The sequence below is a fragment of the Prunus persica genome, chromosome G4, assembly GCF_000346465.2.
Source record: "Prunus persica cultivar Lovell chromosome G4, Prunus_persica_NCBIv2, whole genome shotgun sequence".
Taxonomy (NCBI): Eukaryota; Viridiplantae; Streptophyta; class Magnoliopsida; order Rosales; family Rosaceae; genus Prunus; species Prunus persica.
In genome coordinates, this window is record NC_034012.1 from 11,550,453 (window position 1) to 11,620,467 (window position 70,015).

At 37.1% G+C, this 70,015-nt stretch overlaps 7 protein-coding genes across 11 annotated transcripts; 4 read left to right on the top strand and 3 right to left on the bottom strand.

The window, feature by feature from the left end:
• LOC18779615 (ABC1 family protein C21C3.03, mitochondrial) lies at positions 5,285-11,993 on the top strand. Of its 3 annotated transcripts, XR_002271240.1 has the most exons (6): positions 5,285-5,880; positions 6,688-8,026; positions 8,614-8,883; positions 10,132-10,287; positions 11,299-11,449; positions 11,560-11,649. XR_002271240.1 is itself a non-coding variant. In XM_020562213.1 (5 exons), the coding sequence occupies exons 1-5, from the start codon at positions 5,873-5,875 to the stop codon at positions 11,296-11,298; spliced, it is 1,776 nt and encodes a 591-aa protein (XP_020417802.1). In that variant the 5' UTR covers positions 5,286-5,872; the 3' UTR covers positions 11,299-11,383. The 3 variants fall into 3 exon arrangements, 2 of the variants coding, with proteins under 2 accessions (XP_020417802.1, XP_020417801.1); XM_020562213.1 differs by lacking the exon at positions 11,560-11,649 and having other exon boundaries at positions 5,286-5,880; positions 11,296-11,383; XM_020562212.1 differs by lacking the exon at positions 11,299-11,449 and having other exon boundaries at positions 5,290-5,880; positions 11,560-11,993.
• On the bottom strand, positions 13,244-21,494 carry LOC18778170 (ubiquitin carboxyl-terminal hydrolase 14). The gene is made up of 20 exons (XM_007214572.2): positions 21,092-21,494; positions 20,087-20,258; positions 19,214-19,326; positions 18,785-19,121; positions 18,430-18,524; positions 17,389-17,522; positions 17,249-17,305; positions 17,087-17,164; positions 16,681-16,735; positions 16,551-16,592; positions 16,380-16,460; positions 15,875-16,073; positions 15,735-15,792; positions 15,529-15,651; positions 15,268-15,356; positions 15,088-15,177; positions 14,460-14,630; positions 14,244-14,359; positions 13,941-14,073; positions 13,244-13,786 (listed from the first exon to the last, which is right to left on the bottom strand). Exons 1-20 carry the CDS (start codon positions 21,197-21,199, stop codon positions 13,608-13,610), a joined length of 2,430 nt encoding a protein of 809 aa, XP_007214634.1. The 5' UTR covers positions 21,200-21,494; the 3' UTR covers positions 13,244-13,607.
• On the top strand, positions 26,374-31,791 carry LOC18781361 (tRNA (guanine(37)-N1)-methyltransferase 1). The gene is made up of 9 exons (XM_007214563.2): positions 26,374-27,420; positions 28,115-28,213; positions 28,562-28,681; positions 28,777-28,943; positions 29,487-29,557; positions 29,830-29,972; positions 30,636-30,747; positions 31,204-31,316; positions 31,414-31,791. Exons 1-9 carry the CDS (start codon positions 26,377-26,379, stop codon positions 31,555-31,557), a joined length of 2,013 nt encoding a protein of 670 aa, XP_007214625.2. The 5' UTR covers positions 26,374-26,376; the 3' UTR covers positions 31,558-31,791.
• LOC18781353 lies at positions 35,911-37,977 on the top strand. The gene is made up of 3 exons (XM_007212404.2): positions 35,911-36,881; positions 37,162-37,335; positions 37,544-37,977. Exons 1-3 carry the CDS (start codon positions 36,258-36,260, stop codon positions 37,817-37,819), a joined length of 1,074 nt encoding a protein of 357 aa, XP_007212466.1. The 5' UTR covers positions 35,911-36,257; the 3' UTR covers positions 37,820-37,977.
• Positions 42,455-46,220, top strand: LOC18779216 (universal stress protein PHOS32). 2 transcript variants are annotated; one of them, XM_020562080.1, is made up of 3 exons: positions 42,459-43,416; positions 45,423-45,469; positions 45,777-46,220. In XM_020562080.1, exons 1-2 carry the CDS (start codon positions 42,618-42,620, stop codon positions 45,428-45,430), a joined length of 807 nt encoding a protein of 268 aa, XP_020417669.1. In that variant the 5' UTR covers positions 42,459-42,617; the 3' UTR covers positions 45,431-45,469; positions 45,777-46,220. The 2 variants fall into 2 exon arrangements, with proteins under 2 accessions (XP_020417668.1, XP_020417669.1); XM_020562079.1 differs by lacking the exons at positions 45,423-45,469; positions 45,777-46,220 and adding an exon at positions 43,636-45,390 and having other exon boundaries at positions 42,455-43,416.
• LOC18778597 (transcriptional regulator IFH1) lies at positions 47,367-49,832 on the bottom strand. 2 transcript variants are annotated; one of them, XR_002271448.1, is made up of 3 exons: positions 48,269-49,832; positions 47,619-47,774; positions 47,367-47,464 (listed from the first exon to the last, which is right to left on the bottom strand). XR_002271448.1 is itself a non-coding variant. In XM_020563028.1 (2 exons), exons 1-2 carry the CDS (start codon positions 49,023-49,025, stop codon positions 47,722-47,724), a joined length of 810 nt encoding a protein of 269 aa, XP_020418617.1. In that variant the 5' UTR covers positions 49,026-49,832; the 3' UTR covers positions 47,398-47,721. The 2 variants fall into 2 exon arrangements, 1 of the variants encoding a protein (XP_020418617.1); XM_020563028.1 differs by having other exon boundaries at positions 47,398-47,774.
• LOC18778712 (calcium-binding protein PBP1) lies at positions 55,893-57,161 on the bottom strand. Its single transcript, XM_020561307.1, has one exon. The coding sequence runs from the start codon at positions 56,888-56,890 to the stop codon at positions 56,501-56,503; it is 390 nt and encodes a 129-aa protein (XP_020416896.1). The 5' UTR covers positions 56,891-57,161; the 3' UTR covers positions 55,893-56,500.

Consider the following 70,015-nt stretch of genomic DNA (forward strand, 5'->3'; position numbering starts at 1 on the left):
GTGTGTGTGTGTGCGTGTTTTCTAAATAAACACATTTTTTGTATGTGGGTGTGGTTGACGGCTTCTCGTCTCCTTATATTTTTTTATTATTTTTTTAATGTTTCTTGTTTTTGGACTTAAATGCCCCTCAATAAGTTAACCTAATCTGACAGAAATTAGAGATTGGACTTGAATTGCTTAAATTAAAAACCATAAGGGCAAAAATGATCAAATTGAAACCACAGGGACCAAAAGTGACGTTTTGCCTTTTTAATTTGCCAATTTGATCTTTATGTTTTGGACAGTTAACCATTGTTGTCCATTCCGTTGATTTTATGTTAGAATAACTTAAAAACTATTTAAATATTAATAAAAAAACGTAACTATTTCAATACAATTTAAAAATAGAAACAAGAACTAAAACCAAAAAAAAGGGGAAGACACCACCATACAGCCGCCACCACCCTTCTCTCTTTCTTCCTAACAACCACCCACCACCCCTTTGCAAACACCGTGTCTAATCCACCCCACCCTCTCTCTCTCTCTCTCTCTCTCAAGAACAGCCCTTACCCTCACCATTCCTTAGCTATTTGCCCCATCCCCAGCCACTCCCTAGATATTCCGCCCAATCTCCAACCCATCTTTGCCTAACCAGTCGTCACCCCGCTCCCCCCTCTCCATATCTTCCCCTTCCGCTGTGCCCTTACGCTCATCACTCCCCCCCCCCCCCTTCCCATTTCTCCACTCGTTGGGCAGACTCTCCTGACAACCCAAAACCTTTTGTTTTTTTTTTTTTTCAAGTTTTTTCTTCTAATGTTATGTGTTACTTTTAATGAAATTTAATAGATTTTTTCTATTTAAACTCCTCACTTCTCTTTGTTCACCCCAATTTCTAAGAAAACCCTACTATCCTCCAAAATTACCCCTAAATACACACCCAACAGGAAAAAATAAAATAAAATTATCAACCTCATACCCTACACCCTACACCCTGCTATCTTGCCCCTCACCACTTTAAGTTCACATTAACCTCACATTACTTAAAGAGATAAAAATATTGTTATCAAATGTAGTAGCATCATTATTTTATTTATTTATGTTCTAAATTTTTTTTATTTATTATTATTTTATAATAATAATAAATTTGAGAATGAACTAGGAGGTTTTGATAGAGAAGATGATAGTATAGTTGGTTTCTTAGATTGAAAGAGAATAACAATCTGGCAATGAGGTGTAGAGGAGTTTGTATTTTTCTAAAACTTAATATGAAGAGTGGCAACAAACCGCGAGAGGAAGCTAAGGGGGGGAGGTGGCCACTGCCGCTCCTCCCCTCCGCCCATCTTCCTCTTCCTCTCCCCATCTTCCTTTCTTTTTCTCCCATATTTTCCTTTCTTCTTATCCCTTTGTTTGGGCCAAAAGCAAATACACGCCGATCCACTTCTCAAAAGCCCACGAAACAAAAGGAATAAAAAAAATGGGCTTCAAATATCAGAATAGGAGCAAGCCCAACCCATGTCTTTTTCAGAAAATGGCAGAAAAGTAAAAAAGGCCAAGTCAAATGGCGATTATAAATCAGATTGGGCCCAGTCTACAAAAATCTACCATATCTCTCAAAAGGCCCAGGGACAAATCAATAGCTCTTTTCTAAACAAGCCCATGTGACTAATCTGAAATAAACTTTGAAAAGTCAACAATTTCAATTAAATTGATAAAGAATTGATAAAAGCAGGCAACTAGGAAGATACTTCTTTGAAACTCTGCCACCAGGAGATCAAAAAATCCCTTTATATATATATTCAGAGATATTTTCTGCTCATAAGAAAGGCACTATTTTCAAGAGATAAGCAGACTGTATCCAAGAGATGAGCAGGAAAACAAGGAGTTGTTTAATTGGAAGATTAAACTAACCATCACAGCTTTAGCTCTCACGAGGGGCAGTTAAAATTGGAAAAAGGAATTAGGTTTTCTTTCAAGAAAAACAGGGAAGTGATAGCCATGAGAATTGACTACTGAGAGCTTATCTCCCAGAATTCTTTTCTTGCATTTAAAAAATGAAAGATCTTTTTAGAAAATCTGCCGCCCATTTTAAATCAGAAAACTCTACTCCAAAACATTTCTCATAAATATAGGAGATGGTGAAAACAAAAGGAGAACAACCAAAAATCAGCCAAAGGCAAAAAACTCAAAATGATCACTTGATCACTGAGAACCTTCAAACAAACTGGAGCAATCAAAAGCGCTCTCTCTCTCTCTCTCTCTCTCTCTCTCTCTCTCTCTCTCTCTCTCTCTCTCTCTCTCCTAGAATTTCCAAGCTCAAACTTAGAGAAAATTCATTCAAAACAAGACATCTCTCGTTACAAATTTGGTTCAGCAAAAGCCAAAACAAGCAGAGTTTGAGTTTTCACAAATATGAAAACCTCAACAAATTTATGGAGAGCCCTGACCAAGTAGAACATGTACAACAGTGCAGTTCCAGCTCAGTAAACCTCAAATCCAGCCAGTTATGCCTCTTTCAGCCAGAAGAGATCGCAATTTTGCCTACTCAAAAAGCCTTCCAGGGCTCGAAATAGATTAAAGCTCTGCCAAACTCACACTTTGGTATTGATTTACAGTTGAAGCTTAGCAGTTGAAGTTGTTGACAGTTCAATTCAGCACAGACTCACCCAGTCCAGCCCGGATCAGAAGCTTCCATCCAGGCAAAAATAGAATTCCAGCCTTCCTTTTATCTTTCTAGAGTTGATTTTTTCCTTCCAAATCTTGTAAATAGTAGTTCTGCCTAAAAACAGTCCTCTTTATTATCATTTATTCTGGCAAGAACTACCAATCTTGTACTGTGATAAATTACAAAGTTCTCATCAGTCTGAGGCAAGAAAAGAACTTACTTGGGAGATATTCCTTACCCAAATTCACAATCACTTGTTTAGAAATTAGTAACTTGGGACGCAAGTTATCCATTTTTAAGAAGTCTGTTACGATTTTCATTGCTAATAGTGGCACGCTCTCACACCAAAGAAAGCTGACTTGTTGGCCAGTCAATGGTTTTCAAGGCAGTGGGGAACTTTACCCTTCCATCACAGGAGTAAAAACTAAACGGGTGAACACCCATATTCTCCTCCCATTCCCCTCCCCAGATAGTCTAGATCTATTTGGATCTAGGTCTGTTTGTCTGTTTTTTTTGTTTAGTTTTTTTGTAGTGTTCCAGGTGACTGGTGTTGTCTTTGTCTCGGCGGCGGCGATAGTAGTGACACTGAATTGTCTCTCATTGGGAGAGTTGTGATACTTAGTGGCTGATGTTTTGTCTCTGTTTTAACAACAGCGGCAGCAGCGACGCTGGTGGTAGTTGTTGAGATGTGGTGCTCTTCTTTACTCTGCGCCGACCGAATAACTATGGTTGGTCATAGGAGGTTTTCTTTGTCAAGTTCTGAGTTGAAGTGGAGTGCTTCTCATGGGTCTTTTTACTATTGTTTTTGTGTCCGTCCTTCGTGTTCTCTCTTGATTTCTGCTATGGTATGACTAACAGTTTGTATGGGTGTCAAAGGACCATGATTTTGCTCATAGAAGACTTCTTTTGACTATTGGGATGTTCTGCAATCCTCTCCTGTGGGTTTACTATTTGGGGTTTCTACGGTCCTCTCATGTTGGTCTACTGTGTTGGTCTCTAGTTGCGGTTCTCATCGGAGGTCTTTGTGTTAGGTTTTGTTTTTGACTTGTTTTTTTATTGTAATGGTCCAAAGTGACTTGAATTGGACTCTCTTATTAGTCCATGACATATGTCGTACTCTTTCCTCCCCTGAGATTTGTCCCATGAGGTTGTCTTAGGAATGTTTTAATGAGTCTACTGTATCATGTCGCTATTTGTATGTCTGTGATTTTATGAATGAATTTCTCCTTCTCAAAAAAGATGTATTAGGGTTAAGTATTAAATTGGATGACCTTTTTTGTCTTTTTACATAATAATAAAACTTAAGAGCTTAATTATTTAAGTATTGGGATAAATAAAGAAAAATGTGGGGTTTAAATAGAAAAACTCATTAGATTAATTCAATTCTTTTTTATTAATTTTAAAAAGGTTTATAGGTTTTTGAAAGACAAAAAACAGGTTTATCATGTTTATTTAACAATAAATTTAACAGAATGGGTAATATTGGCTAGCGATCATAAACAAATGGATGAAATTAGCAAAATTAAAAATACAGGAATTAAATCAACGTGTAAAAACATAGGGACCATTTTGACATTTAGCCCATTTTGAAAATACAAAGGAATTTACAAAGAAGATCTTGACATATTTTAAAATTAAAACAATTAAACTGCAATATATGTCAAACATGGTAAGGCCATCTCCAATGGAAATGGGTTAAACCCAAAATTTGAGTTTTTAGCCTGAAAACCTTCTCCAGTCATTGTATACAAACGAGCCATAAAACCAATCCAGTCAAAAAGCCAGGCGGAATAGCGCCCCTTCTTTTGCTTGCGCCTAAATTTAGTGCGGCCCAGAAGCAAGTCTCAGAACAGCCCACGTCCTGGTGAAAATCGAGTGGGGCCCGTTTGAAGGAGAAGTCTGCATCTTCCTTTAAATGTTGGCCACATGTTGTTTTTAATTCATATAGTCATTGAGATACAACGGCTACATTTAATATGCTTTTGTAATTTTTTTATTATAAAATGTAAGCTTAATCTAACGGCCCAGATCGTCCAAGCCTGAGTTTTAATCCCAAAAAAAATTATATCCAACGACCCAAATTAAATCCAATAGTTAAAATAATATTATTTATTAATCTACATGAGATTCAACCTTAAAACTCATTCTAAATTCTATAAACACCTACCCATTTATTAAATAATCCACTAAAATCAAATTTTAAGTGAAATTAGATTTTTTTTAAAGTTAAAATGTTCAGAAAAATAAATTACGAAGTTATAAATAAAAATGAACTTAAGAAAAATTAATCACAACAGAAAAGTAGAGTTAAACTATTATTAAACAATTTAATTAAGCTACAGACTCAAATTTTGAGTTTGCAAAGTTGGAGGAAAAAATTGTTTGAGGTCTGTTATAAAAAAAAAAACTGTTTAAGTTCGGACAATACACGAATAGTTGTATTTTGAAAGATGAAAATTTGAGTTTAGTCTATTTATAGTTGGAGATGATCTAATGCAAGTGACTAAATCAAATACATATACGTTTATAATTCGATATTAATGGGTGAGGTTTTTCTCTTTTTTGTTTTCTATAGTTTGATTCTTGAAATGTTAAGGGGAATGATGAGATATCCCCTAGCTCATGTGGGCATTCCGTTTATTAAATTGACCAAAAACTAAAGTTTGTCCTAAACTTTTAACATATTAAAATATATGTACTCAAGTGAAATTGGATTCAACCACATCCAAAATTTTTGTAAAATCGTATGATGAAAAAAAAACACGTGTAAAATTATAGATTTTCTGTACGAGGTTAAAATTGTAGAACAAAAAGTTAAATTAATGAACGGATGGATCAAAGCCGAAATAAAAAGCCCAAAAAAAGAAAGGGAAAAAACCATGAAATAGACGGCGTTCATTCGAAGCTGAGAATCGCAGAGAACTCCAAACGCCCAAAATCCTAGCAGCAGCTTCCGCTCACCACCACTCAAATCCCACCAGAGCGACCTTCCATTCAAATTCTTACCCATATTAGACAACAAAAAAACCACAACCTTCCGAGCAGCCGGAAACTGACACGTGGCACAAGCACCACCATGCGCCGCCCGATCATTGCCGTTCACGATGACAGATGGCCGAGGCATTCCAGATGCCGATGATGGTTTATACGCCGTCGTTTTGATAGAAATGCCTCCGAGTCTACTGCGCCACCTGCGTCTCCAAGAGTACGGCGATCACGAATCCAGTCAGTATGTCCAGGTTGCTTTCCTGTAGAACCTTCTCGTCTGTTTTCCAAGTCTCCATCTTTGGTCTGTTTGAATATTAAATTCTTGCACTTTGTTTGGTAGCTGACAAAACTGATGGAAAAGAAAACAAATGGGAGTCACACCTTAACTGAATGATAACAATATGCTCTCCTATTAGCCTTTCGTTTATGCTGATTTTTGCTTTCTGGGAACAATTAATATAATCTGCCAATTTTAATTTCTCGTCAACTAAACAGAGAGGTTCACTGAGCTGAACTGAATTTTTTATCCAATTTTTCAATTGGTTGAACTTATGGTTCTGTTATGGCTGAATTAATAATCTTTTCGCATTCAGAAATACACTGATTCACATTTCCTAGAATATAAATAGAGCCCAAATAAGCATCCTAGCATGGATCACAGGGCTATTTAAAACTTTTGGTTTCAAGGAAAATGATGGGTGAATAACACCTTATGCTTGCGGAAAGAGAAATAGCCCAATAAAATTTATCATTCTATGAATCCAGGTGATCCTCATTTGGAATTCTGTATCTGCAACCTTTTGATTTTTGTTGATTTCCATGTCTTGGGTCTCCAGTGATGGGTGATCCTTACGCATGAGAGAGTGTTTTAAGAGTATAAATTTGTTTCATATGCTAATTGTTTGAAATTTTGGAATAGTAATGAACCAACCAATGTATGCAAAATTTGCATGCTGGAGTAGTATCTTTGTTTTGTTTCCATCTTTTTGTTCTCTTTTCAGTTTACTAGCTTAGGTGGACTGTGTTATGGTATGGTGAAGAGATTTGGTGATATGCAGATTTTTGGCCTGCGGAAATGTAAGGAGGGGTGCAAGATCCCTTCTTCCAGTTCAGAAAACTGGTTACTTAGAAGTTGCAAGTAGCAGGGCATATTACACAGTTGAAGCTCCTTACACCCTATGCAGATTATTTCCATGGTATAAGAATTGTTTAAGAGGGCAGTCCCCATATATGTTACAGAAAGCAAAAGATAAGTTATTACAGAGTAGTGGTTCTAGAAACTTATATTCCTTATCGCCAAAAAGGAGAGTTTCTCACCATGCCCAATTTGCTTGGAAAAAGCTTTCTCAGTTATGTTCCTATAGGGGCCCCGTTTTACCACCAATTGGTCAAATTGCGCGTGCAGTGAGCTTGGCTTTGACACGCTCAAATCTAGTAGCTCCTGGTGTTATTGCCTTCATAGTTGGAGAGTTTGCTCGGACACAGAGAACATTAGCAGAAGCAGAAGGCCTCCCAACAAAGGACACTCTATTTCTTCATGCCCAAGATGGACATGTTTATTTAACCTTAGTTTTGTTTTCACTTCTGGAGTGTATTATCTTGTTTATCAGAGCAATATATCTAGTAGTTTTGTTCTCACCATGCATAGCTATGGCACCTTTTGCAAAGTCCCTTGGCATTCAGTTTAGGAAAATATGGCTTCGTGTTCTCCATATTACACTGGAAAAAGCAGGCCCGGCATTTATAAAGTGGGGTCAATGGGCTGCTGCAAGACCAGATCTCTTCCCAAGAGATTTGTGTAGTGAACTTGCAAAACTTCACACTCAAGCTCCAGCACATAGTTTTAACTTCACCCAGAAAAGTATTGAGAAGGCATTTGGTCGCAAGCTGCCTGAGATATTTGAGAAATTTGATATGGAACCTGTGGCTTCAGGAAGTGTTGCTCAAGTTCATCAAGCTATACTCAAATACAAATACCCAGGTCAGCAGATCAAGCCCATGGTCGTTGCTGTCAAGGTTAGACATCCAGGTGTTGGTGAAGCAATTAGAAGGGATTTTGTGATTATTAATTGCATAGCCAAAATTTCGAGGTTCATCCCTTATTTAAAGTCTTTGAGATTGGATGAAAGCATACAGCAATTTGCCGTTTACATGATGTCACAAGTTGATCTGTCAAGGGAAGCTGCACATTTGAATCGTTTTATCTACAATTTTCGAAGATGGAAGGATGTCTCATTTCCAAGGCCTCTATATCCCCTGGTGCACCCGTCTGTTTTAGTGGAAACTTATGAACGGGGCGAAAGTGTTATGCACTATGTTGATGAGGTTGAAGGAAATGAACCAATAAAGAATGCCCTTGCTCACATTGGGACGCATGCACTATTAAAGATGCTTCTGGTACAACTTAATATGTTGCAATTGTTATTAGTTTCTTTTTGTTGTAATCTTTTCAACTTGTGTTAGTTAATCCTTCATCTTGATATACTTGGTTTCTTTATGTTGTATCCTTAACCAGTCTTGAAAATGCAACTGTCCAATAACAATATCTGCATTAATTTCCTAGAACCCACGATCATAGGACATGGACTAGTTGAATGTTTGTGCAATCATACTCTAAAGAACAGGTATCAGAGGCTAGTGGAAATTTATATATGTAAACCTGTGAAGCAGGAATAAGATTTGTAATGTTTTCACTACATGCATGTATCAATCTGTTTGCAGCATGTATGCCTGTTTAAGAGCTGGCGAGGTAATGAATTTTCTATTTATAATAAAAGAGTGAAGCTAAAAGATTCTGTGAAAAAGCCATGTAAGTGATGTACAGTAGTAGTACCAAGTATAATTCTTGTAAAAGAGTTAGGTAATTGTCATTGTTTAACAGTAGAAGCTAGTAGTGCCTTGTGATGTGATGTTGAAGTAGCTTGAATTTGACAGTTCTCATCTTTTATTTTTATGCTAAGATATGAACTTTTTTCTTTTGTCAGGTTGATAATTTTATTCATGCTGACATGCATCCTGGGAATATTCTTGTCAGAGTATCCCGTTGCAAGTCACCAAGTAAACAACTCTTTAGATTGAGGCCTCATGTTGTTTTCCTTGATGTGGGCATGACTGCTGAACTTTCTAAGAGAGATCAATTGAATTTAGTGGAATTCTTTAAGGCTGTAGCCCTTCGAGACGGTCGAACTGTTGCAGAGTGCACCCTTAGATTATCTGGACAACAAGACTGTCCAAACCCAAGGGCTTTCATTGAGGTAATGCATTCCTGCATAGCTTTTATGGTAGGAGGCAAAATGTTAATTCTTGTTATTGAAAATTTAAGGCTTTTAAAATTTTCACTTTTGCCACTCCGGTAAATAATTTCATACGTATCTACCCAAAAAGAAAGATTCATAGCTTTTCTAATATATTAGTCATGAATTCTTTGGCACATTTTGATCCTCGTTTATCCAAAATATTTATTTAAACATTTCCAACAAATAATAGGATTACAACACATGTACCTGCCAAGGATTGAATTTCAAAAACTCACACTCCACTCTTAAGGGAGAGGAGATACTATTGGGCTTAAAGGCTGTTGGCCATGTTTTAACTCTTCCAAGTTACTTTATCTTCATAATTTTCATGAATATGAACTACTGGTTCAAGATATTTTCAAATATGTAAATTTTTCTTCACAATACCCTCGTTTAATCAAATATTGTTTGTGCATTTCAGCTTTTTTAACATGAATTTATTCCTGGTGCACCAATTATGACATAGTTCTGAGTTTCTCTTGAAAATTAAATAGTTTATTAGAAAGGAACTTGTTGGATGTTAGGACCATAATGCTAAACTGCGGCACCCGGTAATGAAAAATGTTGGTTCCTGTACATAATAAGGGTGGTGGAATGTAATAATGATCTATGGGGGTTGCTAGTTTTCTTACGATTTTGGACATGTAAAGAAAATCTTGCACCTTTTACAGTTTGTAGAAAACAATTGAATGTTATTTGGTCCAAGCTTATTGTGAAGTTGAGTGTTTCAGTCGGCATAGGTAATCTATTTCATATTTTATATCTTAAGAGCATGAAAAATGTGATGGATTTCTTGATCCTATGTGATGTTGATGCTGAATGAAAGTAATTCAAAAGTTATTGTTGGACAGTTTTTGTTTTGTTCTTTTGGGCTTGCCATTGCCATAAGTGGAATCATTGTTTATAATTCTTTGTGTTATAAATTATTACGTATATGTTTGTCAAGGTGTTGTCCAAGGTTCAAATCGGACTCTGAGGCCTCAAACAAGACTGTGGCCTTGAATCTTGTATAAAAAGACGCAGACTTAAACATGTTCTTAGTACCTTGATTCTTGAGGTCCTCCCATTTTCTTTTAACTCCCAAATTGGGTATTTGAGTTCAGCAAACTGCTTTATTTTTTTTATGTTTATATAGATTGAGATAGAACATAGTCACCCATTGTGGATATATATAGGAATAAGTTTATGAATACATTTCTTTAACAGGAAGTAGAAAGATCTTTCAAAATCTGGTACTCCCCAGACGGTGACATCATCCATGCTGCTGATTGCATGCATCAATTGCTTGAGAAAGTTCAGCGGCATAAAGTCCGAATTGATGGCAATGTTTGCACAGTGATGGTGACCACCTTGGTTCTTGAGGTATGGCCTTGCTTTCTTCCAACATCTGTATGAAAGTCACACACCTTTACACATACTAAATCCAATAGCTTTACCCAATGAAACTTAGATTCTAATGAAGTTATTGAAGTTCTATGGAGAAAGAAGAGGCATGTCTGACCATGTTTTGCATGTTTAGGCTGTAATTTTATTTTATTGGGTCTGAAATTTTAGGCTGTAATATGTCACCAATGTTACATGAATGTCAATGAGTGAGTGAAAATGTACTTATTCGTTGAATTCTTTGGTTCTCAGTGTTGTCTTCTACCTTTCAATGTTTTTTGTTGCAATCATGTTAGTGCTCCATATAAGTAGAGTTAAGGAACTGCTGGTTTAACACCCTATTTCGCACATAAGCAGGTTTTTGTAAAATTTGCCGTAGCAAGTTGAGATTTCTTTGTATCATGTTTGGAAAACCCTTCTTTGTTTTAAAATTAAGAAAACTGACAATGCCATGGAAATCTACATGGCAGCTTGTGATTTCTGTAAGTAATTTTTCATAAATTAAGTTTTGTAAGGAAACTCAAGGATGGTTCTGTCTCCAAATTTAGATAACATCCACCCATAAATCCCAATGTTTGCATCACCTTCACATTCTCAGGAATGCAATTTTCAAAATACTGAAAAGGAAAGTAAATAGGATCCATATACTTATTAATAGTAGATTTACTTGGAGAATCGTTGTGTAGATCTTAATGAAGATCATACCAAATTGCCTGAATTTTTTTAGAACATTTTCATTTTCTGACATTCTGTGAAACAAAAATTCTTGAAGTTGAAGATGGCTTTCACAGTCATGGTTCTACTTCAGCCTTTACTTCTGGTGAAAATTGTAACGATTATTTTTAGTATGAAAACCATGGACAAAATTTTGATCATCTGCCAACATATAAGATTGCTGATTATAATTCCTCTCCATTGCCTCATTGGATAATTCAATGACGTGTGGTACTTACTAATCCTCTCGTTTGCTTCACTCATTTGTCTCAGTAGATAATACCTTACAGGAAGTTTTTTCTTGCTGGGCTTAGGCAAGCAAAAAGCGTTGCATATAGATTTGAATGACGCATTTTTGTAGCTCGATTGGTTCTTTATGGTCAACTTGTTTGTTTCTCTGAATCTCATTTCCTGCATTTCTATAGGGGTTAGTAGTTTTTTTATTTTATCTTATATTTTTTAGGAAGTGGCTCAGAGTTTATGGGGCTAATTTAAGTCAGTTTTGGTTGTATTTAAATTTTCTTGTTCTTTCACTAGGGGTGGCAACGGAAGCTTGATCCAGGATATGATGTGATGCAAACTTTACAGACATTGCTTTTTAAGGCAGACTGGGCAGAATCCCTCTCTTACACCATTGAAGGACTCATGGCCCCATAAAAGGTGCCATCTTGATACTTTTATTTATATTCTTTTTACTAAGCCATAGAAAAAGGCGATACTGTTTCATTTCCTCAGAAAATTTTGACATCAGAAAAGAGAATATACATATTATACACGAGAGAAATAATGGATTTTCTTTTAGTCTCCTACATGCCTTTTTGGGTTCTGTTGCCCTGTCATTTTATGATTACTTCTTAGTGTATTCTTTTGGCCAAATTACACCCTTGGTCTTTGTAGTTTGACTAAATTTGTATTTAGGACCTGTGGTTCAATTTTTTTTTAATAAAATACCCTTGTACTTAATTAGCATATATAATCTGTTCAATTTTCAATTTTCATCAATTTTAGTATTAGGAGGAACCTAGTGCGCATTACGCGGAAGGTTAATTTGTCATTTTGCCATCATTTGATTCACTACCAATAGAGAGAGGGGGGGGTGGTGTTGTTAGGGGAGGGGAGCGGAAGGGAGAAGGGGGAAAGGCGGAAGGGGAAGTATAGATTTGAAGCCCAACTTTTGCCTTCCCTTTATTTGGTCTACATTGATCTTCTCTCTCTAGTAGCAGCAAGGCTTTCAACTTCATCAATCAAAACAAATACCAGATTATTTGTCCTATGCCATCTCTCGAATAGAGTGTGCATTAGTTTCAATCAATTGGCACCGGATGTCTAGAGCTAAATCCAATAGATAAAAGAAAAATGTTGTCCCATGTGACAAGGAAAGGTTTGACGCCTTTTTTTTTTTTTTGCCCTTTTTCTGGTTACTTTACCCTTAAAACCTTTCTCGGAAGAGCAACCAGATCAAATCTCAGCTTACCAGCATTTGCATGGCACTGGTTGCTGAGACGTTCACGACTGATTATGCATTACGTACTAATGCTAGTTAAAGAAATGAAAATAAGAAGATAATCTGAAGGAAACTGAGTCTTGATTCCGAATTACCGAAGCAAATTATTGCATGTAGATCTCTAAGCTTATTAAATTTTGGAAAGCACAACGTTGCTTCCTTTTTGGAGGATGCTATTTTCCGGGCATTCAGGAATCCTGTTAAGAAAATTTAGGTCATGTTGCAGACGAGATTCTCGCTTTTAAATTTGCATTTCATTTCTGATATTAGTTAAAGATGTTGCAATACAGAATATTCAAATATGATCGGGTTTGCGGCAAAGTTCAAAGAACTCACATCAAAGTTTGGTTTCAGGTTTTCAACATAAAATAACTTGTTTACATGGCCTCATTAAAAAATCTACTTTCGAAAAAATTGAATGATTTTGGATAGGCCAATCTCCATTATAATAGGATTAAATAAATAGAATCCAAAATCTAACATAGTAAGGAACCAAAATTCTAGCTAAACAAGGACTCGGCATCAGTTTTAATTAAATTTTATGGTGATTATATGAAGAAGCACATAGGAAGTGCTTCTCTCCATAAGTGATTCTAACCCTTCCAGAATCACTTCCCATCCTACACCTCAACTCAGAAGGGAAAAAGCCCATTTTTTTCCTGAGTCCATAAAATAAGTATACTTTAACAATGAACGGCACGAAGTCAAGAACAGTAATAATAGAAACATAAACTTTTCTTGTCATTAGAAACAGATGGTCCTTGTGCAAATTATAGTTCATAATTTATCTTCAGAAAGTACTAAGGTAACATGAGAACTTCAATATGTTAAGAAGAAGAGAAATGAGTAAAGGTCAGCTAGATCTGAATGCGGCGCCTCCGCAAATGGCATGAATCCATGCAGCAAACTGAAAAATCATCGCCCCAACATACAACAAAAGGCTGAGGTTCAAAGCCACACTACACAAAACCAAGTGCATGTTGGCAGATTGCTGAGGCTCCACAAAATTATGCGCTGCCTCTTTTCCGACTTCAAACATCTTCGATCTCATCTTCCGATGGTGAAAACCTCCTGGTGTCTTTCAACTGTTCAGTCTCTCAAAGAAATAAAGATATCCCATGTCCTTTGGGGTATTTACCGAAGCTCCAACCTTGTCATCATTGAAAATAACCCATCTACCATCTTTAAAGATATGTGCAACATAGTGACCACATTGAGTAGAGGTTCCAATGTGGCTCACAATTCCAATAAGTCTATATTCTGCATCGAGCAAGGACCAACAGTTCAAACATTTAAAAAAAACACACGCACACACCCACATTAGCTGACGTGTTTCAATAACGTAACATATATGTATTATACACAACACACACGTATGTATGTGTAAAGATAATTACAGGTGTGAGATACTTACTCCCTCCTCCATCAGGTAGTCCAGTATCAGCGGCAGTAGGTGCATTTTCTGATGTTGTCGCATCCATATCAGTTGAAACAGAAGCATCAGGATTGTTGAATATCCAATCCGTCGCTTTCTCAATGTCACCACCCTGCCAAAAAAAAATATATTAAAGGGTTTTTTAGTGATGATAATCATAACGATAACGATAACGATAATAATAATAACAATAATAATAATAAGAGGTTGCCAAAATCTTCCGTGGTTACAATAAATACTTAATAGCACCTACTAGAAAAAAAAGCTAAGCAAAAATTTTACCGATGCTTTCAGTGCTGTCCGAGCAACGTCTTCTTGAAAACCAAAGGAAAGCAACATATCAACTTTTGATTGGTCAACCACATTTTGTCCCCCTTCAGAAATGGGAGCATCTATATCTGGAAAAGGAAGAGCAGATCAGCACAAGAGCTCATTCTTGCTAGCAAGATACTACTTTCTAGGTACAAGTTTTACGCAAGACAGCACATGTCGAATTACCCGGATCATCCATGTGAGAAAGTAGCCAATTCATTGCTTCTTCTACCCCGGTATTTGATGTATTAATGGCAGCTTTCTGGCAGTGTAGATGGCTAAACCCCATTGAAACAAGCTGTGAAACAATACTCTCATCGGCCACAGGCTTATTTGGTTCCTCCTCTTCCCCAGGAACTGAGCATAGTCAACAAGTAATCCAAAGAGAACCATGTAATTATTCACCAAATAATAGATAATATTGTATTAAATTTTTCGCAAGCACTACTCATATACCATTTAAGACCAAAACTGCAAAAGGAACCCTCTAATGATACTGACCCATTTTTCTCCATTAGTTTAGTAAACATATGGTAAAGGAGCATAATGCAGTTAGATGGCACAAAAATATTTTCAACCTATAAGTTTGAATACTAGTTCATGACTATGAGACAACTTAGGTTGAAGTCAGCCTACTTCATCGATTATCACAAAAGTTAGGGTGCCACTGAAACGCACTATAAATTGACTGAAAATTCCACACAAATATTCACTTGATGGAAAATCTAAGAACATATATGCACAATCGATAAGTTTCTGCAAATATCTAAATAAAACCAATAAGGGTTTGGAGAGAGCAAATTGTAACACATACCACCCTCTGGTAACAACTCTTCACCAGGTTGGAGTCCCTTGCTGCGCATGTGACTAATATCTATGATATCAGGAACATCCACATAGACATCTGTACAGACAGATACAAAGAATAATGAGAAACCTACAAAACCTCAACATTATTAATGCAAAAGAAATTTAGGAAGCCAGGAGAACATACCAAGCTTTTTCGGCACCCAGCCAACCTCCATTACAAACTTCCGCATGTGCAACACCAGATAATCTGGGAATGAAGTTAAGCCTCCACTCCTGCAGTGTTTTTAAAAAAAGGAAAAGGAAGAATAGTGTTTAACAATAGGAATCAAACTTCCAAGACACATGGCCTAGGTAACAAAACCCTGACTAGTTTGTGAATAACATGCCTGCCTTTGCTTGTGAGCTATTTAGTAATTTAACGCCAGCAAATAATCAGAAAACTTACTTCACTGCTGTTGTCTTGGCCTTCAAAGCAGTGCTGTAAAAGTCCTGTATCTCTTCTGGAGACGAAAAGCTTGCAAGGCATGCTTCTAGAGGAACCCTTGGACGTACAATTTCATCACTGGATCTGGTAGAGCACAACATGCTCAGCACAAAGTGTACAGGGGTGATTACATGTGAAAACATGATATTGAAACCATATGAACTTACACTTCCTTGCCTTCCGAAATCTTTTCTGCCTTCAATTTCTGAAAGGCTTCAAGTTCCTCTGAATTTTCAAACAAAATGAATATAAGAATATCAACTTTTGGAAGACTGTTTTAGTATTAATAATGACCCAAGAAACTCACCTTTATTAGTAGCCGCGTGAAGGGGGATGTTCAAAGAAAGAATGTAGTCAAGCCTTCTATTGTACGCAACTTTCCCAGATGAACACAGAATACGATCTTCAATACCAAACTTGAAACTCCTTGCAGGATCTGCTTCAGGTTTTCCAGCATGGGCTCGTTCGACTTGGTCAAGAAAATGTAGGAAGAATTCCAAGGCATCCTAAACACAGTTTGCTTTTTAAGTATGCACATTAAAGAGAAAACAACAATAATAACAGTGAAAATTATATATGAGAGGATGACTAATGACTTTCCAGCAGCACAAATTGTTGCACATGTTATCCCTCAATCAAAGAAGAAAAACATAAAATTGAAAAGGATGCAGAAAAGAGAGAGGAACAGGAAAAAAAAAAAGAAAAAAAAAAGCACCATGGCACACCCACTCGATGGAAAAAAAATAAAATCAAAGAGCTCTGTCAAAAATTGTAAATCTTTTGTGATAGATCATAAAAAATCATGAATGTACCTGTTGTCTCATGGAAGAAAATTCAGGATGGCTGGCAGCAATAACTGCTTTAAACATACGAGGGGGTATCCCTTCCTGTTTCTAATAAATGTTGAAGGTGGACAATATAAAAGAATCAGAATAAGTCAAAGGGGGAAAACTCAGATGTGGATGTTTATCCTGAAAGCTTACAGATTTTGTTGTAGTAGCAGTAGCATTTGGATCATCTTTTCCCTGGATTAAAAATAAGAATACTCAGCCAACCACTAAACAGGAGCAGAAACCATCAAAACAAAGAAATTGTTTTCTATGACAAGCATACCTCTGCTACAGGAATGGAATATTTACCAGATAGCAAACCATGCGCCAGCTTTGTTCTGTCATACAACACGAAGTGTCAAATACATATGACACGTATGAAAAACCCTCCTAAACCTGCTTTTCTATGACTCAATCTTTCTCAGAAACGAGAAGGAAAGGCTGAGGAAGAGAAGAGTAGCAGAAGGAAAACAGAGGAGATACACATGCAGTCAGCTGCATTTAAACCAAAATGTACAAAATAAAGAGAACTTTTATTCATAAAAAGCAATTAATGTCGAACACAAGAATCACAACTAACAAGTAACACACCTTAGCTTTGTTATCGTGAATAGCAACACACAATTAACTACAACAGAGGACAGAAATGCATGTACTAAACCAACACTAAGAATCCGATAGATACTTACAACTGCATGTTAAGGTCTACAGTGGGATCAGCTGGAGCCTTCTCAAAAGCCAATTTCAAACTTTGATTCTTGTAGTATCTGATGAAATAAATGCTAACAAGGATAAACAACTCCTCTTCTTAATTAATTACTTTTTCATGAAAATATATAATCTAAACTAACCCGGAATAGAAAGAGTGTGTTGAGAACACAACTTGCATCGTAGCTGCCATATAGCAGCTGCAAGAAAACAAAATGGCAAATCAAGATAACATTGAATAAATACAATTTCTTCAGCAGAACTCAACAGGTACAGAAGCTACCTGTTTCCCAGATTGACAAGTCCAGTGTAACCAGGTCCAAATATCGGTTCAACTTCTTGTCCACTTTCTTGAATTCGGTTCCAGTCAAAATTAGTATTCTGGTCAAGCTCTCTTTCAGCAGTTGTCATCTCGGTCTGGAAACAAGATGGTATTGTTAGTCAATCAAATTCAACACAGATGTAATAACATATTAAAAGTACAGTAATCTAAACGCATAATATCCGGGCCAAATTGTTTGGAGTTTTAAAGCAATTTCATGGAAACAAAACACCAAACTTTCCAAAATATATATCAGAAGTCAGAGCTCTCTGGTTTTCATTAGAATTCTTCAAGATTGACCACAGGCTTTAACCAAATGGTAAAGAGCCTCCCTCTCCCCAAAATGCAAGAGGTGGCATAGGTGAAATAGGGAGTCAAACCCCTGTGAGGAGAGTGCCGAACCTATACAGCACTGCAACCAAAAGAGAAAACTTCCAGACTTGTTCAAAGAGCAAAACTCCAGAGATCTTGTCAATTTTTAAACTTATGATATGGCTTTGTGCATGCATACAATCATTACTGCAATTAAATCATTAGATTACTCACCTGCAACAGATTTCTTTATGTTAAAATATGAGAATTAGATCTTTTATATCTCCATGTGATATTATATCATTTTGTACCAATCAAATGTTTCACAGCTTCTGTTATCCCACTAGTTCATTATTATTGTCTTTAATTGGCGATTATTATTATTTTGTCTATGACTACAGCTAAAGATATCCCTAATTAACAAAATTTTCAAAATTTTCTCTTATATGAAATAGAAAGTTGTTAAGAAATGTGTACAAAAATACATTACCACATGTTTTCGGGAAAAAAAGAACTAATATCCATTTGGCAATTGATATATGAGAATACCACGTAAATATAACCCAACTGTTAGAGAATACTTAAACCATCTGTATTAAGAACATAGCTTCAACACGTGTTGAGAATAGAGATGCCATGTCAAAAAAAAAAAAAAAAAAACTGTAGGCCATAAACCCATTTATAGCTAACCTTCTGTAATGATGAGAAATCAATGCCAAAAAAAGCCAGATGTTGCGCTAAAAGTGGGTCCAAGACACTATCATCCTCTGGATAAGAGAAAACATCTGAGCTGCCACAATATGTTACCCATCATTAGAAATCCATACATGTAAAGCAAACTCACTAATTGTGAAGAATCAACTGCATTTAGAATGCTAAGCTATTAAATTATGTTTGCCAGGAGTTTTTAGGATGCCTAAGTGTTTTTAGTCCATGAGCATGTGTCACAGAAAATGAATAACTTTAATGTTCTCTTTAACACAAACACATGACTACAAATAGAATAAGGAATTGCAGAGATTTATACAACACAAGGCACCATTACCTGCTCCTTCTAGATCCGCGGTAATTGTCCCCAGCTTTACAGCAAGAGGATAGCATGTCTCCTTATAGTGTTCAATGGCATGGTTGTTACCACCAGTACCATCCCAATTTTTTCTCCCACAAAGGATTGTTCCATCAGTTAGATTTAACCAAAGATTTTCTCTTTTATCACACTTGGAACATTTCCAGCCAGATGAAGGAACCACAATACCATTGTCAATCTGTTGCAAATTCATTGCATATGCGCTAACTTGCTTCTTCTCAGCTGTCCATGCTGCAAGTTGCTCTTTCCTCTCAGCACCCTCAGCCAATAAAATGGCATCAACTGCCAACCTTACCTGTGGTCATAAATCGTAATCATTCCCTGAGATGATTTTTTTCTATTTTTTGCATCAAAATTATATAGAACAAATAAACAAGAAATGGGCACCTTCTCTGGCAACTCAACAGAAGGAAATGGAAGGGTTACATAATCAGGCAATAGGACTATACTGTGAGTTTCTTCATATTCAGGTTCATTGTTGTCAAATCCCCCATCAACACCTAGAAATCATATCATATAGATCAATTTTTGTTTCTATACAACAGAAAAGCTACTAACTAGTAGACAATAATATAAACATTGAGCTTTGTGCAGCAAGAACTAGGATATCTGTTCCTGCAATATCATGAATTTTGAGTAGTATTACCTTTACCAATATTACTTTGTACCAACCACATAAAACAATAGAGGCATAAACTGAAGCAAGAAGAAACAAGGGAAAGGTACCCAAAAGTTGCATCCTGCCTTGTTACCAAAATAAGTTTTACCAGAAATATTCTTGAGTCATATAGCTTGGAAAATTGGACTCAGAACTACCATACTAGAAACTAGAGAGGGAGAGAGAGAGAGAAAGAACAATTCTTTAAATATCTAAAAGATTCGACCATTATTTGTAAGTACAAATTTATTTGCAATGATTCCTAGCCAATAGGCATTATTTTTGGATATTAACAAAGAAAGCGGGAATTTCTTATTTTATGGGTACATTATACGCCATGCACTTCTTTTTTAGTGAGAAGTGCGAAGTGAGCAGTTCAAAAACTCCTAGCCTAATCCTGGATGATTATACAAATTGTTGCTTCCACTGTGGTCTAAATAATAGCATATCATGATATTTCACCAACTAGTTACTTCCATACGAAAAGCACATATGCAGCATTGATAATGGAACCTTCAAATAGCACAAACTACATAAATACATCATCTAAACTCAGCAATATCCATCATCACACAGGAATAGATCATCTAAATCAAACTTACCTAGAGCCATGAGCGTTGGTTTCTTCAAAGGCCTATCTTCGGGAACCAACACTTTTGTTTGCTTTATATGCAAATAAACTGGATTTCCAGTCTTGTTATAATTCCAGCCCACACACTCCTTCCCAAAAGCGAGAAATGTGTTCATGTCAACAAACAAGCCACCTTCTGATCTCTGAAACTCATCATGGGAACACCATCACAGAAAACAAATGTAAGAAGTACATAAACGGAGAACTTTTCAACATTTACAAGTCAACGAAAAGTGAAACCTTCGTAGCACTTATAACTTGAAAGAAGAAAGGAAAAGAATTCAATCATAATAATGCGAAACTACAAAACTAGGAGGAGATAAACAAAGCACAAAACTCCTAAAACCAACATACAATCATTTTGGAAGAAACCCGTAACTGAAACCCTAAGAATAAGTTTCATAGTAGGTTCTATTTATTTTCCCTTGGACACATACAGAAAAATTTACCAACTCTACTTTCCTTCTCTACTTTTTTCTAGACAATCATGAAAAAAATAAAAAAATTCGAAATTGCACCAACAAAATACAAGGAAAAAAGAAAATTGAAATAAACACAATTGATAAGCCATATGAATTATCAAAATGCAGTTAAAATTGAAGTAGCAGTTGGGCAAAATACTCGAATGCAAAAACACTAGCTATTGAGAAATCCAAGGAAAAGAAAAATTAAGAAAATGGGCAATATAGTGAGCTAATCCTAAATTAGTTGTAGCAGCTTCTTGTTGTTTCCTATACTTCGTCAGCAGCCAAACGGTACACAAGCAAACAGAATCAGCAACAACAACATTAGAAATAAGAATACTGATCCTCTGTTTGGCCGGCAAGGAAGCTCAAGAAAACACAAAAAGAAAAGCGAACGAATTGAAAAGTATCAAAGCTTCAAGTAGTGAAAGTGAGTGTCAGAGTAAATTCGATTGTTCTCACAGTTCATCGGAAACAAACTTAAAACAAAAAAAATGGAGGGAAGAGGTTACCGGAGTGTCGAAAGATATGCAGCATTCTTGCTTGTAGATGCGATTGGTGGGCTCCGGGATCCGAACCCGGGAGAGATTGGATCGGAGCAAGTCCATGGGGTTTAACATCGCTCTCTGCAAAGAAGAGCCTTTTGGTATGGCGAAATGAGATAGGAAGACAGACTGTAGAGAGAGAGGGTTTTAGAATATATGGGGGAAGAGGGAGAGAATAAGTTCCTTGCCCTAAGCTGGTGCAAAGTCTTTCAATTGAGTCTTTGAGAGAGATAAAGGAGAAATATTTTGTATGTTTGTATAACACTGAATAAGTGTTTTATGCATTTGAAATTCTAGTCCTCACCATCTTGAGAATTTTCAATAGGCTTTGGGAGGTTTATACAATTGGGTAGAGAAAGGGGAATGGGAATCAAAAACTAATCCAAAAGAAAAGAGAAAATGGGAATACTTATTTTTGTATTATGTCAATGGGTTCAAGTTAGGGTTCAAGTTATAGGTCCAAAGCAAAAAAAAGTTAGCCCAACCTGATCTACTTAATTTGAGTTCAACATGATTGGAATTGGAATGATTTTGTTAGGTGTTTTATTTTTTTAATAACAACTTCCCCTCAATTATAGACCTTATTCCACTTTACCCTATGAACTTTAAATTTAGTTTTGAACTCCCCTAATCTTACAAAATATGTCAATGTGACTCATATTCTGTTAAGTTTGTCAATTTCTCAGTCAAATTCAGAGGCATTTCTGTTCATTCAAGTTAGAATTTGGATTGACATGTGTCAAAACCCTATTTGTTTTGAGGAGGTGTTCCTCCTATGTTTTAAAAAGCCAAACTTTTTTTATTTATCACAAACCAATGAGTGATGATACTATTTTTACCACATTTACTGATGACATTACTAACTTTATCTCTAATAATTCGATTTTGTCACTTAGTCCAAATGATACCTAATTAAGTTAATGAAAAGTGGAGACCGAGCGTTGAACTTTCAGTTTGAGAGCGAGTTAAATACTCTTTACCATTAAACTCACAAACCACCACTATTTTAATTAGTTTAAATATTAATTAAACAAACTAAATATATATAAATAAAAAATACTAAACAAACGAATTTTAACAAATAAGTCAAAAATGCCACGTTGACATTTGGCTGATTCTTTTTATTTTTTAAAAAAAAGGTAAAAACAGAAAATAACCAAATCCATATAGGTGAAAAAATAGAACACTTTTGAATCCAAATTTAAACCCTCAGCTTGTGTTGGTGATTATTTTTGTACGCCTTCTTTTCTGAGTTGAAATTTTAATGCATGCAAACGGAGCAAACGAAGCGCGCACAACATGGCCTGCCAATGAAACTCTCTTGCCACTTACAAATACAAACCACAAACCCCACCCTTAATAATTTTCACGGCAGATCAATGGCACACCACATTGTTCCCTCCCACCCTTGCTTTCTCGGATTCCTGAGCCCCATCTTTCTCGGCTGACAAACATACGCACCCTACCCTCCCTCCTTCCCGAAATCCATGTCAACGGCGCCATGCAATGCGAAATCCACGCCGCCCTTCGCCTCCCATGCACTAGCCACTGCCGATGGATATTCTGCTTCGACCCGAGTGAAGAGGGGGAAGAAGAAGAAGAGCGCTATGAATTTCTTCTTGTGTTTTCGATCTGGTGACGTGGCCGGCGGTGGCTCTGACAAAAAGGAACAATGTGGTACGGATGCCTTCACGTATGTTGGTGTGGGAGAAAAGGAAAACGCGGCGTTTCCGAAGGTGGTGTCTGTGAGGTCATCGTTGACGTCTGATAATGAAGGAGATGAAGATAAATGTCGCACTGCTCAACAGAGAAATGAAGGACGAGGTGGACTTTCTCAAGTTTTGAAGGCAGTTTTGTCCAAAACATCACTGGTTTGTTTTGTTTTAATCTCTATTATCCTTCATGGTTTTTTTTTCCCCCACACTTTCGTGATTGTGCCAAATTTTTAGGTATATAAATTCCAATAACGCAGCTAATACGTACGCAAGACAGTAAAAGCATCAAGCTCAAAAGGGTAACAAAATCAACGAGTTCAAAAATACAAAACAAAAGAGGATAAATGCTGCACAAACAAACGCCCCAAAAATTATAGTAAATTTGGCTTACACCCCTCAAATTCAACTTACCTTACTTGCAACCCTTCACTTTTTGTTCCTATAAATAATACCCAATTTTTATAAGTAAAAACCCATGACTAGGATCCAATTTATCAAGTTACTTTATTAAGCTCAATATCTGATTTATTATAAAATTTTGTCTGCAATTAATTATCCATTTTATTATTAAAATTCATTAATACAGTCAACAATGTGTTGGCCGAAAAAGGCAGTTTTCCTTATTGCCTTTTGAAATTTTGTTTCATCTTTCCCGGATAATAATCTACCTATTTTAGAACTTGAATTTTATTTATTGTACCTAGATTTTTCATGGACAATAATCTACCTATATATTTTTTATTATAAATTATTGTGTATCTATATTTTCTATAAATTATTTTGTACCTATTTTTCTGTAATAATCTACCTTTTTTATATATATAAATTATTTTGTATATATATTTTCTATAGATTATTGTCTACCTATTTTTCTGTAAATTTTTTATATTTTTATACGTATATATTTATATTTGTATTTTTCGTAGGTACATTATTGGATATATAATTTACAATTTTTTTTTTTTTGGTTTGCAATTTTAGGGGCTATATGTTAGAGGGAATGACAATCAAACGAGATGGGGTGATTGATATGCTATTAATAGGGAGTATTAATTACAATTGCTTGAAATAAATTAGAAATAAAATATGAAATTTGGCGACAACGATGTAAAAACATAGGAATACTATGACCTCTTATATCCTACTGGTCATTTAAATTTGAAATTGAATTTTACACATAGATTTATAGAGTGATGGGTATATGTCTAGGAAATAGAAAATGTAGGGACCTATATTGGACGAGCCCTAACTCAAAACCCTAGCTAATCCCACAAACTCTAAAACATCACCCTAACTCGTAAGCATAAATGAACTCTAGAAAGCTAGCATCTTACGCGAAGCAAACTTTTTCAAATACGGGGCGGAACTAGATTTAGATAAAATGAGAAATTGTAGAGGTGTCTATACGTAGTACTTGTATATATCAGTTTGGTCATATAAATCTTTATTTTGTTGTTCATGTCATGATGTTATTGATCCTTTCTATTAATATTGCATGCATATCTTGTAGGTCAAGAAGAATCAAAAAAGAAAGTTAGGAAAAAATTTTGCAAGCACAACAACAAATGAGAGTTCAATTACTTCAAGTTATAATCAACAATCGCCGGAGGAAGATGTCCCAAGAATGATCTCCAAAACGACTCCATACGATGGCGTAGAGGAAAAGGAAGATGTGGTGCTCCCAAAGGCAATGGTTTCGCCGTTGCCAGATAATGATGAAGTAAATGAAGAGAGAGACGACGGTCGATATCAGACAAATAAAGGACGACGCAAATTATCTCGTTTTTGGAAGGCGGCCTTGTTCGGGACATCTTTGGTTAGTTTATTATTATTAGTATTATTATTTTTATAATATTTAAATTCTTACAACAAATGAGAGTTCAATTACTTAAAGTCTTTTTTTTTTTTTCTCTCTAGTTTGCTGGTCAGATTTCTACTTTGGTCATTATGGTTTAAACTATAACAATTTAACCCATGTGTAGTTTGATATTTATTGCAATCCAAGAACATTTTCGTCCAAAACACCCACTCATGTGAGGGACAAGTGCTTTTTTTTGATACAAGCGATATTGGGGAAGGGGGGAGTTGAACTTAGGACCTTGGGTGCATGGGTAAATTCTCTTAACCACTTGAGTTACAAGCCCCTTGCAAGGGGGTGGGGGCAAGTGCTTATTCCATCACGAAGTTGAACGGAAATTTCAGTGTTTCCTTGAATTGCAATGGATAACAAACTACATGATCAAATTGCCATAACTAAAACTACCATGAAATATACCCTAAATTATCGGTATGAAATAACTTTTTACATTTTTATTATGAATGAATATATTAATTTTTTCATGATCTTATTAATTCTTACAAGTAATTAATATTTTATTGACAGGCCAAGAAGATTCAACTGAGAAAGAAGGGAAAATTTTTGGAAAGAAATGAGAGTACAAAGTATAATCAAGAATTGCCCGAGGAAGAGGACCCAAGAATAGTCTCCAAGACTTCTTCCTCTTTAACTAATAATTCTTCTATCTTCACTAAATCTTCATCAAACTCTTCATCTCGGTCATCAAGCAGGTCCTTGTCCAAGAGAATTAAATCGTTTCGATCAAGTTCGACGCGTAGTTTAAAAGCCAATTTGAGGTATTTGTCCGAAAAAATCATTCGACCAAGTTCCAACAGTTCAAAAGCCAATCCAAAACTTTCCCCTGATAAAGCCAATAAGTCGTTTGAATCTAATGATTCAAAGGGTTTCAAAGAAGGGCATGGACAAAAAGAGCACGAAGTAATGAACATGGAAAGGAACAGAACAAGAGGATGTTACAAAGCGATTACGAGTTTGTGTTTCTTGCTTATGAGTTTGTTGGGTTTGATTTTTTATGGTAAGATGTGTGCCATTCTATGCACTTCCATGTGGCTCTTTAGTGTGCCTCTTTGGACTGGTGTTGGAGATAGTTCAACAAACAAGGTTGACAAGAAGAAATTCATCCTCGGAGGATTGCTACCAAGACACACTCCAACGATTCACCGCCAATGACTAAGTTTTTTTTTGGTCGTTGCATTTGGTCTTGTTTGTATAGTTGGTTTGTGATGTAATTAAATCTGGTATCAATTTCAGTATAGTTTCATGAGCTTTCCACACATAATGTATGTTTGTATCCATGTTTTCACTTTTATTACATTTCGAAATTATTGCAATGTGACTATCGATCGGTCCTTAGAAAATCTGTAAATGATGATGTGACACATATAAAGTCTATATTTGTTCTTAAATAAAATAACATATTAAAAAATTTAATATTGAATTTAAAAATAAACATTAGATAAAATTTTTGATGATGTGACCTTACCCTCCTTATTTAGAGGGCTTAGATGGTTTTAATTCTTTGTAATTAATTATGTTTATCAATGAAATTTCATATTTTTCACAAAAAATAAAAATAAAGGTGCACTTATTTATTTTTATTTTTTTTATGATAGTGCCTTTTGGTGATTTTTTTGGGGTAAATTCGTGAAACGCAATTATAAATTTATTTATTTAAAATAATGTGGTATAAAAACCTCCAAAATATTATTGCCAATGCCAAGGTCACGTGCGTAGCACAGCATCTTAAACCCTCCGACAGCCTTATGGGGCCTGATTTCCCGGCAAAACCCAAATCAACCATCCTCAGCCACAGCACCTGTAACATGGTGGTGACCAAGCTCTTTCTCAGACCTCAGTCTCTTCTCCTCTCCACTCTCCCCTCAATAATCCTCCTTCCCAAAATATCCTCGCTCCCCAAGAAATTAACGATCCTTTCCCTCTGCAACTTCACCACCACCACTCAACCCCAGATTTCAGACCCAAATCTCTTCTTCTATGGACCCTCCCTCCACAAGGGTACCAACCCTACAATTCCCCAATCTCAACTTCCCATCACAGGATTCACCAAACCCGCTCACCGTCAACAACTACAGGAAGAAAATGAAGAAGAAGAAGAGAATTTAATCAACGCAGAAAGCTTCAGTAGGGTTTTTGACATTGCTGCGCTTCGGGTCCCTGCAAAAGACTGTTTTGCCCTAGAGAGCCGCCTCCGGGGCCACTTGCTGAACTGGCCTCGCATTCGCAACATCGCCAGAGTCGCCGGAGACGAAGTGGAAGAAGAGCTCGCTGAGCTTCTGGCGAATCCAAGCAGAGAAGCCGATGACGAAAATGCCCTTGTTTCGTTGAACCGCCGGATGTACGGAAAATCCGAGGGTGATGGTGAGCTTTTAAGTCCTGTGCTTTACAGAGAAAAGCTTGCAAAGACATTCGATTCGCGTGGATACGTGAAGTTTCGGAACCTTGCGAAGATGTCGAGGCCGAACCAGAGGAAGAAGAGGAGGGATGAGGAAGATGAAGGCGGTGAAGGGAAGAAGAGATTGAGGAAGGGTGAGTTCTCAGTGCTAGAGGTTGTGGATGATGAAGAAGAAGAAGGGGAAGACTTGAAGGGTTTGTTGGGGGATGAGTTTGAGGGCAGGAAGAAATGGAGGGGTTCGACCCGCTTGTTGCTATTGGACGAGCGGTGCGCGAATGGAAGCGTGGAGGACTTGCCTGAGGCAATCAAGGTGTTGTTTTGACCAATAATTGCGATTTTCTTTCCAGTAATATCTAGCAATTGTTGTTATGTGATGGAATATGCTACAAATTTGGTAGGCTTTGTCTTAGAAAAAGATAGATACTTGCTTTGCCTTTGCTTAATAGGCCTGGCTCATCATCGAAAATGTAAAGCATTCTCGTGGGCAGAGTGAGTTGCATATGGGAGGTTCTTAATATTGTTAGGAACCTCATGAAAAGAATTTTAGCAAAATTTTTGCTCTTGATTGTTGCAAGATATGCACTATTTCTCAACTTGGGAGGTGGTACTCTCATTCAGTTGGAGACAAAAAGAGCAATCCACCTCCAAATTTAATGTGTAATGCCTCAGCCTTCTAAAATCACTATTTTAAGGTTAGTATTGATCCTTTTACGGGAGTTGTGAATTGTGGCACTTCCAAATGGAAGACCCCATTAGATTCATAATTATCTTGGGGGTGAGAATTGACACATGATAGCTGTAGAAATAGTAATTAAGGCTTTTGTGAAACACGGAACTGGTGTATCTACCAGACAGGGGAATCAATATTTATACAATTTCCTGTATGCGGATGATTTTTCTCTGTAGGTTTTTGTGCATCATATGACCATTTTCCTTTATGACCCTATATTCCAATGGCTTGTGACACCATATCTATTTTCTAATGTTCTTGCCCTATCCTTTAGGTGCTGATGAAAGAAAACACTGGGAAAAGTATGTGCCCTACTTTGGAGCTTGTGAGGTGCAAACTAACTCTACTTTATGATTACTGGCAGATGAATGAGGTATTTCAAGATATGCCGTGGCAGTATACCGATTCATCATACACTGCACCAAGTTGAACTATAAAAACATATTTAAAAAAAGTTCATTGCTAATTAGTTTCCTCATTTAAAGGATTTATTGTGAGCTTTTAAATCATGCATTGGTTATTTCCAGCCCCAAACCTTTTATGTATCAGATAAATATTTCAAGCTCAGCTTCTGTGCCCCCTCTTCCATTCCATGATTGAGTTTGGAACACTTTTTGTTCAAGTAGTGGAAGTTATAACTAAACGTGTATGTTGATTAAACTTGATGCACCAAGGAATACTGAAAGGTCAAAATATTGATGATTTTAAAGTTTTATGGCAGATATTGGAGGCTTTGCTTCCCGAAGGAATGACTATTCCTTCAGCCTTTGAAACAGTTGGGCATATTGCACACCTAAACCTGAGAGATGAGCACTTACCATACAAAAAGCTTATAGCAAAGGTGCTTTCTGAATCTAGTGATTTTTCCATTTTCACAATTTTCTGCTTGATCATTGTGTTAGTTAATCAGGGGAGGAAACTATTTTCTATACACAGGTGGTTCTTGATAAACATAAGCCAAAGATTCAGACTGTTGTCAATAAAATTGATGCCATTGATAATGACTACAGAACAATGCAACTTGAGGTTTTATCTGGGAATCATTCCCTTGTGACTACAGTAGTTGAAAATGGGCTGCGCTTTCAGGTTGATCTAGCAAAAGTGTATGTTCCTTACCTTGCAAGTCATTTGAGTTTTTGAGTAATTGTTTTACTAATACAGAAACTGATCAGTTCTATGCTAATTATGCCATTGTGTGGAAATTTTTGGCTATTTTGTTGATAACATTCTCTTCCCCTCCCATCTCTTGACTTTATTATTTCACTGTGCTTGATCCTTGTTCATGCACATGGGACAAGATAGTTGGGATCAGGATGTTGTGAACACCAATTTGATATGGAACTTTGGCTTGAGCAGTCTACGCCAAAGTTGGTTTGGTTCTAGATCTTAGGGGCAGAGTTTTATTGGACACTTAGCTCATTTATACATAAAAGTTGACTAGAATTTCATGAACTTCATAATTGTGAATAAAAGGAAAAAAGACATTCAGAGGTGTAATGAATGTCAACCAGAATCACTGTCCCGACATTTTGTCTGATGACTTTGTGTTTTGTGTTTCCTCATTCCTTTTTCTGTCAGCAATGGCTGTTGTCTATTTTATGAAAATGAATGACTGGCAAGGATTTTCTTATGTTTCTTTTGTGCAGGTATTGGAATTCCAGGCTTGCAACTGAAAGACAAAGGCTTTTGAACAGCTTTACGCGCAATGATGTTGTGTGTATGTCCTTATTTTATCTTTAAAGATAAATGTGTGCTCTATGGACCTTTGATAATGGTCAATTTTACTTTTAATTTTTCTTGTTTTTGCGGAAGGGTGTCCGTCCGGGTGGTTTTGGGGTGGGATTGTTGGGGGACAATATGTAACTGTCTCATAAAAATAAATAAATAATGCTGGGAAAAGAAGTTCTACTTTTCTCACCTCCTGTAATTTTAATGTATCGATTTTGGGCTGTTTACTTTCATGTACTTATATTTCTTTGTGATTGACAGGTGATGTTTTCTCTGGGGTTGGTCCAATAGCAATGTCTGCAGCAAGGATTGTAAAACGAGTATACGCCAATGATTTGAATCCCCACGCAATTGAATATCTGGAAAGAAATAGTGTTCTCAACAAACTTGAAAGGAAAATTAAGGTAAGAAAGAATTAATTGCAGTTGTTTGTATCTAAAAACAGTTGCTTTTTTCTTTTTCTTTCTTTTTGGTCGAGATACAATACCATTCCTTTTTTGGGTGCTAAAGAGGTTATGTGAATAACAAAAAGCCAAAGCATGATATGATTCTAACCAATGACGAGTATAATTTGCATCGAAGAAAATAATGAGTTTAATTTGATTGATGGTGCAAGACTTATTGGCTTATTTGATGCAGATCTTAGTAAGCACAATCTATTCTAAAAATTGAATAAAATTCTTGTAGTGCTTGAACTTTAAACTGCTACGAATGGTTCTGGTTGATGCAAAAGGACAAACCTGAATTCATTGTATCATAAATTCACTAATTTTAATAACATGCCAGATTTTGTGAGTTAGTAAACTGCAAACAATCACCAAATTGTTTCAAACTTTCTCTTCTTGGATTGTTATTTTAGACTCTTCATGAATAGGATCAAAGTTTTATTATTATAATTATATCTATTTGATTTAAGGGGTGAGTGTAGGCAGTAACCTTTCCCTTCCCATACCCCATACCTAGCATGGGTTGTTCAAAGCGCCAATTAACAAATTAATGAGATGGATGTTTTATGTGAAGAATAAAATGATATGCTTCATATTAAGGATGTGTTTACCACTCACTAGGTCTTTAACATGGATGGAAGGAGGTTCATCAATGCTATGTTTGCAAGTGATAAAGCCAAATCCATAACTCATGTGGTAATGAATTTGCCAAATGACGCTGCAGAGTATCTAGGTGTGTTGGACTTATTCCCTTTTTACTTATTGAATGCAAGTAAATTTCATCCTTTGAACTGTTGGTTTGTGTAATTGCTCACTTATACTTCATCATAGTTTAAGTTTGTCCTCGTGCACATGCAATTAATGATACATGATTGATGGGAAGGCAAAACTCACTAATTATATGTTTCTAAACAGAGCGATCACCTGGTTCTTAGGGGATTGGGTCACATTTTAGTTAGTTGGGTATCGTTTGCTAGACTTTAGTTGTCTTTTTTAGAGAATTATATTTGTGGAACCTATTGAAGGAAGGGACACCTTAGTTGATGGTCACTATTGTTCGCTATATGTGAAAGAGTAGTTAACTGTAAATCAGTTGGTTTCTGAAGTTGTTAAAGTTGGATTGCTGCTGCTATGCAATACTTAAACCCTCTCTGTCCCTCTCTCTGTGTGATTTTGTCTCTTTGGACAGATGCATTTCGAGGAATATTAGTAGACAGATCCATGGATGAAGTATTTACCTTGCCAATGATCCATGTTTATGGATTCTCCAAGGCTCAAGATCCGGAGTTTGACTTTCATCAGGTACGTTGCTGAATACTCACGTGTTTGTGAATTTCAGTTAATTTTTAAACTTTTTTCCTTCATCCATTTTTACGTCTTTTTTTGTTAATCAATGCAGAGAATAAGAATTGCACTTTCAGAAGTGGCAGTTGATGTAGAAATGCGTAGGGTACGCCTTGTTGCACCAGGAAAATGGATGTTGTGTGCCTCATTCATCCTCCCTAAGAGTGTCGCTTTTGCAAAACCTACTTTGAATATGTAAACATAGATAAAGAAGTGAGCTCTCCAGTTTTGTACATTCACTTTATTTTATACCTGTAAATATATTTCTCTAGGCAAACTCAAGGGATTTTGCTTTTTCTTCTTTTTGGTTTGACTTGAGGCATATTTCTTTGGTCCCCACCATTTGGAAATCATAATTTGTCATCTCCATTTCCACTTTCCTGTTTATCCCTGTAAGTTGTTGAAATTAATTGGTGTTGGTTTCTGTTTCAAAGTCTCTATTGCAGCAGAAACCTCCTTTTTTTCTGTGGATCGTATACCAAATAAAGAGAGAGAAAAGAAGAAGATAAGAAGTAAAGAATCTTACTGCCATATTGATTTCTGTTTTAAAGTCTCAACGCAGCAGACATTTTCCCTTTTGTGTGGGTCATTTTCCAAATTAGGAGAAAGAAAGGAGAAAAATCTTTGCCTAACCAAGGTTTATAATCTCTTATATATGTTTTTCCCTTTTCCCCTTTTGTTATAAGCAAATACTACAAACAAAAACTCATAATTAAGAACTTGTAAACATGAGCTTAGCCAAGTTGATTAGAATGGATGTCCTTCCCATTCTGTACCCGAATTCGAATCCTCTGTCCATAATTTAGATTAGTTTAAAATAGATTATCGCTTGTATAAAAAAAACTTATAATTAAGAAAAGAATGGATTCCCATTTATTTAATTCCTTTTGTATGGTGGGGTTGCATAAATAAAAGCGTCTGTGTTTTATATGCACCTAGCTTCTAGCTAGACATATCTTGCTTTCAAGTCTGAGTCTTTCGTTTTGTACAGAAATCTCGCAATGCCAACACAAATAACAGATGACAGCGACTTCTTGATGCATGCAAAATTCACCCAAGTGTACATAAATGCCATACAGAAACCGAATATTTCTTGCACAAATTTGTCTTCCCTGAACGGCCCAGATTCACCCCACCCCAGCATGATTCTCATCTGGTCCCTCCATCAAAATCCTATCCCAGCGTAAGACGTGCTAAATCTGCATGTACCACTGCCTCACTGGGCCATGCATGCCATATGGGACACATTTTGCCCATTTCAGGATGGTAGTTGAGGGCAATATGGTAAAAGTAACTCATCAGAGAAAGAGACCAAATCTCAGTTCAGATTCAGATCTAAATAATTATATCTCCCCTGTGGCCTGTGTGGTCCTGTTTTATGTAAGGGTGGGGCATGGAGGGATTTTTTTTTTTTTTTGGTGTGTGTGTGGTTATTTTGTTCAAAAATGGTTAGGTCTTTCACAAGTTGCATAAAGCCAGAACTAGCAGTTGCTCTTTTCTCTGGTTTCCTTATAGCAACCACTAGGAAACATCTAGGACACAAACTGCTTACCAATTCTTTCTTTAATGCCCTTTGAGTCCAATTGTTTTATACCTACCAAGTAAAATCTAAATGGGATTGTGATGATCTCAACAATTTGGTATTGATTGGCATTGTTAACATTCATCAATTAACTTGATTAAAGTTGTAATTCGTGAAGATGGTAAAAATATAGACGTTTTAGGTTCGAATCTTTATAAGCACAAGGTCATTTGAATTTATCTCATATGCACATTTGCATATTTTTCTTATTACCATAAAACTTAAAAGGGAGTTTAAGATGTTTTAAATTGCAGCTCCTTGAATCTAATGGATTCCAAATGACTCAAATTTAGATCATTTTTTAAATACTTCTGTCCAAATCGAATCTAGTATTGTAACTTCTTACCACTTCTATCTTCAAGACAATTTGCTTAGGAAAATTACACTAAATAGGCCCACAAAAAAACACATTAATGCTTAGCAATAACAGACGCGAGTTAGGTCAGTTAGTTAATTCAGTGTGACAATATTCTTGCATTCAAGTTCAATCCTCCTCCATGTACATTAGATTAGTTTACAATTTGTAAATTTAAAAAAAAAAAAATAGTGGAAGCAACACGTGTGAAGTGGTCCTCAACCAAAGCAACAATTGTGTATGTGGGCGCATCCTCTCCTCTCTCGATCATTCTATGCAGGGGCACAATCTGCTCACCAGACGCCGATAATCCACCATGTCTATCCAAACCCAGCAAACACCCCAAACACAACATTTATATCAGATTTCGTTTTATTTTAAAAAATTTAAATTAAAAAAAAAAACACACCAACCGTCCCATGTTATGGGCCCCCACCTACCACGTAGAATGGGACCACCTGCTGTGGACCCCACAACGGAGATCCTTTTACAAATAGAATAGTACCTAGGGGCCTAAATTTCGATTCGCTCTTTACGGTCCAAAAATCCAAGGAAGAGAAAATTCCATAAAAGGAAAGTGGAGCCCGTCGGGTGACGTGGAAGGTGATGATTGGAGAGATTGTCACGAGGTTACGTGGGATTAGGACGGCGCGAGTTTGTACACCCTACCATACCCTACAGACGCCTACGGTGGTCCTCTATGGACCGGAACGGACGGTATTTCCTCAGATGGTTATATGGACACGCGTTGGTTGGTCACGCGGTTTGGGCGCTTGACCAAAGAAAGTGCGTAATGTCGCTGTAACATGCTTAATTTGTGTACAAAAATATTGTGTTTCATTCATTTACACTTTGCTTTGTATGATTAGAAGGAAGGAAGATCAATGTTGTTCGGATGTTATTTGTGAACGAAAAGAAGAAAAAAAATCTGGGTAGTTGTTGCTAATCTTGAATGTCTTTGTTAAGTTTTAGCTAGTTAGGTGAAGTCTCGTATTGAGCTTCTTCGTTTTAACGAGTTATATCACGTGGTTGTATTCCAATATTATATTTTAATTATTTATCGTATCGGAGGTTTTAACACAATATTAATTTTCTACTATATATTTTCCAATGATCGGCGGATCATAGTTTTTTATTCACAAAATTAATTTTATGCTATATATCTTCATTTGCTAGTAAAGCATGCATCATGACTAATGTATTGACGGTCTTTGGAGAAACAACACCTACTTTTTGGCCCAGAAAGAGAGTTTCTTCCTTTAGAACATTTGGTCCCCCCCTTTTGTCATTATGCATTTGAATCATCAATGGTTAGGTTTGTTAATTATATATGATTTTTTTTAAATATTTTAAAAAGAAACTAAATCAATATCATTTAGGGGTTGGAGTTCACATTGGAACTATTGTTCTTGAAATATTTTTCCCACAAAAGGAGTTTATTAATATCACAAATACCTTCTTCTTTTTTGTCATGGTAATGTATGAACCCAATTATTCTAACTCAACTCTTTTCTAATTTTATTTTTATGAAGCTCGAAATGATTAATTACTCTAAATCAAGAGGGTGTTACGGGGGTTCGAACGTGAGACTACTAGTATGCAAGTCTAAGACTCTTTTGCATTGAGCTAGATCCCGTTAGCAATCAAGGGTGCTCCTTTAAACATTTTATGATAAATGTACATTAATTACTAGTTAGAGTAAGTCTGTTTTCTTTCAATTTTGTTCCCAACTCAAAAGCCCCTAGCTACTATCTAATAACATGTAGTCTCATCAGAGAGCTTTCTGATGTTAACACATGTATGAGTAATAGTAATACAGAGGAAGACATCATTGCAAGCCTAAGCCTGTACCATATAGAGGCATCAGATTCACTTTCTTAATAGCCATATCTTGCTCTACAATATGATTGCCAGAGAGCTATATAGCTAGAGGCAGTTTCTTCACTAAGGGTTGGACTGTTAGTACACCCTCCACACCCACCACCTGATCATCATAATCAAGATTCAAGATCAGCTCTCTCTCTTTTCTGGAGCCCCAAAAACCCCCATCAGCCATAGGCCACGATGATCATGATGATCATGATCAGAGGGCTAATAACCCATTGGGTCATAAAAGCTAGATAGCTAAATGGCAAAGATATTGACTTTTTTGAACATAATGCTTCAAAAACCTAATAATTCTCTTGCCATATTTGCCAAGGCTGAAAGCTGCTGTGCTACAATACAATGGCACTGCTTGTTTTGGCGCACCTATATAGCTGCAAACTGGACAAATAACTCTTTGGTTTTCCGACCAATGCCTGCAGGTACAAATTGGCCTGTCCTCTGAGCTCTTGACACATGTCTCTGGGTACTATGTTGTTGTAGCTTTAGCTTTACCTACAATTGGTCAAGTGCTTTGCACTTCACTTAAAGCAACGTTTTGATTGGACCGTGACATACAGTTAAGGGACTTTGGGTGGCTTGGGGAGAATTCTCTATGGGATTTGTACTTTATGTGGAATAGATAAGGTGCTATGTCCAAGCTCAGTTTTGCTATTTCAATGTCCTTTTTTGAGAGCATTTACAAAGGACAAGGAGATTGTGTGATGAGAAATAGCAGAAAAGAGGGTTGGAGCTAGCAAAAGTCACTAGGGAACAAATTACACAAACACAGATTAAGAGCAAAGCAGAGGCATTGCCATGTCCTTTTAGCCCTCCACACACACACATCCCCAGTAGTTCTACCCTTCTGTTCTGCCTTTCTCCCTCTCTCTCTCTCAATCAAACACACCCATATCCAACCTTAAAAACACAAGCCAAAAGCCAAAGCCAAAGCCAAAAGCCAAAACTCTCTCTCTCTCTCTCAAAAAACATTACCCATTTCTCCATTTCCAATATTGACACAAACCCAAGTATTTTTTCTCTCTCAAAACCCATTTCACACACTAAAGTTTCAAGCTTGATCATCATTTTTGCTGAAATGGCTACGCCAATGCTGCTCATGGCCTCAGAACAGAGCACAACACAAGAACCCACCAAAACCCTTGTCGGGTTCTACGAGGAATCCAAACCCGAGTCCACCAAATCCACCAAGGGCACTAAGAAATCCGGCAAAGCCTCAAACTCTAAAAAGCAACCACAAAGAGGTCTTGGTGTTGCTCAGCTGGAGCGCCTGAGGCTCCAAGACCGCTGGAAGAAAATGACGGAACTGCCCCAACTGCAACCCCAACCCCAAGTTGTCAATCTTCCTGATCATCATCAGTACCAGAACTTTCAACACCAGAACCCCACCAGAACCCTACCCGGCCCGCTTGCCAGTGTTCCAGTACAGTATGGTGCATCCAGCTACAATGGACCACTGCTGATCAAGGGCTCTGGTGGTAATGGCTTGTTTGGTTTTGTGGGTCAGAGGTTTGGGAATGGTTCTGGGTTTGGGTATGCCGGAGGTAATAATTTGGTGGTGGACCTAAACCCGAGTCCGTATGCAATCGGGGCTCCGGAGAGGTTTGAAGTTGGGGCTGTGTATGAGACCTCGAAAGAGCTCTCTTCAATACCAAAGGTTCAACCTTTGTCTTCTGATTGCTGTGATATCTGCTGCAAGAAGGTGTATAGTTTTCTTTAGTTTTCTGTTTTTTTATATTTGTTTTATATATATATATATATATATATATATATATATAAAAGACAACTTGCTTGGTTTCCGAGAAAACGTGGGAAAAGTGAAGTCTTTCTTTCTTAAGACAAAGTTTACCGAGTAACTATATATTAGTTGATGAGTACTGTTACATTAATACACTTTTTTCCCACTGTTTTTGTTTTGTTTTGTTTTTTTAAATTTACGCTTAAATTTGCTGACCTTTTTGTATCTTTTTTTCTTTGAGTAGCAGAAGAAGAGGCTCAATAGTCGGAATTACATGGGCTTAAACGGCAGGAGTGGCAAATCTGAGGCTAGTTTACCAATCAACTGTTCTGGTTTTCTCAGATTGAACCCGGAAGCCGGTGGTGGCCAAGTGGTGGGGAGAAGTACAGCTCACTCGGGCTACCGCAATGATGATCAGGTAGGACAAGCATAAAGTTTAATCTTACATATAAAAGAAGCAAAAAATGTGAGTCTAATATGAATATATTTGCTGTGGTAGACTGATGTATTTTCTTTTCTTTTGGTAGTCTGAATATATTTACCCATTTTTAAATTTGATTGAATATACTGATTAAATACTGCTTTGCTGAATTGCTCATGTAATTTGATTGGTATTGGGTTTGTAGGGGGTAGAGGTTAGGGCAGTGCACAGAAAAGGGAGCTCAGCTGGTGGTGGTATTTTCATGGAATATGATTTCTTTCCAGCTGCTGGTGGCAAAAGTAGTGAGATGAGAGGAGGCACTTGTCCCAAGGAGCCAGAGATGTGGCAAACAGCAGAAGCTTCAGTTTCAGTGGGGAGCCATGAAGAACCTTCTGATATTACTGCTTCTAGTTATGGCTATGGAATTGGGGCTGACAGTTATCATAATCCTGTTGATTTGTCACTCAAGCTTTCATTTTAGAAGCAAATCAAGGTGTCTGTTTTGGTGTTTTTGCTGTGCTCATCTATAATGCATGTCGGGAAAAGAACCCAAGATACAGCTTTTTGATTTCCCTTTTTTTGTTAGTTAACTGACATACATATCATCTCCAAAGTTTGTTTCACAAGTTGTTTGCTTTAATTCCATCCAAGTTGCCCTTATTAATTTCTCATGGGATCTATGTTAATTTCTTTTATTTATTCTTTACTTACTTTTAGATTCTCATTTAAGTCTTGAGTTCTATATATATATATATATATCTTGTTCTTTTAATTAACTCTCTATTTAGGGGGATCCTACATCTTTGTAATCTTTTGAAAGAAAAAATGTGACCAGAATTGATTGCTACAATTCCATTTTGGTACTGCTGTAAACCAAAGTTGTTCAAGTTTTTCAGCCAGATATATGTTGTAGTTGCTTAATGAATGAGGCATCAATACATATCCCCCTGTCACGAAGATTTATAATTATCTACCTAACGGATAATTATTTTCTATAAGAATTATGTTAAGAGTCTATAGGTAGAACTTGCTCTTAAAAACCAGCTCGTAACGGAAGGATATCCAAGAGCTCTTAGGATATGCTATTTTTCCAATGCGAAATCTTGAGTCCTAACGAATTATATGATTCTTCGGCAAAGACCAATATTCTACTGTTTGTAATATTAATGGTCGCTAGGTCAGAAACATTTTTTTAGCCAACCCTTTTTCTTCTGATGACCAATAAAAAAGAGCTAACCTTTTTCTTTTACATTGGAGGTCGAGATAACTATATATGTTCAATTCATGTGTTGAGAATATTATTGAAAAGAACGAAAAGAAAAACTGTGTATAAGCTCTGAGCATACAGACTGTATATATTACTTGAAAGCGGAAATGATCAAAGCCCTAGAACCTGATCATCTTCAACTCACTGTTGGTTTTGCTCTCTTTAAATTTTAAACTGGGAATTAATTCTTCTTTTCTATTTTTTCTTTCTGTTCTGGAGTTGGTTTGTATGGTTTTAGGTGCTGAAACACGAATAGGCATCTCTCCTTTCTGCTTATGGGAGAGAGAATCAACAAAACGTTGTGGTATTTTTTGAAAAACGTGGAAAGGGGTTGATGAGAAAAGTAAGCAAAAGCAAATATTGCAACAATTAATTTCTCAAAACGAGTGTGTATATATATATATTAATTAACGTAGCTTGGTTTAACGACAGGTTTTGTACTGGTCTGCATTAAACCAGTGAGTGGCTGCTGCTGGGTACACCAGGCTATATACAAGAGAGCAGAGCAGGTGATCAGTGTGGTCAGTACAAATCTGTGTAATGAGTATATAGATATTACATAAATATGCAGGCAGCAGCTGGCAGGCAGGTCACTCTGAGAGAGAGAGAGAGAGAGAGAGAGAGAGAGAGAGAGTCTGTAGGAGGGAGTCTCTCAGTACAAGTTATAAGTAAAGGCTATCTATCTCTATTCTATATGCATGATGGCCTGATGGAAGAAGCTTTTTTTCCGACTCCCTTTTAATTTCATTGGTTGCATTGCATATATATATATAGGCCAGGTTTTCCTTTTCTCTTCCTCTTTTCTTGCTCTATTGTTTTTGGTTATTTTGTTTGTCTAATAAATATTTCTCTTCTTTTGCTTTGCTGCCTGCCAGTGTTAATCAATGGCAGCTTGATGGATATATGGCACAAATTCTCTATTCGAAATTAACAAAATAAAAAGAAATAATCAATCCTTTCTAATCTATATATTTATGCTGTTTAATTTGATTGAACAATAGCTAGCTTTAGGGTGGTATTGGAAAAGATCAGATGACAACTGACCTGAATTTGGGTTGTAGATACTGCAATTATAAATATATATACATGTTAGATTCATTCAATACAGGAAGTTAAGTATGAACATATAAATATCATGATTTTAGTGGGAATTTGTTTGAATGAATGGGCGAGAGAGAGAGAGAGAGAGAGAGAGAGAGAGAGAGAGAGAGAGAGAGAGAGAGAGAGAGAGAGAGAGAGAGAGAGAGAGAGAGAGAGAGAGAGAGAGAGAGAGAGAGAGAGAGAGAGAGAGAGAGAGTTTTTATTTATTTTTTAGTATTTATTTATTTTTAACATACGAAATGACCAATTTGCCTTCACATTTAACAGCAACATTGACAAAATGTAACGGTGGGATCAAATGGGCGATTAAAATAGAGTTTATATACCATTTGGACTAATAATTTAATTTATGGACCAAAATATAAATCGAGTACAAGTTTGAGGACCATTTGAGTAATTTACCCAATGATTTAATATAAAACATCCAAGTTCCAATCGCAAAAGCCATCGACCCAAATTCCAACCGCAAGGTCTTCTTTTTGTGTTTTTTTGGTGAGAACTCCATCCAAGTCTTTACAAAACATCTTAGCTAAATAATAAAAAAGTCTTTATAAAATATCATATTCATATCCTTTTTTTTTTACGTCCCCACCACACCAAGTCTTTTATTTATTTATAAAGAACTCCAAATCTTTATAAAAACTTATTCATGGATCAAGTCTTGTGCCTTTAAAACGTGCATCTCCGCTAAAAAATTCCTAAATTTACCCGTGCCCATATCCATTGTTCATGTCCAAGAAAAAAGACATCTTATTCATTATCCATTTTTCCAATTTATAAATTTGTATTAAGATGGAAGGTTGTACCACGTACCTAGCCCCCTTTCTCCCCAACATCCATATCGAGTGACTCATTCCTCGATCTCCCCAACCTCACTATTGAGTGATTCATTCCCTAATCTCCCCCTTATATGTTTTGAGTGTTGTTATTTCCACCTACCTATCTTATTTCCCCACCCACCTTATCTTCAAAATTTTAAAGACAAATTTACCTATGTGTAAAATGACTTCTAAGGTCATGCAACCCACTTATTCTAGACTTCAATTCCTTAGCTAATTTGTTGACACTTGGACACTAATTTACTCTAAGTTAACACTGTTAATTCAAAATAAAAGTTTTTAAAAAAATTAGAAAGAAAAAAAACAAGCAAACAACCACTAGACTACCCACTCGACGCCAAGACAACCAATCCCCTCCTCACCTCACTGCCAGCCACATCTCTCTCCCAACTGGGCAACTTGAGAAGGAAAGGGTGAGCAGACTACCCACGCGACCAATTGTGTATTAGATGACTATATTTCTAACAAATAAGCCAGGTCATTCTTTTACCATTTGATGCACGCAGGTTGTGTTCTTCTAGCCTTGTGTCTAGTCAGTACATAGGCAACCATCACACTAGGAGGTAGGCAAAATGTTGAACTACTAAAACAGAAACTCAGAGAGAACCCTAGATACAAACCTTTTAAATCCTTGTTTATTTATTCGTGGATTGATTGAAATAAAGAAAGGAGAAGAAGGTTAGATTAGGATTTAGGTGGATTTAGTGGGTTATAACAAAGGTTTGACAGAGGGTTTGAAGCAGTTTCGAAGCTTTTGTTTAATACAACTGAAGAGGAGGAGGCGGCGGCGGCTTAGCTGGCGGTGGAAGGTACGTGGTTCTTGTTAGGTTGGTGGACTATGCGACGGGTGGCTGCTAAAACTCTTCTTTTTTTAATTTTCTGTTTTCATTTATTTTTTAATTTTTTGAACTCAACGGTGTTAAGTTAGGGTTAAAAATGTTAAGTGAATGTCCAGGTATCAAGGGTATTTTAGGGATAATAGTGGGTGGAAAGATAAGATTGTATTTTTTAAAATTTAAATGGTGGGTGTAAAGATAAGGTGGGTAGGAAAATAGGACCGGGGGGTGGAAATAGTAGCACTCTATATTTTTCTTCTCATTTTTTAGTTATTTATTATTTTTTGTAATTTCATCATGTAAAATTCCTTATTTTCCCTAACATTCAACAGGAAAATTGTCAAAATCAACAAAAATGACTGATAGTGCAATGCAAAACCTTACATGGAAGCCACATAAACGATTATTGACCCTTAAGATTGAAAATGCATATCGACATATAATTCAGAGACCATTGCTACAATTTAGTCTGTTTATTTATTTATGAAACAAATAACATGATTCGAATTAGGACCCAAACTTCCTTATAGGAACAAAGTTCTATAGTGAGAGTGCCATACATAGACCCCTCATGCGAACTCCTATATTAGTCATATGATCATTTTATTAAATTTAAGTGAAGTTACTATTCAGATAAATCATGTGGTTAATATGAAGGTCCACATCTATGATTCTTATATGACACTCTCACCATAGAAGAGTCATTCTATAGTGAATGCCTTATATATGGCTCTTAGGTGATGCTCTATCTCTTAACCGTTGGATGAAATTGGTTAGCATGATCTAACGATTAAAAGATAGGACTTCACCTAAGGGCCATATATAAAGACCTCACAATAGAATTATTGCACCATACAACGACTCCCCTCCTTTAATGCGAACTGAAATATAGCTGGTGGGCCTACAAATTGTGTTCTATTCTAATGATGTTGAGTTAAAGCAAAAATTGGGCCATAGCTCAATCTACCAGACAATCCGAATCCAAGCCCATTCATCTCAAATAGGAAAAAGAGAAAAAGGAAAGCGGAAAGAAACAAAACAAGTGTCATTCTGTCTGTGTTGGACTTTGGCATATGCGCATAATAATAAATGATGATAAGGATTTAAGCCCATTTCTCCACTCGCCCTCTCGTCACTTCCCAACTTTCCCATCCGTTTTCCTTTTCATTTTCCGACTATCCAAACAAACGAACACCGAACAAAACAAAAAAACCTGAAACCTCTGCAAAAACCCAAATGAATCATCCTCAGCCCCCTCAACCCCAAGACCCATCGGACCCCCAACTCCCCCACATCAGAATCCACCACCCTAACTCCCCACGCCACCACCCCAACTCTCCACGTCACCACACCTCATCCGCAGGCTCCGCCGCCACTCCCACCCCCACAGCCGGCGCCCGCCGAAAGCTCGGCGTAGCTGTCGACCTCTCCGACGAGAGCGCCCATGCCGTCCGCTGGGCCGTCGACCACTACATCCGCCCCGGAGACGCCGTCGTTCTCCTCCACGTCAGCCCCACCTCCGTCCTATTCGGCGCCGACTGGGGCTCCGTCGACCTCTCCATCAATACCAACGACGACGTTGACTTCGTCGACAACCACGCCTTAAACGACTCCGTCAAGCAGAAGAAGCTCGAGAATGACTTTGATGCCTTCACTGCTTCCAAGGCCGCCGATCTCGCCAGGCCCTTGAAGGAGGCTCAGATTCCCTTCAAGATCCACATCGTTAAGGACCATGACATGAAGGAGAGGCTGTGCTTGGAGGTTGAGAGGCTAGGGCTCAGTGCCGTGATCATGGGGAGCCGAGGGGTTGGTGCCGCGAAGCGTGGGAATGACGGTAGGCTTGGGAGTGTGAGCGATTATTGCGTTCATCACTGTGTTTGCCCTGTTGTTGTTGTACGGTTTCCAGATGATGACAATGGTGCCGGTGCCGGTGCCGGTGGTTCTGCTGTTGCCCCTGCTGCTGTTGTTGCGGTTAAAGAGGATGAGGAGGAAGAAGCCGTGATCAAGCCAGTGGTAAAGGACGAGCATCAAAAAGGTTAGGGCTGTTTCGCTGATTCAATTGCTATTAACTTCAAGTTTGGGTCTTTTTTATTAATTGATTAGGATTTAGTTTGTTTAACTGGCAATTATATCATGTTGGGTATGATTGGCGCACATTACACCCATATGCATATGTCTGTTGGTAGCAATGGGGGTGTATGATTGTTTCATATATCTGATATGAGAGTTACGAATGGGAACTTTTTCTGTTTAGGAGTTACTGATGCAATTAGATGAGCAATCTAACTTTCTGCAAAGGGAAATTTGAAATTATTATATCAGGTGAGGGCTTGTGCTCCTCATTGTTGTTTTGCTTCCGAAGTATTGTGTACTGCAAATCGTTTCTATTGTATATATTATGGATTTTCAGAACCAAGGTTGATTAAGCAAAGTTTGATATTTTGCAATGTTCACAACTCATGGCTGCTCCCTGAAGCATCATGAGGTTCTTTGAATGTGAAAAGAATATTTTGAACTAGATTAGCATGGGCATTTCCTATTTAAGTTTGTTTTTCTTTTAGAGTAGCTTGGTCTTTCCAATCTCCACTATAAGCTGTATGAAATTCTATATACGATCCTTATGCACATGAGATTTGGCCTGGTTAGCTTTATCACTAAAATATCCTACCCATGAGAATATCCTTTTCTTTTTTCTGCAAAGAAAAACTATTGTTTGGAATTTTTTTACCCTTTGGTAGTGCTGCCAGATGCTTCGTCTAAATAAAAGCAAGTCCACCTCTTTCTATCATTAAATGTCAGAATATGTTCCCCATGCCAAAAGTGGTATAACTTTGAAATTTTTTGCATATTTATCATGTGTTTGGGAATATTCATTTGCAAATACGACTTATTTTGCTAGTTGGTCATTTCCTATACCGCATCTTGCATAGGTCTATGTTCTGTATAAGATTCAGTAGCCTAAGGAGGTTGTTCACATTGCTGGCAACTTTAGTTGTAGGTTCAGTAGGCTAAGAAGAGGCCAATGCTTACTTAACTAGTTTGCTGCTCATAGTTTGGTAGCTCCCTTGTATTCCCACTCTGCTGGATAGTCCCATGATACTATTTTGAGATGAAAGGCTTTGCTTATGGACCTAATCAGGGTTCATGTATAATGGTTAAGAATAAAACACTAAGTAGGTTTGTAGGTTTGCTGTTCTTTACATGTCTTGTTGTCAGGGCCCAACCACATCTTTTTGCACCTATAGAAAGTGATAAATTAATTTTCTGGTGATCCAAATTCTTCCTCCCTGGTTGTTAAAGAGGATAGGTACGCACTATCATTGGCTTCTAGAAGTGCTGCTGGCTTATAGTAAGCAGAACATAAGAGTTTGTTTTGTCAGTAAGTTTAACTGATGTGACTGTATGACTCATATCACGTCATCAGTTAATAAAATGTTCTGGAAGGAAATTCCCAAAGTGACGAAATTTTGTCAAAATGGTTATTCTTAATGGGGTTTGAATTTCCTCTTGTTTTACCTTTTCGCGTTTCCCTGAGAACATTTTGTACCTGTACCCATGAATCTTTGGTGAGTGTGTTTAGGGTGGTACTACCTGTGTAATCTGTACCCAAGATGGAATAAATAAGAACATTTTCTAAATTTTTTTACTCTATACTTGTTGATCCAGCAAAGTATTACGACATTGACATGCATTGTACTGTTTCACACATATTTTACAATAAATAATATGCTTTCATTTGTTTTAAGTGACAGCAAATCTTTATAATATAGAATTTTTGCATGATATCAGCTAATGTGTACAGTTTGTTGTCTTCTTGTTAGTTGTTATTCTAATAGGTTTATGAGCTATGGGACATGTCTCTTCTGTACTGGTTAGTGCAGTGGAGACATTTTAATGTACAGTTTACGTAATCATATGAAAAGTGTTTGTTTGTGGATGTTCTTTTCTTTATTTTGGGGTTCTGAACTTTATACTGATCTATAGAGTGAATCTTTGGATTATTTATGTATTCATGACACTATTATTGTTTGTTTTGTGCAGATGCTTAGTATGTATTCCTAGTCGTAGTTGAATCCTCTCAAGTACAGGTAAGCATTTGTTGTGCTAAATCTCTCTTTTTCCTAGATCATAATATGTTGTTGCACTATTGTCGCGACACACATTTTTCAATTGTTTTGGATACTTTTGTATTTTGTTGTGGAAGAGCTTGTATCCACGTAGACATAATCACACACATTCGTAAACACTGGTGCCTTTTCTTTCTGTACATTTCCTGCAGCTTTCATTTATTTTTGTTCACAATTTTCATGCAAAATAGGTGCTGCTTCGTCTGTGTTCAATTTTGTGGTGTTTATGTAGAGTGTGACCAAGTCAACATGGTTTTAAATTGTGCAGTTTGTGTAGATGTCTGAGTCAACTGGGATTGGCTGACACGTTGAGTCCAGACTGCAGGAGTCAAGACTGCTTTCTCTCCTCTCCAACAGCTCTTTCTCAAACGTACGAATTTCTGGGAGGATAGGAGATGCTATTTGTATGGTGAATGAGGTTTATGGGATTCTGTGAGGCCTTTCCTACTTTGTTCGATTGCTTTGTGACTCATTTGTCTCCCTTTAGTTTCAAGGATGTACTTGTTGTTGCTTGCTAGTTTGCAAATTTAATTATTAGATCTTTTTGTGTCCAATAATTTTCTCATCAGAATTGCTAGACATGTTTATTAATTTGTATGGCTAGACAACCCTAAATCATTTGGTATGAAAAGGTACTTTCTTTTCTACCATAATTTGGACCGCGTAATATTTTGAAGCCATTCATTTTTCTCATGTCCATGATTTATTCTGACAATGGAACTTCCTTCTCTTTCTTTCTTCTTTTCCATTTTCTTGAACAAGTAATTGTGTTCCTGAAAAACCAGTGAATTTGCTGGCCTTCTCCATGAGGAAAAAGCTAAACGCCATTGGATTTTGGATGTTGTGACGAAGGTAAAATACTGGGGTAGTTAGTGACTGAGTTTGCAGGATTCAGATCTATGGTAAAAGATTACCCATATTTGTGTGGGTGACTAACCGTAACAGTTTTTAGATGACTCATGGTATGGTAGAGTGAATGTTGTGGATGAAAGCAAATTGGTAAAGCATGATGGTACGTGGAAACAAACAGCTACATGCCAAATGCATCCTTATCAACTGAATTTGAATGTTGGGGTATGCAAATATACATGCACCTTCTCAAGCCATCAATATCACACAACCTTCCATCTTTTGTGCAGAAACCCTTTGGCTCCGTTTGGTTCATGGAATGAATTTGAGGGGAAATAATTTCTCATGTCATTTTTCAAGAGATGGGAAATGAAAGATTCCTTTCTCATATTTGGTAATGCTGGGAAAGTAACTTGGAAATATCACTTTATTTCATTTTCTACGTTTGTTTTGAGTTGGAATGGAAAACAAAGTTTGTATAAATTTTCAATTATACCTACATTAAATCAAATAAAAAAAATGCATTTAATGATATATTGTAATTCTAAATTGTTAATGGGGATAAAATAGTGATGAAAATTGTTTATTTAATATTGGCTCATTTTTCCGAACTTTCTCATAAAGAGGGAAAACAAAACTCAAGTTGGGAGAATGACTTCACTTTCCCCTTTACTTTTCCATAAGTCAGTCAACGTTCTCATGCTTGGAGTTACCAAACATAAGAACGCAATTGATTTCTCATCTCCAAGTCTTCTTTCTCATGAATCAAATAAGGCCTTATTCCATATCCCATTTGGATATGATCACAGGGATTTGTTGGTTAGCAAAGGCTTCCCCCCCATTCACTAATTTATTTTTAAAAAACGAATCGTTTTTGCATTTGGGTTTTGTCTCTTGACGTTGCCCAAATTGTTGGTCAACTTGCATTGCATCACACACAACCTAGTCTTTCAACATGGATGTGTGGTGAAAAATCAAATCTCAATCACATCCTTTCGAAGTTTGACTGACAATGAACGCATAAGCTATTTGCTTTAGAATAAGGCGATTAAGATTAATCTTATTAATCTTATCTAATCTCCTTGAGAATTGGGTCTTGGGTCTACCCTGTCAATTCATGGAAAAAGTATGTTATCATGGTAGACTAAGATCCGAATTTCTAAACATGGATGGTAGCTTATCTTCTTTTCAAGAAGATCTATCATCAGTCATCCACGTGCACGTAAGTGATTGTAAATAACAAATAAATTATAAGACTCACATGAATACACGCCTCACTATCACGTATTACGTGGACAACTGATGCTAGCATAACTCATTCTTCTTTTCACATGTTGGGGCTGGCTGGCTCTGCCTCCATCAACTCACGCATCATGTATGAATGTTCCTCGCAAGAACACAATATCCGCAACTAGTACTGTAGTGACAATTGAAAACCAAATAATATTATATCCTCCAAGAATTGAAATAAGTCAAAAGCTCAACCAACACAAATAAAACATTTCTATTTCTTCACTAAACAAGCCTCCTCTCCCTCCTCATACCATACATTAAAATAAGGAGTTTTGCTATCCCATCAACCACTAGTTCCACGAGTTATCAACTGCCACCACATCTTCTCCATCTCCATTCATTCAATCCGCGTTTTTTTGGAAAAAATCAACCTGAGGCCCCCACCCACATATAAATTATTTTATTTCTGAGGTTGAGACTTAATTTTGCAAATACACACCAAAATGTCAACATTAATTAAATTGGAGCGAATCTTAATCTTACATTGATTGGAAAATCAAGGGGTCAAATATTAATTTCATATGGTTATTATGGACAATATCAACATTCAATCCAACAACTAGCACTATGTATTGTGTGGTTAGGAATTTAAAATGAATTAATATCAACGGCTCTGACCATCTCTTCTGGGTTCGCAAATCCCGAGGACCGCGGCGGACGCCTGATCATCACCGTCGCTGATCACGTCCGTTTGATTTTGAAGACTCTCAATTGAGCTCACGATCGCCGTTGATCTTAACTCCGCTTCACTTGATCTCTCACTCAGTAAACGGTTCTCTTCGCCCGGTCTGGCTCGCTTCAACAGCCTCAGCGAAGCCAACGACGACGTTTCGTCGCATCCCAAATCAGAATCTGGATCCGCATTCTCTCGCATTCGCTTCGACACCACCAAAAATTCCTCCTCCTCTTCTTCTTCTTCACTACTCGAACAACTCACCGCAGGCGGAGGCTCTGCCGCCGCCGAATGCGAACTAGACCACGGAACCACCTGATTTTCATCCTCATCATCATCATCATCATCAGCATCATCATCAACATCTTCACCATCATGACCACCATCATCATCATCCTCCTCATCATCAAGATCAACATCGTCTTCGTTCTCTGCTTCGCTTTCTTGATCCTCGTACCGCTGAAACTTAATTCCACGCCTTTCGACACAAATCTCACATACCGAGACGGTCGGCGTAAGCTTGGGTCCCGAGCCCATCCATGGAGTCGGCAACTGGCATCCATGGCAGAGGAGGTTCCTCGGGTGCTTCGCCACCAGAAAATTGGCTCCGTGAACTTTCTCATCGCAGTCCCAGCATAACTTCGCCTGGTCCGCCTCGCAGTGAATCCGAGCTCTCAGTCCACACAGCTCGCACTCTCTCATTTTCTGCTTGTTCGTTTATCTCTCTCTCAACCGCAGAGCAGAGCAGAGCAAGATATATGGGAGAACTTGCAGCGTTGCAGTGGGTTACGGAAACAGCCCTCTATTTCAGATTTAATTCCCTAACTTTGTATGTGCCTACGACAGTGGGATCAGGGGTATTTGCGTCTTTCTCCGGCAAATGAAGCAACTTGGGAAAATATCTTCACCAGTTCCTTCGAAGTTATTAGCTTCTTCTTTACGACATGCCCCGCAGCCGTTTAGTTTTTATACCCTGCACTGAGGTCCACGCATTTCAAATTCAGTTAACCCACGCCACTCATACAAAGCTCACGTGATCAGCACGTGAGAACGCATCGTCCTCCGCGTGGCAATAGTTTGTTGGCGGACGAGTTGGAATGGTATGTGCGCTCCCCTACAGTCCTATATACTCGGCCTACCACTACAAATTTACAAAGCCAGCATCGACCCAAGAGCACCACGTGTCGCATAGTTTGGGGAGCGAAAGTTTGCGTGTCTTGGAGCAATTACCGGGCTCAGTCCAGATATTTTCTTTCCTTGGATTCGATGCTGACGTGGCGGACCCACAGTACAACCTGTGGGCACCTCCGGATTCCAAGTGTCGCCTACGTGGATGGGTCTCACGCCACAAGGGGCCTTGAGGACACGTGACGCCCACGTGGGCTACGTCTTATGGGTGTTACCTTGGCTTGGGCCCATAGACCCATACCTAATTCTATCCATGCCTCGGCTTTCGGCTCCGTCTTAATGTAATGATTAATAATAATAATTTGGCCTCATCTTTCGGTTTTTTTAATCCATTTATTTTGGTTTATTTAGTCTAATATAAAATAGGGAACAGAATATTGAGATAAATATTAGGATGGGCCCATGAGGTTATGGGCAGGAAAAGGGTTGGGGTCATGGCGGTATTGTGTCCATGTCCTAAGGAATATATATAAATATAATACACAAAATTAATTTCTTTCATTGGTAAAGGATTATTTACTAGATAAAACGGTATTAGTTTCTTCCATTAGGAAATGAGAAAAGTTACTCGTTTTCTTAATGGCAAGTTAAACAAAATTTTCATTTTATAATTATGTCATTTGTGTGACTGGTTATAATTTATATAGTCTAAATTAATCTAATTTTTAAATGAGAGAATTCGAACTTGCATACAAGAAGGTTGGTTCACTGCTTTAATTAATTGGCCTAACCTATGTGTGTTGTTTTATGCTGATTTTAAACGAGATTGAATGTTGTTAATAAGTGTGTATGTCATGTATATTGTAATCAAATTTGAAATATCCAATTAATTACCTTAGTTTCATAGTCCGAGACTCTGAATTAAATCAACTGTCCCACGAAACAAAAGAAGGCTATTGTGGCATATGATGGATGATATGGCAATTTCATGTGATGGTCCTAGGTGGCATATGATTACATAGTGGGGGAAATCTTGGCGTTGCCGAGGAGGTGGAGGTATGGGCAGTTGTAAATTGTCGAGCCAAAGCAGTGGGGCAAAGGAATTGTATTGGAATTGTGTGGAAGAGAAGTGTTTGCGGTGAGAGGGAGGAAGGTTGAAGAAGATATGAGAGAGAGAAAGAGAGAGAGAGAGAGAGAGAGAGAGGTTCTCTGGATCAAGACAGAGGGGAAGGTGCATGTTTCTTTTTCTTTGGCAATAAATCCAAAATCCAAAAATATGAAGGTGTTGAAAAATATGTCTTACATTGAAAACTTAATTAAGTAAAATATAATATATAATGAATGGTTCCACTATTAATATTATTGAGATTTTTTATGATAAAATTTCACACTTATTGAGCTTTATAGGTGACTAAGTTAAGAACAATATCAATATTGCTAGTAATAGGCCAATAACTCGTTTTTCTGAAATTTAATAGGAAGGTGATGGCTAGTGATGTGCGGTAAGGTCCACCCATAATTTAGCATGCAAAATTTTCCCATTCGAAAATTTTCTATTTAAATATTTTTATGTATGATAAATTTTCTTTTGACATATTATTGTATTATGATTGGAAAATATAAAAGAAAGATGTGGAAGAAACTTGGGCCTCTCTTTGTAATAAGAACGTTTTTGTGAGATTTGGTCCAGTAAATACTGTGATGTTGTGGGAGGAGCCCAGTAATGCAAAATGCTCTAAAGGCCCATTCTGTATTAAGATTGTAGCAAAAAGTTGGGTTATTTAGACTTGTTAATTTGGGGATATGTGATGGTAACACTAATACTGTGTGATGCTGTTATACGAAACTAGAATACAGTCACGTGATATAATTATAAATATTTTATTTATTTATATTTCAACGTTCAACACATGTGTTTGGGCCCAAATTCGGCACGCCTAAGACCAGAAGGCAGGCCCATGATAAAATTGCCTGCCCAGCCCAGAGACTTGAGAAAAACAAAAAATAAGATCCAAACAGTTTGGGCTTCACACCAAGAACGTTGGAAATAAAGCCTCAGCCCAAAGAAAGCCCAGATGTGGAAACTTTCGAAATGGACTTCAAAGATCAGCCCGTAATTTTCGATAGATTCAAAACCAAGGGATCAAAGACACACCCACGTGATTGCCTCAGCTTTGGAAAAGTCAGCAATTTCAACTAAAATTTAAAAATGTGAGAGGGACGTCTCTGAAACACTGCCAATTGAAGATCAAAAACCCATCTGTGTTCAAGATTTTGCTCCAAATCAATACACCATCTCCCAAGAAATTCAAGGATCACGCTTTCTAAATTAGAATGGGAAACAGGGAACCACTCAGAAAATACAAAAGAAAAAGAGCCAAAACCGCCATAAAAAGCTCACACAGACGGTGGCGTTGGTTGAATTAGAAAGCTGCCACCCAGGAAACCAGGGAAGGGACTGTTTTTAGGAGGTGACTGCTCAGAACCTATCTAAGAAACCCTTCTTACTTTACATTATAAGAGATCTTTTTGCCGCCCATTGTTTAAAAGATTAAAAATGACCTCCTTAGGAGGATCTCTTATAAAAGCGAAAGAAGGCAAAGAAACAAAACACACTCAATTCATCAATCAATCAAAAAAAAACAAACAAGAAAAAGTTCACTTGGATCCCAAGAGAAAAACAGCTTTAGATCAGAATCCCAAAGTTCAGACTTAGAAAATAAGTCTTCTGAAAGCGAGATCCTTCTCGTTACAAATTTGGTTTAGCAAAAGCCAAGACAAACATAGTTTGAGTTTTCATCAATATGAAAACCTCAACAAATTTTACAGCATAGTTCCAGCTTGCTAAATCCTCGAGAATAGCCACTTCTGTCCCTTCAAACTGAAGAAGCTGCAGTTCTGCCCGCTCAAAAGTCTCCCAAGGCTTGAAGTAGATTGAAGCTCTGCCAAAATTGAACTTTGGTATCGATTTACAGCTGAAGCCAAGCAGCCAAAGTTGTTGACAGCACAGACATACCCAGTCCAGCCCGGATCAGAAGTTTCTACCCAGGAAGAAATGGGATTCTAGCCATCTTTTTGTCTTTCTAGAGTTGATTTCTCCCTTCTTAATTTTGTAAAAGGCAGTTCTGCCTGAAACAGTATTTTATTATTATCTATTCTGGCCAGAACAACCATTTGATACTGAGATAAATTATGAAAGTCCTCACCAGTCTGAGGCAAGAAAAGAACTTACTTGGGAGATATTCCTCACCCAAATTCACAATCATTTGTTTTAGAAGTCAGTAACTTGAGGCGCAAGTTATCCAATCTAAAAATAAGTCTGCTAGAATTTACATTGCTAGCAGTGGCACGCTCGCACACCAAAGAAAGCTGACTTGTCGACCAACAAGTGGTCTCCAAGCCAGTGGGGAACTTCGTCCTTCCACCTCAGGAGTAAAACACGAAAACGGGTGAACAACATGTATAAATTTTTTATTTTTTTATTTTTATGGTTTTAATGAGTCAATTCAATTCTTCTTATGTGTTAAGATTATAATTAGCAGTGAAGCACGACTGGCTCCTTATTGTTAAAAACTTGTGATTGTAGGGATCCATCTTGCAAGCTAGTACGTACGCTGCTATATATAATGTAAGGATTTTGATGTACAATTTGAGTTCAATACACATGCAAATGAAATGGACATAATCCCATGCTATCCAAACCCTAACAAAACTGCTTCTCTCGCAGACTTTCTTGATATATGTATGACTCTTTATTGTGTTGTTCATGTGTTATACATGCCTCACATATACGTGGCATGTTGATAGTATTTTTCCTTCATGTTACGTTTGGTTTATGGGAAAGGAGGCTTGGAGATGGTAAATCAATTGCTTTCCCATATTTAGTAAGTCCAGACATGGGAAGTGGTTGCATGAAAAATGGAAAAATAAGGGGAAAATGTACCCCTCCTAGGTCTGTAAACAGGTTGGAGATGGAGTGGAGCACTTGAAATCCGACCTGACCCGATTTTAAAAAATTATGACCTGATTCGATTTGAAAATCTGACGGATCATTAACAACTAGATCCATATCCAATTTGTTAAATTATTCAATACCGGATTCGATCACCCGATTCAAATTATTTTATGTCATATATACAAATAATTGAAAAATATTTTTATTTATTCACAAGATTGTTACATATGCATATATATATAGTAAGTGAAAATAAAATAAAATAAATTGAAATATATGTTATATCAAATTGAATCGGATCATTATCAGATTAGATTAGGCAAGATCCAAATTGGTTCCGTTAATTTAATGGGTTAACGGATTTAGAATATAATCGGGTTATCGAATTATACCACCAAATCAATTCAGTTTAATTTTAAAATGAGTCGGGTCGAACGGGCTTAGCCATCAGACTGAACCGACTTTGGCCCATTAAACCTCGAGCTACCCACTTCGATCCATGGGTTCGCAGGCCAAATGATGCCCTTACTTATCCGATGACCAAATGAAATATATCAACAACAATAACCTCATCATGACATCACCTATATATATATGTAAATTATTTATTTATTGTAAGAGGAAATTTGCACGTGAAAAAGATGAGAAGTAGCTGATCATATCATATTCATAGCTTGTAAGGTAGTGAAGAAAGTGATGAGTGAGATGAGAGATGGAAGATGTGTATGTGTGAGAGAGAGAGAGAGAGAGAGACAATAATTAGACAAAAAGCAAGTGGACGAACTTGAGGGAGAAAACTTCCAGGAAAAGGGAAGGCGATATATACTGGCATTGCTGAGGAGCCAACCATATTAATCACTATATGACATGCATATTAATTACATGCAGCAAACAACACAATCAAAGGGAAGGGACCAAAGGGCCAGGCCCCAGGCGATATGCAATGTTTTATCGGGGAGCTTCTTCCAACCTTCTTAATATTCTGTGTGTTTTTTTTTATGGTTTGGTTTGGTTTTTTTTCTGTTTTTGTTGAGGGTTTTTAGCAACCACATTGGTTTCGTGGAGAGAGCTTTCTTCTCCTTCTCGGAAGTTGCATGCATATCTGTATATTTATAATTATACGACCTTTATGTACAAAGCGTTACCTATAGTTGTCAGTAGGATATGACTCAATTGGTTGAACTCTTTCATCTCCACTTATATGAGCAGAAGTTCAAAACTCTTAGACACTTAATAAATATTTATATAAACCCTCTCCTCAATCGGTAAAAAAAGATGTTATTTAACTAAGTAGTAATATGTAATTAATATCCAATTATTTTGTCTGTATGTTTCATGTTGGGCAATTGGGAACCCTAGTAGGAGACTGAAAGGGATAACATAATTTTATATTATTTATTTATTTGTATTTAAGCCAAAAACCCACTGACTGCAGTACTGTAAAACCAAGGACTTAACGCCTCAACTTTTTGTGGGTAGCCTTAATTCATAAATAACTCACGTCCGCTTCCAAATCCACAAATCTTTTTAGTGCTTCTAGTCTGCCAAAGTCCATTGATCTAAACCCAAGAAAAAGTACTTTTGTCATTTTTCCCCAAAGCCGTTAATCAAGGTGTAAATTGCTCATGTTTGCTTATTAATATTTGCTACTGTTCTCCATGTAGATATCCAACAATTGTATGTTTTACGAACAAAAATTTGAGTTCCAAAATTTGATTCCATTGTCTTAAAAAAATTATCAACCACAGATAACATAGAAAAAAAAATAGTGTTTCTTAAAAAAATAAAATAAATAAAATAGCGTTATCAAAAAATTAGTTTGGGTTATGAATTGATAGCGAATGAGTTCAATGTATTGACACATCTTAGGTTGATTTTAAAAAAAAAAGATAGTGAGATGGGTTTCAATATTCCTACTAGAAAAGACATGTCAAGGTAAAGTGAAGGAAACTCATAGCCCTAGTTCCCTACAAGTTTACTTTATAAACAAAGTATCACACGAGTCTTGCAGAGTTATAACTAGTTGGCTTGAACATGTGGACTCAAAAGGAGAGGGGATTTTGCATTAGCTTTTTTCTTTTTGGTTACTGGTGGAGGGAGGTTCAAACTTTTCTTGTGTGGAGGGAGATTCAAGCTTTGATGGATCCATTATTGAAATTATCGAGATCATGTGAAAAGTTAATTAGATTACAAAACTTTTCTTGAAAGTTGCTTTCTCTCATGGTTCAAATGATTTTCATGTATGTTCTCAAAGCATAGGGCCATCAAATGGTGAAAAATTAATCTCCATTGAGATGTTGTGTATCAGTGTATAGAACTAAAAATATAACCTCGGTTAAACAGAGTCTTTATTAAACCCACAAAAGACCATCACACAAGAGATCTAACCAAAACAACATAAAAATTAAAAGCTTAAACCCCTCACCATGTCAACTAATATTGAGAAACCAAGTGCATTAATTTCTACGATTTGCGTACTTGATTTACATGGAATATGGGTTTAATCAATTAGATGACATAGAAGTACTTGAAATACACATATCACAGGAACAAATTACCACAAACACATGGAAGATTAGCTTAAAACCAGTATAGTCTAGTATAATAATCTTTCCCATCACAAAATCAAACCAAATTACAACACAGAGTCACTGTCACCCTCAAAGGGGACGGAGACTGCACCATAATGGCCACAAAGGAGGGGATACACCACCACCACACAGGTAAGCATCGCTGCACATAGAGACCCACCGATCTTTGGCCAAAAACAGAAATTCCCCAAAAATCGGAAACACATTAGCACATGAACGTTCCTCCAAAAATCACATTCTCCAACACACTTGAATCTGCCACTGCACTTAAGAGAAAACAACCACCAATCACAACACCAAGCTATATAGCTAAACCATTTGCGTACTTGATTTACATAGAATATGGGTTTGATCAATTACATGACATAAAAGTACTTGAAATACGCATATCACATGGTTGAAAATAAAGATGGATCTTCCAGTTGATTGAATTACCAAAGAACATTGCATTGATACAACTGGATCAAAGTTATTAATTAAAGAAGATATGACAAGAGACATGATCATTGGAAGCCTCCTACATGTACTTGATGATGAGGAGGATGATCAAAGTTTTCCTTCCACAGCTGCTTAGATCCATCCATCAAACCTGGACTTAACCTAAACATGAGGATGCAAAACTCCAGCTGACTGAGGGCCCCATCTCCATCCAAATCACCCTCCATCAACATCCACACAAGCTCATCATCTCCCATGTCATGCAAGCCCAGCACAACGCAGTTCCTCTTCAAGCTCTCAAAGGTGATGAGCCCCTTCTCCACATCCATCAGCAAAACAAACCCATTGCAGAGCTCCCCAATAAACCCTTCTTCTCCCAGCCTCGCGATCATGGACGGAAAATAGTCCACAAATTCAACTGCGCTCATCATGTGGTGATGATCTAACGATATCATGGTTTGGCTAATTGAAATATTCCGAACTAATTTGTATGAAGTTGTTGAGAGATTGGGGTGGAGGATATGGAGGCCGGAGGGGGGGCTATTTATTGATGAGTGAGTGAGGTAGAAATATATGAGGAAAATAATGAATTTAATTATTTTGTGTGACTTTCTTGGTAGCTCCTGTTAACTGTAGGCAACTTCTTCTTTCTTTTTCTTTGGTTCTGTGATGAGCTTCTCCTTCCTGGAAGCTGCATGGGATCTTGGGGATCTTATGCATATTGGTGCGAGTCTATAAAGTTACAAACTTTAAGGAGAGAGGAAATTACAGATTAGCCATACTAAAAATCATGCTTTGTTTACTTGACTAAATGACAAATAACCTACGGTCATAAACACAATTGTGTTTTATTTTTGTTGTTGTCTATTTTTAGTTTTTAAGTTTTAACAAACTTACTACACGAGAATGGATTGAAATTTTTGCAGTCACTGTCATGTGATATTACTAATTCACGTATTATAATATGAGTAAATAACATCATTGCCATTTCATGAGCCTAGAATATGATTTCATCGAGCCATATATGTTGTTTTTTCAGTACAAAGGACTCACTTGTTTGGTGGAATATGATGATCATGATAATGTTGGGTTTATACAATACGTGTTTATAGAGAGGTGCACATACACAGAACCATAAACTTATCATGTACAGGACAAAACTTATTGATAAGTGGTACAACATATCATGAAAGTATAATTCCATCCTTGAGAGGTTACAACTTCCTGCAGAAATCATAAGCGAAAACCAAAAACCTTCCCTTCTCTCTTCTTCTTCTTTTTCTTCTTCTCTTTGGTATACATATTCTCACACAAAGACAACGTCATATTGTAATTAACAGTCTAACAATATTACATTAACGATTCAATTTTCTTCATCGATCGTTACATGTTGGTCATATTTGGTAGTCTAGCCTGGCCATGAGACATTAGTAAATTCTATATAATAGATAAAATACACTAACACATATTGTACTAAAAAAAAAAGAAGCAATATATGACCATAAAAAAGTACCAAAAAATAAAAAATAAAAAATAAAAACCACAGTTAACAATTGGAATATGTACAAAATATATAGTAATGTCCTACAATCACGTTTATATCATCTGTGCGAGAGGCTTTTTTTAACAATTGGAATATGTATAAAATATATAGTACTGTCCTTCCGAGCCTGCGAGAGGCTTTTTTAAAAAAATTTAAATTTATTTTAGAATTCAAAAAGATAATGGGTAGTTGTGTTCTATAAAAATAGGATCTATTATTTGATTTTTCTTTTAATTTTAATTTTTTTTAAAATATAAAAAAGTGTGAATTTACCATATTATCCTCATTTAATTAATAATTTCAATTCTTAATATTTGCATCAACCAAAGATATTTTCTGGTATTTTAAATGTTTCACAATTATTTGCCTTTTACTCTATATATATAGATACATAAACATAAAGTTAAAACCCAAGAAAATCAGCACTTACGTTTACACGGTAGGACCATAAACATCAGTGTATTTGAAGGAACTGATTCGTAAATGTATAAAGGCAACGGGTAATGTCTCATGCCTATTACATAGTAATATGCATCGATCACCAATACCATGGTTAGGTATATAGGCAACGGATAATATCCGTTGCTAAATGTCAATTTTGGCATAGTGACATCCGAAATACGTCAACTAGATTAGCAAGTGTATTCAAAAGTATAGGCAGCCCTTCTCTTCTCCGGCTTGTTTGCATCATATATAAATTATAATTGCACCATATTGATGTTGCACTTTTGTTTTAAACTAAATCTTTGTTGTTAATATATTTCAAAGTTAAATTTGATGGTGATGAGTCGATGAGGTAACGTTCACATTGATTTGGTTGCTTGCATCAGTCCCAACAAAAGGGGAAATTTCAATGCAGCTTCCTTCTTATCCTTCTTCCTTGCTAGATTACAGCCACAACATATATTTCAGATTACTCATTGCGTTTTGGCGCTCCTGATTCCTGCTAACCATGTATTTCAAGCCTTGTACTGTCCTTATCAAAATATTGATAAACCTAGCTACAATGGATATCTCTAGAAATCTAAATAGTTGTTTGGCTAACAATTTGAATGGGGACATATTTATTGATCCCACAAAATTTCTACTTTTTCTTCGGTATTGCATCTTGAGTCCTATGTGTATCACAATTTACAAATTTAAGAACATTCACAATCATACTCTCTATTTTTTAGTTAAATTTTAGCTAAAAATATATAAAAGTTATTTTTGGAGCTCTCTATAAAATTTAAACTCCAATTATGCTCTCTAGTTTAGGGAGTCAGAAATAGGCCTGGGCACGGATCGGTTCGGAACAGTAGAATGCTCTTCTGTTAACCAAACCAAAGACTTCGGTAGACCATTTTCTCTTCCGTTAACCAAACCAAAGACTTCGGTAGACTTCGGATCGGTTAACCAAATATTCGGTTCAGATTGGCCGGTACACCGGTAACACCATAATAAAAACATACTAATAAAAATACAATTTATAATACTTTCACATAACATAAGTTCTTGAACAAATACACCAAATTATCTTTGTAAAATATAAAAATCCAGTAGTCTAATTCATCCAAGTATGAAATCAAATAACTTAGTCACTATGATAATTCAATATGTGCTCAAGATGTACTAGGAGCCACTTGTGTTTGTTGTTTGAACCTTTGAGTGTTCTTTTTATTGAATTCTCTACATTTATGTAAATGATTTTGACATTTGTTATGCGCTGGGTTCTTTAGTTTTTCATGCTGAATCCAACCATATAAAGAACATAAAATTTGGATCAACAGTTGGAAAGTTACAGGTAAAAAAGGGACAAATGTCGAAACTGGAAAACATAGGAAGTTCATAAATTCCTCTATGACCAAAAAATGCTACAGTACCCGGGTAAGTGATACAATGGTGATAAAGAAGTGATACAGTGGTGATAAAGCAGTGATAAAATGGTGATAAAGCAGTGATACAATGGTGAGAAAGAAGTGATACAGTAGTGATAAAGGAGTGATACAAAATGCTGATTGTATTTACCTTTGGTTTCTTGTTTTGTATTTAAATAATAAAATAAGTATAAATATCGGATCGGTACGGGTTTTCGTCGCGTTAGGAATTTTGTTTCCATTAACCAAACCAAACATTTCGGTACGGATCGGATCGGAATAATTAAATTTAAATTAAAAAATAATTATTTAACCAAACCAAACCAAATTGTCGGTACGGTACGGTCGATATGCGGATAATTCAGATGAGATGCCCACCTTTAGTCATAAATGCTATAACTCTTTTTTAATTGATCCATCTCTATTAAAAAAATATAAAAATTAATTAACATTAATTAAAGGTTTGAAATATTCATTAAATAAAGCAACATTAAATTATAGGGAACCACTAGGAGTCATTTCTCTATTCTCAGATTTAGGAGCTCCTAGAGGTCTCCCTATTTTAGGAGGTGCATAGGGAGCATGGTTGAAGTTGTATTTTTCCAAATCCTCCCTAAAATTTGTCTAAGGAGGTGGTTTAGGGAGCCGTTTATGGATGCTCTAATTGAATATACTCATATATGGTTTATTGTTTATGGTAAAATACTAAAGCTAAATAATTACATGAGCAAGATGTGAGTTAGGCCAGTTGACTGTCACAATGAGTCTGCACTTTTGCTGACATAGTGTGGTAATAAATTGGCTGAAACCTTAGCCTAGAGCATGTAACTCTGGATGTCCGAAAAAGCCCATACGTCATGGTGGAGTGATGAGTTTTACTCGTGACGCCATTCTCTTCGAATCAACGGATCATGGGCTTGATTCTGAGCTCAAAGCCCAAATTTACAGTTTGCCTGATTAACCCTTGTGCACGCGTTTCTCTAGTTCCTCTTCGATTGCTTCTGCCATATGTTCTACATCACTTACACCCAAATTCGAATTCTCCGCTCCATAGATTATGGCAGTTTAGAAAGCTAAAAAAATTTCAACTTAAAAAAACCTATCAAAATTCTATATTGTATTGGTTTTTGTTTCAAGGGGAAAAATGAAAATTTCAAAATCTGCTGGGTACTAGGGAGAGTGCTTTTACACCCAAATAAAAAACCTCAATGGCATGACTGACATTCCAAGTTTTCAATGCATTCTTTCAATTATTGCCATTCTTCAAAGGACAATAGTGAATTTTCAATTCATGTTACCAAAAATCAATTTCTCTATCATACTTGCCAGTACAATACACATACGTAAAACACCGTGGAAAAAAGTATTAATTTACAGACCACTAGTCTTAGGTGCTTCCATGGCACTTTGATAGTGTGTGTGTGAAAAATTTCTCTATCTCTTGTAGTTTAGGCTATCTCTTGTATTACTATATACAGTCCCGATCTCTTGGACCACAGGAGTCCAAGAGATTTGTGGTCACCCACCGTTGAATGTAAATTCAATGGTTTAAATTTTTTTTAAAAAAGGAGTGCAAGAGTGAGTGAACCGTTGAATTTACATCCAACGGTGAGTGATCACAAATTTCTTGGACCCCTGTAGTCCAAGAGATCATGACTGTTAATATATATATATATATATATAGACACACACGCAAAACAAATTTGGGCTGAGATTTGTTTAGAGCAAGCCATTAACCAGGAAATGGTCTAGAAGAGTTCAAGAATGGAGTTGTTCTATATTAAGGTCCCTATATATGGACTTCAAGTGAGGACCTAATTTTAGCCGTTGGATTATTTTGATCTAGTCAAATTCTTTCATTATCAAATACACATTTTGAGAGATTTGTGGTCCATTTCTAAGGTCCGTATATGGAGGCCTCATTTTAGAATTTCGCTTAAAAAATGTAGTTTTGATTGCCAGAATTTCGTTTTGCTTTTGGGCTGTTGTATTCATGGAGATGAAAGGAAGTTAATCTACGAGTACATGCCCAACAAAAAGCTTGGAGCTTTTCATAATCGGTTTGATCCTCTTGGGCCTTAAGCATCTAGTTATTTAGGTTTTGCTCACTTGAGCTTAAACCCTTCTTGCATATAGATATAGGTTTAAAAGATAGTAAAAGATTTCCAACCAAAAAAGAAAAAAAATAGAAAAAGATCCTTTCAAGATCTCTTGTAATATGATTTACAAGGCCTCTTGCAATTTCCAATTTCCCATAATAATGTTGAAGCGCTTCTCCCATCCCAAATCTTCAACATTATTATAGGAATTGAGAGAGAGGTATCCGTATTTGCACCAAGATTCTAAACTGAAATCAAATGGCTTGGAGCAATTGCTCCCAAGGAAAAGTTCTGGGTTCGAGTCTTAGTATCGGTATAATGTGTGTGAATTTAGTATGTTATCGCCCATCTCTATAGGAAAGATGCTAAAAAAAAAAAAAATTTCAAATGGGATCTCAAAGCTAGCAAATATTTTGTCAAATGACAAAGCTAGAACATGTGGAGGTGATGTGAATGAAGAAGCAAAGGAGCATTCCTTTGTAACTCCAAATAAGTGATCAATTACTCCCCATTAGCGGTCTTCTAGTTTCTTCCTTCCATTGTTATGACCTTCCCGAATCCTGAGCAAGCAACCCAAATGCATAAAGCAAGTAACATGTAACTTTCTCATCCTCGAGCTCTTTTCATCTGCTCCAAGCTCTCGTCTTCTTCATATATTTATCATGGGAAGTTAGGCTTTTAACTCGTCAAGCCTTCTTCCTTGCGTCTGCAAATTCTAGTTTCAATTACATTTTCCCCCTCTGCATAATCTCATTGTCCAACCATGATGTTTTAGAATTTGAAATCAAAACTAGAAACTGTTGCAAATGCAAGAATCATTTTCTTTTATTGTGGTCCCTGTGAAGCCATGGCGGCTAGTTTACTTAGCAAGTTGTTTCTTTTGTTAATAATCAACAGCACCTCTCTTTTAAATGTTTGACTACAACGAAAATGAATTTGCAAACCCCATTAATTCATCAAGTACCAAATGATGAGACGTGATTTAGTTTCCTGTTTTATTTGTATTTATTTCATAGATTTGCTGTATACATTTCTTGTCTCTTAAGGATTTGATTCTTGCTTGGAATAGGAAATCCTTTGTGTAGACACCAAGCAAAGCATTGTATATAATTATCACACAATTGTTCAATAAAAATAATTGAGAATATTTAGAACCTTTCATGGTATCAAGAGCTTGAGACTCAGTCCTCGATCCTCAATCTTCTTGTTCCCTGTTTTTTTTTTTCAGGCACCCATGGCTTCTTCCTCCTCTATTGATTTTCCTAGCATTCATCATGTTATCTCCATTCGTCTCGAGCCTGATAATTATCCGACGTGGCTTGTCAAATTATTCCTGTCCTTCACAGCCGCCGCTTGCTTGGCTTTGTTGACGGCACTTCTCTGTGTCCTTCTCCAACCATCCCTGACCCAAAGACTAAGGCCAATGAATATGCTTCTCCGTCTCTCATCCCCAACCCAGAGTATGATGATTGGGTCCAGAAAGATCAACTTGTTCTCTCTCTCATCAACGGTTCTCTTCACCATAAAGTTATCACCACTGTAGCTTCCAAGACCACCGCCCATCACACTTGGTTGGCTCTTGAAAATCGTTTTGCTTCACCGAATCAGAATCATCTTCTTCAACTTCGCAGTGACTTGCTTCGCACAACCCGTGATGACTCTTCCATCATTGATTTCCTTGATCGTATTAACTTGATTACCGATAACTTGGCTCTGGCAGGAGCTTTAGTTGCTAACTGTGATCTCCTTGCTGTGATTATGAACAACGTTGATCCTCTTTATGAAAATACCATTGCCGTTGCTCAAGCTCGTGAGAAACCCATCAGTATGCCTGATCTTGAGGCTCTCCTCTTGTCTGCGGGACGTCGCTTGCAATCCTCTTCTTCTTTGATCATCTCTTTTGGTGCGACAGCTTTGGTAGCTTCCCATGGTGGTCGTGGTTTTGGCGATCGCGTGGGTTTGCTAATCGTGGTCATGCTCGTCATAGCTCATTCTCTCCCTCACGACCTGGTTTTTCTTATGGTCACGGTTCCCTTAGAGCTTTCTATGGCGCTTCTCATCCTACCTCACATCCACAACATTTTGGCAACACTTTTGGGCCGGGTGTTCTTGGTCCACCTTTTTCTGGCTCTACTGCTTCCTCTTTTGGGCTTCCTTTTGCCCGTGTGCCTCTTCAATGTTTCAATTGTCACGGTTTTGGCCACATCGCAGCTGTCTGTCCAATCTTCAAAGCATGATTGCTCAATGTCCTTCGCATGGTGGCCATCAATAATGGGTTGCTGATACCGGTGCGAACACTCATATTACAAACGACTTGAGCCACTTATCCCTTGCTAGAGAGCATCATGGTTCTGACAATGTTAGATGTGTACTTGGTGGAACAGGTTTTGCCTATTAAAAATATTGGTCACTCTAGTTTCTCTCACCTTGATTCTTCCTTTCATCTTAATGATGTTTTTCATTGTCCCAATGCCTCTCTTCCTTTCTTATATGTTCATAAATTTGCTATTGACAACCATTGTTTCTCCACTTTTTTTTCTGATTGTTATTTTATCCAGAATTTGGCTACTGGGAAGACACTTTTCTCAGGCAAGAGTAGTAATGGCCTATATCCCTTTTTGTTTACACCGAATGAGTCTTTTCAAGTTTTGCATGATCGTGTTGCTTTACTAGGTGTCCGTGCTAACCGCTCCGTGTGGCACTTTCGCCTTGGTCATCCTGCTTCGTCTACTTTGCAATTTTTGTTATCTTATTATAAACTGTCACCTTCTGGCTCTCGGTCTAGTTTTTTTTGTCACTCATGTCCGTGGGTAAAAGTGTTAAATTATCCTTTAGTCCTTCTTTTTCTGTCTCTTCGTCTCCGCTGGAACTTATTCACTCTAATGTATGGAGTTCTTCAAATAAATCTATTTCTGGTTTTAATTATTATGTTTTATTTGTTGATAATTTTTCTCGTTATTATTGGATTTTTCCAATGAAATTGAAATAAAAAGTTTTCTCTCACTTCGTTAAATTTAAGGCTTTGGCTAAAAATATGTTTGCCACTACGATTAAGGCATTTCAATCCGATGGGGGTGGGGAATACACTAGTCATCAATTTAAGGATTTTTTTTATCTCATCGGCATTCATCATTGTCTTTCTTGTCCACATCATCTTGAGCAAAATGGTTTAGCCGAATGTAAGCATCGTCACATTGTTGACACCGGGCTCACTCTTTTAGCCCATGCCTCTATGCCTTTTTCCTATTGGGCCGAGGCCATGCACACCACGATTTATTTAATTAACCGTCTTTCTTCTAAGTTGCTTTAACACAAATCACCCCATGAATTGTGTTTCACAAAGAACCCGATTATTCTTTTTAAAAAACTTTTGGGTGCACATGTTTTCCTTATTTATGGCCATATAATAATAATAAATTACAATTTCGGTCTTCCAAATGTGTGTTTCTTGGTTATTGTTTGAACCATCAGGGTTATTGATGCTTGGATCTTGTTTCTAATTGTGTTTTTTTATCACGTCATGTGTTATTTGATGAATTTTCTTTTCCATTTAACAAGGCCCATGCTGCTCCTGCTCCAAACCATTCTCCGTCGTCAGACCTGCCTATCATCCTCTCTGGCCCAAGTTTGTCTTCTTGCAGCCCATGCTTTTTAGTGTCGCAACCTCTACCTAGTCCCTCTTCTCCAGCACATGACCTTCCCACCACCACAACAACTCGTGCTTCCAGCCTCGTCCAGTCCATCTTTGCAATCACCCATGTCGCACCTGCTCCTGCGCCCACCTCCCCTGCCGTGCCCACTGATCCCTCATGCCCTTCTCACCCACCAGTTAGTCCCCCTGTGCCTTTAGCTTCTCGATTCTCTCATACCTACACTAGGAACCCTAACTACAAACTTTTCTTCCTGCATCCCGCTCCTATTTCATATGGTACATCTTTTCCTCATATTTCTGATACGTCTCTAGTAAGTGACTCCCATGCTCATTCGATGGTTACTCGTGCTCAAACAGGTATCCGTAAACCCAATCCTAAATATGCTAATCATGCATTAGTTTTATCTTCTACTGATGATACTTTTAAGCCTACCTCTTTTTCACAGGCTAATAAGCATCATGAATGGTTTCTTGCTATGGCAGATGAGTTTAATGCTCTTCTTCGTGCCGAGACTTGGAATTTGGTCCCTCGTACTCCCACTATGAATATGTTGTCGAACAAGTGGTTTTTTTGCCTGTCATGAGGAATTCTGATGGCTCTATTCAGTGTTACAAGGCTCGCTTAGTGGCCAATGGTTTTCATCAACAGTTGGGCCTAGACTATGGTGAAACTTTTAGTCCAGTTGTTAATCATTGTACTATTCGTCTTATCTTGGGTCTCTCTGTGCAGTTTGGTTGGATCGTTTGTCAATTGGATGTTCAAAATGCCTTTTTGCATGGTTACTTAGATGAAGAGTTTTATATGCGCTAGCCCGTTGGGTTTGTGGATCCCGTCTATCCTGATCATGTATGTTGTTTACGTCCCTCTCTTTATGGTCTCAAGCAAGCTTATCGCACTTGGTTTCAGTGTTTCTCTTCTCATCTCCTTCAGTTGGGATTCACTGTCTTTAAGTCCGATTCTTCCCTCTTCATCTACATTTATGGTTCTGTTCGCATTTATTTGTTGATTTATGTCGATGATATTCTTGTCACTGGCTCCGATCCCGCTAGCATCACCACACTTATTTATGATTTGGGTCATCAATTTTCTATGAGGGATCTTGGGCTCGCTCATTATTTTTGGGCATGAAACTTGCTTGTACTTCATCTGGTCTATCTCTTACTCAGACCAAATATGTTGTGGATCTCCTCAAGCGTGCTAACATGCACGAAGCCAAACCCGTCCTACCCCGGCTGTCGGTGGCCATCGTCTTAGCCTCTCTGGCGATCTTCTCTTTGATCTTACTGAGTACTGTAGTATTATTGGTGCTTTTCAGTGCTTAGCCCTTACTCGCCCGGACATTTCCTTTGCTGTTAATCAAGTTTGTCAGTTTACCATTACTGTTCGTTGACTTGTTGTTAAGCGCATTCTTCGTTATCTCAATGGCACACTTACTCATGGGTTACTCTATTCGCCCAACGCCCTTCATCTCAGTGCCTATTCTGATGCTGATTATGTGGGGGATCCCGATGATCGTCGCTCTACTGGTGGCTATTGCGTTTATTTGGGTACTAATTTAATCTATTGGATCTCCAAAAAGCAACTAGGTGTCTCCCACTCCAGTACTGAGTCGGAGTACCGTCAGCTTGCCTACATTGCCGCCACTCTGTCTTGGTTACGGGCTTTGTTTCTTGATCTTCATCTTCTAGTTCCTTGCCCTAAGTGTTGGTGTGACAATATTAGTGCTCTCTTTCTTGCCTCTAATCCGGTGTTTCACTCTCGCACTCGCCATGTTGAGGTTGATTATCATTTTGTTCGTGAAAAGGTGGTGCGCAATGAGTTGCTTGTTGCTTATTGCTCTACCGTTGATCAGATTGCTGATATCTTCACTAAGGGTCTATCTCCTGCTCGGTTTTCTTTCCTTCAGTCCAAGCTGACTGTGGTCCGCAGCCCCGTCAGCTTGCGGGGGTGTAATGAGACGTGATTTAGTTTCCTGTTTTATTTGTATTTATTTCATAGATTTGCGGTATATATTCCTTGTTTTTCAAGGACTTGATTCTTACCTAGAATAGGAAATCCTATGTGTAGACACCAAGCAAAGCATTGTATATAATTATACACGATTGTTCAATGAAAATCATCGACAATATTCAAAACCTTTCACCAAAATCACTGAGGTTTGTTGATGAAAGCCTTTTTTTGGGGTTACCTTATTCAGAAAATATCAAAGTAAGTTGATCATTTGTTGATGGGCATGCTTCCTTCCTTGTTGATATTGTCCTCTTTGGTTTCTTTCTTAATGTTATTCAAGTTGATTACTGCAGCTGACAGCATAACTTTAAACCAGTCCCTCAGTACTGATGCTGGGACTTTAACTTCTTTGGGTGAAAGATTTAAACTAGGCTTCTTTTCTCCACCCAACTCCAAGAACAGGTACTTGGGAATATGGTACAAGAGTACACCAAGCAAATTTGTGTGGGTTGCAAACAGAAACAATCCACTTACTGGTTTATATGGGAATCTGACTATCAGCAACAACGGAAACTTTGTTCTTCTCAATCAAAATGGGAGCAGCATTTGGTCTTCAAATATATCAAGAATCCCAAAAAGTCCAGTTGTACAGCTCTTGGACTCTGGAAATCTTGTTAAGGGACAATGTTAGCACAAGTTCTGGAAGTTACTTATGGGTGGCAGAGCTTTGATTATCCATCTGATACATTGTTAACAGACATGAAGATAAGCTGGAACATAAACACCGGTTCAGAACGGTATTTGACATCATGGAAAAGCACTGATGATCCATCTACTGGCAACTTCTCTTATAAAATTGATATGAAAGGGTTACCACAATTAGTTGTTGTCATGGGATCAATCATAAAGTTCCGTACAGAGCAATGGAATGGAGTTCGATTCAGTGGTCTTCCCGGGCCAGCCAATTCTGCTTTCCGTCAAATCATGGGAGTTAAAGAAGATGAGTGGTATTACAAGTTTGAGCCTAATAAGAATGTGGCTGCCTCATAATTAGTGATGAATCAGTCAGGTTCTGTGCAGCGGCTTGTATTGAATGCTGAGAGTACTGAATGGGCTATTATGTATTCATTACCAAATTATCCATGTGACAATTATGGATAATGTGGTGCTAATAATATCTGTAGAAACAGTCATCCCATTTGTATGTGTTTGCAAGGGTTCACTCCAAGGTCTCGAGAAGAATGGGAAGTGTTTAATACAACTAGTGGATGCATGAGGAGGACGCCGTTGGTTTGCCACGGTGGAGAGAGATTTTCACAGCTTCAAGAGGTGAAATTGCCTGACATGTTAGAATTTTCACTGAACAAGAGTATGAATCTTGAGGAATGTAGGGTGAAGTGCTTGATGAAATGTTCTTGTACAACTTATGCTAATTCAGATATTAGTGGAGTAGCCAGTGGTTGCATAATGTGGTTTGGGGATCTAGTTGATATTACAGAGTTCATAGATGAAGATAGTGAACAGGATATCTATATAAAATTGCCACCTTCAGAACTAGGCGTGTGTTATACCGTTATCTGCATAATTGTATTGGCTGCATGGTGAATTAGGATGCGCCCGCTCCCCTTATATATAACTTCTTTAGAATTGATTTCTTAGGTTTTGTATTGCTGGTATAACTGTAGATGATTCGAGGAAAAAAAATGTCGTATTTGTTTGAGTGTACAGAATGGATCAGACAGAACCCATATAAAAGGTGAACTCTTTTCAGGGTTAATCACATTTAGAAAATTTATGAACTGACTGGCAATTGAATCTTGTTCTCCTTGTTTAATCCGATTTATATTTAAGCTAGAAACTGTTTGCTTTATATGTATTGTTGGCCTATTCCGTAACAACGTAAGCTTGTGGGTGCAGTCATTATAGAAAACGAATGCAGCAAGCATTTATGCATGTGTGCCTAGTATTCATAGCAGAGAAACATAATAGTTCTTGACAATGATTGAATGATTTGATGTTGATTGTTCTAGAATCAAGACATGGTTCAAAAAGGAGGAAGAGATGGACAATTGTCATAGCCGTTTCAATCTTTTCTGGCTTCTTTATCTTGGCGCTTAAAATCTGGTGCATAATATGGAAGAGAAGAATTTCTAGAAAACATAAGATGGACAAGAAAACAAGAAGGTAACCATTTCGTATGTACAGAAAACAAGAAGGGATTTCGGTAACGTAAGCATAAGATGGATACGAGTATCAGACATTTTGGTAACGTAAACAGGGCCAAAGCCACCTTCTCCAATCAGATTTGCATCAGAGAAATTGCTAGTAGTTAGATATTGTTTTAGTTGGTTTTGGAATTGCCGAATTTTGGATTGTGAGATTTTGGAGATTTTGTTTTATAGGTTTGGTGCATATGCTTATATATGTCCATATCACATGTAATTTGGTTGTGTTTATGTAATTTTCAAAGAGGTTTTAC

What these genes read in the sequence shown, in the direction of transcription:
- LOC18779615 (XM_020562212.1), top strand. An exon ending in CACTATTAAAGATGCTTCTG is followed by an intron (nt 8,027 to 8,613) that starts GTACAACTTAAT and finishes TTCTTTTGTCAG; the next exon opens with GTTGATAATTTTATTCATGC. An exon ending in TGACCACCTTGGTTCTTGAG is followed by an intron (nt 10,288 to 11,559) that starts GTATGGCCTTGC and finishes TTCTTTCACTAG; the next exon opens with GGGTGGCAACGGAAGCTTGA.
- LOC18778170 (XM_007214572.2), bottom strand. Translation starts at nt 21,199, where the DNA reads ATGTTAAACCCCATGGACTTGCTCCGATCCAATCTCTCCCGGGTTCGG. An exon ending in CTGCTACTACAACAAAATCT is followed by an intron (nt 16,461 to 16,550) that starts GTAAGCTTTCAG and finishes AACATTTATTAG; the next exon opens with AAACAGGAAGGGATACCCCC. An exon ending in GGACAGCACTGAAAGCATCG is followed by an intron (nt 14,074 to 14,243) that starts GTAAAATTTTTG and finishes TTTTTTTGGCAG; the next exon opens with GGTGGTGACATTGAGAAAGC.
- LOC18781361 (XM_007214563.2), top strand. Translation starts at nt 26,377, where the DNA reads ATGTGGTATAAAAACCTCCAAAATATTATTGCCAATGCCAAGGTCACG. An exon ending in CAGGTTGATCTAGCAAAAGT is followed by an intron (nt 28,944 to 29,486) that starts GTATGTTCCTTA and finishes TCTTTTGTGCAG; the next exon opens with GTATTGGAATTCCAGGCTTG. An exon ending in TACGCGCAATGATGTTGTGT is followed by an intron (nt 29,558 to 29,829) that starts GTATGTCCTTAT and finishes TGTGATTGACAG; the next exon opens with GTGATGTTTTCTCTGGGGTT.
- LOC18781353 (XM_007212404.2), top strand. Translation starts at nt 36,258, where the DNA reads ATGGCTACGCCAATGCTGCTCATGGCCTCAGAACAGAGCACAACACAA. An exon ending in GTGATATCTGCTGCAAGAAG is followed by an intron (nt 36,882 to 37,161) that starts GTGTATAGTTTT and finishes TTCTTTGAGTAG; the next exon opens with CAGAAGAAGAGGCTCAATAG. An exon ending in GCTACCGCAATGATGATCAG is followed by an intron (nt 37,336 to 37,543) that starts GTAGGACAAGCA and finishes TTGGGTTTGTAG; the next exon opens with GGGGTAGAGGTTAGGGCAGT.
- LOC18779216 (XM_020562079.1), top strand. Translation starts at nt 42,618, where the DNA reads ATGAATCATCCTCAGCCCCCTCAACCCCAAGACCCATCGGACCCCCAA. An exon ending in AAAGGACGAGCATCAAAAAG is followed by an intron (nt 43,417 to 43,635) that starts GTTAGGGCTGTT and finishes TTTTCTGTTTAG; the next exon opens with GAGTTACTGATGCAATTAGA.
- LOC18778597 (XM_020563028.1), bottom strand. Translation starts at nt 49,025, where the DNA reads ATGAGAGAGTGCGAGCTGTGTGGACTGAGAGCTCGGATTCACTGCGAG. An exon ending in TTGCGAACCCAGAAGAGATG is followed by an intron (nt 47,775 to 48,268) that starts GTCAGAGCCGTT and finishes TTGTCACTACAG; the next exon opens with TACTAGTTGCGGATATTGTG.
- LOC18778712 (XM_020561307.1), bottom strand. Translation starts at nt 56,890, where the DNA reads ATGATATCGTTAGATCATCACCACATGATGAGCGCAGTTGAATTTGTG.